Source organism: Salvelinus namaycush, chromosome 12 (assembly GCF_016432855.1).
Source record: "Salvelinus namaycush isolate Seneca chromosome 12, SaNama_1.0, whole genome shotgun sequence".
Taxonomy (NCBI): domain Eukaryota; kingdom Metazoa; phylum Chordata; class Actinopteri; order Salmoniformes; family Salmonidae; genus Salvelinus; species Salvelinus namaycush.
The window spans coordinates 53,438,505-53,500,929 of record NC_052318.1 but is presented as its reverse complement, the minus strand read 5'-3'; the positions used below and the strand labels follow the sequence as shown (position 1 = coordinate 53,500,929).

Here is a 62,425-nt window from a genome sequence, read left to right as displayed (position 1 = left end):
AAAAAAAACAAGCACAAATGACTGTCGCTGCAAGAACAGACGCCAATTTACATGCTAACCTCTCCCTCCCTCCCTCCGGCGATGTCGCCGGTCTACTAACCGCCAGTCCTGGCAACCCATCATTATGCACACCTGCACCTCATCATTAGGCTACTCTGCAAATGCACTTCCTCATTGTGCTGATGTGCTGTTTGTTGTGACTTGGCTACATGCCAAACGTTTCGTTTTTTACTTATAATAACTGTTTAATCAAAACTTGGCATTTAACACATTTACCAATATCTTAGTTTTTTTAACAAGGCAGTTAACCCACTGTTCCACGCGGGGGCCAGTCATGATTAGGCGTAACAGAAATTTTGGTGACCTTATTTGACCTTTTCTGCTGCTTTTGAGACACGGTTCGATCCCTCCTTGGTGCACTACTTGATTAACTTCTTTGGTATAGGCGGCAGCATTTTCACTTTTGGATGAATTTCGTGCCCATAGGGAACTGCTTCCTACTCTGTCCCACATGCTAATATATGCATATTATTATTACTATTGGATAGAAAACACTGAAGTTTCTAAAACTGTTTGAATGATGTCTGTGAGTATAACAGAACTCATATGGCAGGCAAAAAACTGAGAAAAAATCCAAACAGGAAGTGAAAAATCTGAGAGTGGTCGTTGTTAACCTGTTTGGGCTGCAAGGGGCAGTATTGAGTAGCCAGATAAAAGATGCCCATTTCAAACGGCCTCGTACTCAATTCTTGCTCGTACAATATGCATATTATTATTACTATTGGATAGAAAACACTCTCTAGTTTCTAAAACCGTTTGAATTATTTCTCTGATTGAAACAGAAGTCATTCTGCAGCACACTTCCTGACCAGGAAGTGGAAAGTCTGAAACCGAGGCTCTCTTCTACTTCCTGCCTATAAATGGTCATGAGATCTATTAGTATACATGCACGTCATACACCTTCCTCTGGATGTCAAGAGGCTTTGAGAGAAGAAATTAGGTGATTATCTTGGTCTGAGATGGAACATATCATCTTGGAATGACGTGTCCCCCATTTCCGGTACTCTGAAGAGCGCGACGTGGACAGTGGGATTGCCTTCTCTTTAGCTGCCGTAATAGGCGACTACTTTCTCCGGCTTTGATTTTATTTGATACATGTCACCATATCATCGTAAAGTATGTTTTTTCAATATAGTTTCATCAGATTATTGAACATTTTTTCGGGAGTTTTGCCGTGTTCCGTTCTCTTCCGTTTGTTGACATGGAGAGATTCGCGCCCCTTGGCTAGTGTGCATGCTAATTGAAGAGGGAAAGTTGCCGTTCTAAATCCAAACAACGACTGTTCTGGACAAAGGACACCTTGTCCAACATTCTGACGGAAGATCACCAAAAGTAAGAAAAATTTTATGATGCTATTTCATATATCTGTCGTGTATGTGAACTGGTCGTCGGCGCCCAAGTGCTTCTGGCTATTGTGGCTACGCTAATATAACGCTACATTTTGTTTTCGCTGTAAAACACTTAACCTTTTATGGCGGCAGCCCGGCACCGGTACACTTATGACAACATCCAGCTCAAAGTGCAGGGCGCGAAATTCAAAAGATATTTTTTTTAAATATTTAACTTTCACACATTAACAAGTCCAATACAGCATATGAAAGGTAAACATCTTGTGAATCAAGCCAACATGTCCGATTTTTAAAATGTTTTACAGGGAAGACAAAATATGTAAATCTATTAGCTAACCACGTTAGCAAAAGACACCACTTTTCTAACTCCATCAGTTTCTTACTCCATCAGGTGCTATCACAAATTCGGAAATATTGTCTGGAATCACAAGATGCCTGTCTTTCATTTGCTGTACACTATGTATTTTTCAGAAATGTTTTATGATGAGTAATTAGGTATTTGACGTTGGTGTCTGTAAATATTATGGCTGCTTTCGGTGCAATTTCTGATTGTAGCTGCAATGTAAACTATGATTTATACCTGAAATATGCACATTTTTCGAACAAAACATATGCTATACAATAAATATGTTATCAGACTGTCATCTGATGAAGTTGTTTCTTGGTTAGTGGCTATTTATATCTTTATTTGGTCGAATTTGTGATAGCAACGTTTGCCTGCATCTGCGCAAGAGTTTGGACACGTGCACTACACATGCTAGTAAAATTAGCTAATTAGGCATAAGTAATGGACATTATCGAACAAAACAACAATTTATTGTGGAACTAGGATTCCTGGCACTGCATTCTGATGAAGATGATCAAAGGTAAGGGAATATTTATGATGTAATTTCGTATTTCTGTTGACTCCAACATGGCGGAGAAATGTTGTTACTATCTGAGTGCCGTCTCAGATTATTGCATGGTGTGCTTTTTACGTAAAGTTTTTTTTAAATCTGACACAGCGGTTGCATTAGGAACAAGTGTATCTTTAATTATATGTAAAACATGTATCTTTCATCAAAGTTTATGATGAGTATTTCTGTTATTTGACGTGGCTCTGTAATTACTCCGGATATTTTGGAGGCATTTCTGAACATGGCGCCAAAGTAAACCGAGATTTGTGGATATAAATATGCACATTATCGAACAAAACATAAATGTATTGTGTAACATGATGGCATATGAGTGTCATCTGATGAAGATGTTCAAAGGTTAGTGATTAATTTTATCTCTATTTCTGGTTTTTGTTAGTACTATCTTTTGCTGGGAAAATGGCTGTGTTTTTCTGTGGCTATATACTGAGCTAACATAATGGTTTGGTGTGCTTTCCCCGTAAATCCTTTTTGAAATCAGACATGTTGGCTGGATTCACAACATGTGTAGCTTTAATTTGGTGTCTTTCATGTGTGATTTCATGAAAGATAGATTTTTATAGTAATATATTTGAATTTGGCGCGCTACATTTTTCCTGGATTTTGGCCAAGTGGGACGCTACCATCCCACCTATCCTAGAGAGGTTAAAGTGTTTTAAAAGTTGCGATCTACTTCAAAACCACCAAGTTTTTAGTGGTATTAAATTGGATAATTAATAGAGGCAAATAGCAGTTAGTTTTAAATCATTTTTTTTGGGTGAAACGCACCAAACAAGTTGTTGACCTAACCCTCAATGGATACAGCGAGCCACAACCGCAGATATCATACGCAAGAGATGTCCTGTTTAATCTCCGACCCTTTGCTGCAAGTCTACAGTACACTGCAATACCACCATTAATACAATCAGTGTTCCCAAGGAAAGGCTTCTAAACGTGGAAGCGTGGCAGTAGAGGAGGAATTCGGAATCGGATTAAAAGACAGCCCTTCAGAACATCTATTATGCATGGAAATGTACAAAGCATAAGGAATAAGACTGATGAGCTACGGGCAATACCTCTCAGAGAACCGACAATCCTGTTTGATCACTCAGACCTGGTTACGGAACAGGATCCCGACTCCGTTGTGGACTGCATGGCAGAATAGTTCAAATGGACCGAATCTCTAATAAGAGAAATGGTGGTGGAGTTTGTGCATTCGTCAATGAGAAATGTTGCAATCATTCCCATATTACAACTGAGCATAAGGTCTGTAATAAAGACATTGCTTAACCTACAGCCATACAACCTGCCACGGGAAATATATCAGTTTTGATTATTTATTGTTTGCATAGCCCCCTCTGCTGACACCCAAATAGCTGCCGACATGATTCATGACCTTGTATCACAGCCTGAAACAGTCACCTGAAGCAGTAAAGCTGATCCTGGGAGACTAACATGTGCAATCTGAACACTTACCATCATATCACCAATATGTCCTACCCGAAATGAAGCCTGTCTCGACATCTATTATGTTAACATCCCAGGTGCATATTTTTCCAAGGCACTACCCAATCTTGGGGGTTCGGCTCAAAACATGGTTCAGCTCCTCCAAGTCTACAAAGCGTGTCTGCAGTGAGAGAAGGCTAAATAAGTGGAGATTAAAAGCTGGACTCCTGAAGTCCTCCAGGACTGTTTTGAGTCCACTGACTGGGAGGCCCTGATAGACAGCGCCAATGACCTGGAAGAGCCAGCGGATACTGTCTCTGAGTACATCCGTTTCTGTGAGGATCTCGTTATTCCCAAAAAGAAAGTTAATATCTTTCCCAATAATAACCCGTGGGTAACTCGGGAATTAAAAGAGCTCCTCGTCCAGAACAAAGGGTGTTTAAATCAGGTGGCAATAAAGAGGAAAGTAAAAATATTCAGAGGCAACTTAAAAGCAAAAGGAGTGCAAGGCAGCATACAAAGACAAATTAGAGAACCTTTAGAAGGACAAGGACAGTAGGAAAGCCTGGAAAGGGCTACAAACCATCACAGGCTACAAACCAAAGAGACATTATATGACTGTCGAAAATGACCTTGCTTTGCAAATTATTTGAACAGTTTCCAATGTAGGTTTGACATGTGTGATTTTATATCGCAGCAGAAATTAGCCTTGGACAGTATACCAGCTGTTGATATACAGATTTCTGTGAATGACTGTCATGTTTATTATGAGGTGAAATCCTCCCAGATTGCAGTTCCTAGGGCTTCCACTAGATGTCAACAGTCTTTAGAAAGAGTTTCAGGTTGGTTTTTGGAAAAATTTGTTAGAATTTGTAGTTTTTCTAAGTGACTCCCATTTTGGCTGTAGTGTTTTCATGCGCGTGGATGAGAGCGCGTTCTTTGTTGTTTATCTCCGGTAAAGATAATAACGATTCTCCGTCTTAAATTTTATCATTTATTTACGTATTAGGATAACTGAGGTTTGATTATAAATGTTTTTTGACTTGTTTGGAGAAGTTTATTGGTAACGTTTGGGATTAATTTTTGTTTGCATTTTGAAATAGGGAAACCGGTGGATTATTGAATGAAGCGCGCCAGCTAAACTGAGTTTTTGGGGACATAATGAAGGACTTAATCGAACAAAAGGACCATTTTTGATGTAGCTGGGACCTTTTGGAGTGCCAACAGAAGATGATCTTCAAAGGTAAGGCATTTATTATATCACTTTTTCTGACTTTCGTGGCACCTGCCTGGTTGAATGTTTTTTCATACTTTTGTATGCGGGTCGCTGTCCTCAGATAATCACATGGTGTGCTTTCGCCGTAAAGCCTTTTTGAAATCTGACACAGCGGCTGGATTAACAAGAAGTTAAGCTTTATTTTGATGTATGACACTTATTTCCATGAATGTTAAATATTTATATTTCTGTAATTTGAATTTCGTGCTCCGCAATTTCACCGGATGTTGTCAAGGTGGGTCGCTAGCGGAACACCTGCGCCAGTAAGGTTAAGAAAACAAAAGAGATGGAAATCGATTTCAAATTGAACAAAACTCCACTACCCCCTACGAAGATCAATGGGGAATCAGTCGATAGTGACCACATATCAGTACCTGGGAATCGAAATAGACAAACTGAAATTCAATGACTGTGCCTTTGCAAAGGTAAAGTAGTTGCAACAGATACATGCTTTTAACGCAAACTGAACCATTTTAATGTTGACTGCTATATCTTACAAATGTTCTATAAAATCTGTCCTGCAGAGTGTGCTGTCCTTTGGTCTGATATGCGAGTTGAAAGGATTTTACAGGACAGCACTCATCCCCTTCACTCAAAATTCAGTCACAGGAGCAGCCGGACAAGGGGAAAGAGACTTCTTCAAAATAAAATTTAAACAGATAAGGGGACTCTGATTCCAACAGCCATTAGGCTGTTTAGTCTGTTTGTCCCGAGTATACAGCACATTGCACTTTCACTTTAAATGTGTAGCTATAGCACTTTGAATTAATTATTTTGTGTAGTTTGTGTTTTCATGAACTCTCTTTTTAAGCACATGACCAAATTCATTTCCCCCTGGTGGTAAAATAAAGTTGATCCGACTCTCTCTGAATCTCGGAGTAGACGTGACAATAGCCCCCAAATGACGCGACACTCCAGCTGCAGGATGACGACGGCCAGGAGGACAGCCCCAAGGTGGCCGCCTCTCTTCGCGTTCTTAGGAAACTATGCAGTATTTTGTTTTTTTATGTATTATTTCTTACACTGTTACCCCAGGAAATCTTAAGTCTTATTACATACAGCCGGGAGGAACTATTGGATATAAGAGCAACATCAACTTACCAACATTATGACCAGGAATACGACTTTCCCGAAGCAGATCCTCTGTTTGGTACCACCCAGGACAATGGATCGGATCCCAGCAGGCGATCCAAAACAACGGCGCCGCTGAAGGGGCAGACGGAGCGGTCTTCTGGTCAGGCGCCGTAGACAGGCACATCGCTCACCTCTCCCGAGTATACTACTTGCCAATGTCCAGTCTCTTGACAAGGTAGATGAAATCCGAGCAAGGGTTGCCTTCCAGAGAGACAGAGATGGCAACATTCTCTGCTTCACGGAAACATGGCTCACTCGGGATATGTTATCAGAGTCGGTACAGCCACCTGGTTTCTTCACGCATCGCACCGACAGAAACAAACATCTTTCTGGTAAAAAGAAGGGCGGGGGTGTATGCCTTATGATTAACGAGTCGTGGTGTGATCATAACAACATACAGGAACTCAAGTCCTTTTGTTCACCTGACCTAGAATTCCTTACAATCAAATGCCGACCGCATTATCTACCAAGATAATTCTGTTTGATTATAATCACAGTCGTGCATATCCCCCCAAGCAGACACCGACGGCCCTGAAAGAACTTCATTGGACTCTATGTAAACTGGAAACCACATATCCCGAGGCTGCATTTATTGTAGCTGGGGATTTTAACAAGGCTAATCTGAAAACAAGGCTCCCTAAATTTTATCAGCATATCGAATGAGCGACCCGGAATGGCAAAATCCTGGATCATTGCTACTCTAACTTCCGCGATGCATACAAAGCCCTCCCTCGCCCTCCTTTTGGCAAATCTGACCACGATTCCATTTTGTTGCTCCCAGCCTATAGACAGAAACTAAAAAAAGGAAACGCCCATGCTCAGGTCTGTTCAACGCTGGTCCGATCAATCTGATTCCACACTTCAAGATTGCTTCGATCACATGGACTGGGATATGTTCCGGATAGTATCGAACAACAACATTGATGTTACACTAATTCGGTGAGCGAGTTTATTAGCAAGTACATCGGTGATGTTGTACCCACGGCGACTATTAAAACCTTCCCCAACCAGAAAACGTGGATTGATGGCAGCATTCGCACAAAACTGAAAGCACTAACCACTGCTTTTAATCAGGGCAAGGCGACCGGATACATGACTGAATTCAAACAGTGTAGCTATTCCCTCCGCAAGGCAATCAAACAAGCTAAGCGTCAGTATAGAGACAAAGTAGAGTCGCAATTCAATGGCTCAGACACGAGAGGTATGTGGCAGGGTCTACAGTCAATCACGGACTACAAAAAGAAAACCAGCCCCATCGCGGACCCCGATGTCTTGCTTCCAGACAAACTAAACAACTTCTTTGCTCGCTTTGAGGACAATACAGTGCCACCGAAACTGCCCGCTACCAAAACCTGCGGGCTCTCCTTCACCGCAGCCAACGTGAGAAAAACATTTAAACGTGTTAACCCTCGCAAGGCTGCCGGTCCAGGGGCATCCCTAGCCACGTCCTCAGAGCAAGCGCAGACCAGCTGGCTGGTGAGTTTACGGACATATTCAATCAATCCCTATCCCAGTCTGCTGTTCCAACATGCTTCAAGAAGGCCACCACTAATCCTGTTTCCAAGAAAGCTAAGGTAACTGAGCTAAACGACTATCGCCCCGTAGCACTCACTTCCGTCATCATGCAGTGCTTTGAGAGACTAGTCAAGGATCATATCACCTCCACCCTACCTGGCACCCTAGGCCCACTCCAATTTGCTTACCGCCCCAAAAGGTCCACAGACGACGCAATCACACTGCCCTAACCCATCTGTACAAGAGGAATACCTAGGCAAGAATGCTGTTCATTGACTACAGCTCAGTATTTAACACCATATTACCCTCCAAACTCGTCATTAAGCTTGAGACCCTGGGTCTCGACCCCGCCCTGTGCAACTGGGTCCTGGACTTTGACGGGACGCCCCCAGGTGGTGAGGGTAGGAAACATCTCCTACCCCGCGATTCCTCAACACTGGGGCCCCACAAGGGTGCGTTCTTAGCCCTCTCTTGTACTCCCTGTTCACCCATGACTGTGTGGCCATGCACGCCTCCAACTCAATCATCAAGTTTGCATACGACACTACAGTGGTAGGGTTGATTACCAACAATGACGAGACGGCCTACAGGGAGGAGGTGAGGGCCCTCGGAGTGTGGTGTCAGGAAAATAATCTCACACTCAACATCAACAAAACAAAGGAGATGATCGTGGACTTCAGGAAACAGCAGAGGGAGCACCCCCCTATCCACATAAACGGGACAGTAGTGGAGAAGGAGTTAAATTAAATTACTCGGCGTACACATCACGGACAAACTGAAAGGGTCCACCCACACAGACAGCGTGGTCAAGGCGAAACAGCGCCTCTTCAACCTCAGGAGGCTGAAGAAATTTGGCTTATCACCAAAAGCACTCAAACTTTTACAGACGCACAATCGAGAGCATCATGTCGGGCTGTATCACCGCCTGTTACTGCAACTGCTCTGCCCACAACCGTAAGGCTCTCCAGAGGGTAGTGAGGTCTGCACAACGCATCACAGAGGGCAAACTACCTGCCCTCCAGGACACCTACCCTACCCGATGTCACAGGAAGGCCAAAAAGATAATCAAGGACAACAACCACACGAGCCACTGCCTGTTCACCACACTATCATAACAGAAGGCGAGGTCAGTACAGGTGCATCAAAGCTGGGACAGAGAGACTGAAAAAAAGATTCTATCTCAAGGCCATCAGACTGTTAAACAGCCATCGCTAAACATTGAGTGGCTGCTGCCAACATACTGACTCAAATCTCTAGCCACTTAATAATTAAAAATTGGATGTAATAAATGTATCACTAGTCACTTTAAACAATGCCACTTTATATAATGTTTACATACCCTACATTACTCATCTCATATGTATATACTGTACTCTATACCATCTACTGCATCTTGCCTATGTTTTTCGGCCATCCATATGTTTATATGTACATATTCTTATTCATTCCTTTACACTTGTGTGTATAAGGTAGTTGTGAAATTGTTAGATTTCTTGTTAGATATTACTGCATGGTCGGAACTAGAAGCACAAGCATTTCGCTACACTCGCATTAACATCTGCTAACCAAATTTTATTAGTCACATACACATGATTTGATTTAATTTTATTTGAAATCTCAAATGATGTTGGGATCTAGAATGTCGACCATACCCCTCCCAGTCCACCAGGTAGTGGAGCCGACCCCCACGATGTCTGGAGTCTAGAGGGTTCTGACTGCATAGACGGGACCTCCCCCGATGTCCAGGGAAGGTGGAGGGGTGTCGTGGAGGACGGCATCAGCCAGGGGACCAGGAACCACCGGCCTGAGGAGGGAAACGTGAAAAGAGGGTGAGATCCGGTAGTTAGTGGGGCGCTGTAATCGGTACGTTACCTCATTTACCCTCCGGATCAATGAATGGCCCCACAAACCGGGGGCTCAGCTCCGGAACCACTCGTCCACCACAGGGGCTTCAGTCTGGCTCGGGGTCCACAGGGCCAGGGCTGGCTGGTAGCCCAGGATACACTGGAAGGGAGACAACCTGGTGATTGAGTGATGGAGTTCTGGGCATACTCCTCCCAGGGAAGAAACCGGGCCTCCTTCCTCTGCCGGTCCTGACAGTGACTCCTTAGGAACCTCCACAGCTCCTTGTTGATCCTCTCCACCTGCCCGTTGGACTGAGGCCGGTAGCCAGATGTGAGGGACCAAGGTCAGAGACAATGTCCTCCGGAAGGCCATAGTGCTGGAAGATGTTCTCCAATAAACCAAGGCTATGGAGGAGTACATCCAGGAGGCTCTCCAACAGGAGCCCCAGCTGTCTGACGGCGTTGCTCAGCCGCGGGGAGGCGTGTTGCTCCTACCTCAATAAGTTCAGGCTCTGACTCAGATCGGTCAACAAAGGAGGGAGAGTTGCGATGGGTGTGCCAACGCTCCTAAAGGAGGATATGCAGACGGATGGTCATCGTGATGACTGCGTCCAATGAGAGGGTGTCGTCTTGGCATGCCAACTCCATCTAGACCTCTTAGCGCAATCCTCTTCTGAATAAGGTGCGGCGTTCCGACTCATTCTAGCCGCCAGATGCTGCCACTGTACAGAAGGTGAGGGCGTACTCCCCAGCGGTCTGGTCCTCCTGCTGTAGTTGGAGTAGGTGCTCACCCCCAATGGTTCAATAATTGAAATTACCATTATTCCCATGTCCCAGTGGCGATTTTAGCATGTAAATCTTGGTGGGGCAACCACTACACAACACTAACCAATACATTAATTGCACTATAACAGCGACAAGTGTTGCCCACAAACTGTTAGGGCCTACATAAAGCTGTCCCAACAGCAGATCTTTCTTTCCAGCACAATGGAGTGAATCCTTACCACCACTACACCTGGCTATCAGCAGAGCCTTGTCTGGCAGAAAAACAATTAATTCAGCCTCGTTTACTACCTTTTAAAAAAAACATAGCTGATATGGCTGACCATATCACCCTGCATTATTACAGAATTTATGCAGCAGCATATAAGACATTTTTGAACTCACCTTGTTTTGCGCGGCGGTCCTTCATTGGCAAATTTTGTCATCAAAGAAAAAGATTTACAATTCTGACTTCACAATTACAATGCTTGCGGATAGCCACGGTCACCTTCCAAACAACTCATTGTTGAATTTGTGATTTTCAACTTGTGTAATGTTTATGTCCAATGAGCACCAATACATTTTATAATTTATCTTCATTATTTCTCTTCATATGACAAGGATTAAAAAGGATTTGCCAGTACAATGTCTACTTGATTTATGATAACTGCGAGCTAAGATTTTGAAAGTAAGATTTTGACATGATCAGTCCAATCAAAGCTACTGTAGATAACATTTTTTCGGTGGCCTATGACCTTGAGCCATCTTGGAAGGGCACTTCTAATGTAATTCTATGGCAGCACCCTAAGGGCTCACATTCTTGATGTCTACCCTTACTGAAGATGGGTGGCGTAGTGTCCCCATGAGTGACAGAACACTGAGCCAATCATGATATTCTAAATTAACATAATCTAATAAAGAAATATAGAAACTGGCTCCAACATGTTGAAATGTTGCCTTCTGCTTAACTTTTTGGATAATGTATCAAAAGAAACAATGCAGAACTCTTATAAAAGGTTATATCTGGTCATATCACTGCGCTATGAAGAAGCATAGCTGACCTATATGCAAGGTTCTCTAAGGATTGCATAAATCCCTTTCATATGAAGGAATAATCATTTAGTATTGTGTGTTAATAATGTACTACTATTACGCATGCTTGTATGTTTCAGTCAGCCTCAGAGAAGCACAACTCTGAAATGTTATCATTTCAGTTTTTAATTTCAACCGTTAGAAAGAGATTGCAATGGAGATTTATTTTATTTGAAGTAGAACTTTAACATACCCTGTCAGTGATTTACCATGCTTTTCCAGTGCAATTGTTCTGTTTGTTGCATGGTATTTTTCATGTTTCACATTCACCCTATGTGCCTGAAACAAAACCAAATAACCAATCAAGTACCTTTTGAGAATTCCACCTTCCATTTCACCACAGAGTTCTTAAAATATTTGCCTGAAGAACTTGTATTCAATAGCTCAGGTTGTCACAAAGTATGACAACTACTATGTCTGAGCAACAATGAAGGCGTAACAGCGTATAATTTCAACGTTTTTGTATTGCCGTCGGTCTGTTAAAAAGCATTCCCATGGCATTGATCTATCGAGATTTGAGTTGTATTTCATTTGTAATAAATCAGTTTTTATGTCCTTCACTTATTGTCGTTGTGTTATTTATAGGGAATGAGCGGAATATCGGATGATCGGTTTTCTAAAGTCAAAAAAGGACATTCATTATTGTGGTTTGCTATAACTGTACACAATATGGCCAGTAGGTATTGCTATAACTACAACTTTGAAGAAACCTGCAGCTAGTTCTTCTCTCCACCTCTCTCGCTCGCTCTTTACCCCCTCTCTCTTCACTCTCTCCCTCGCTTTCCCTTTGTTGATCTCCATCTCCCTCCCTGTCTAATCAGGTGGAGGGTCAGAGAGTGTGTGAGTGTCAGTGTGTTTCATTAGTGTGTGCCTCTATTTGGCTCCTGGGAGTGTGTGTGAGTGGTAGTCATGGATTTTGCGCTTTACCTCTCCACTCTCACCCACTGCTCAGGTAAGACATTTGATGTTGGTGTGGTTTTGTATTTCTGAAATAAATCAGGACTTGAATAGCAAAAAGACTAAAGACTTCTGTTACGAAGTATGGTGTTGAAGTTTGATATCTTGGTTACTCCTATATGGTAATAGTACTGTATGTCAATATCCCACACATCTGTACATCTAACTGTAGCTGATACTATCTAAATAAATATTTATGATCCTCATAATCTGGGAAAGCTGTGGTCTGCTAGTCGGTTTGTCTGCCTGCATGCTTGTCTGTCTGCTTGCTTGCCTGTCTGCTTGCTTGCCTATCTATCTAACGAGGATGGTGGCAAGAGTCTCGGGTGTGACCGGAAGAAAGAAGAGTTTTGGCTGTTCTTTCTTACAGGAGAGCTTTATTAAAGCCACAATACTCCCTCAGTCATTACTGCACTCTGTGTGTATCCAAAATGGCACCCTATTCACTATAGCATAGGGCTCTGGTCAAATGTAGTGCACTAATTAGGGAATAGAGTGCCATTTGGGACACAGACTTGGTCATTACAGTTATTAACTGTACTAACGGTCCCATGATTATTCCTAGTGTTTGTGTAACCTCTGATTTGTCCTCAGTTTGTGTGTGTACACTTGTCTTTCTTCAACCTATTCATGCAGAGCATTGATTCTCATTCATGCTGTAATATCAATCATTACTTTGTGACTGGTTAAAATGTCCAAAGTAGCCATTTTTAGCTCAACATCAAATCATATCTCCATCAAAACTCCACCCCACCAAAACAGGCTGGAATTTCAGGCAGTCTTTTCAAACACCTCTTACATTAAAAGGGCATTATCATATCATTATATATAAAATGTTTTTGACTGCACTGGGCCTTCAACCTGATCCATCTCGGACATCCGGTTTTATTGACCCTGAATAATATCATGAAGCTCCTATCCTATCAAATCACAATTTGTGAGGCACTTCTCACAGAATATTCAATCATATAGAGCTTGCAGATAGAACAGTCTATGACTTGGGTGGCTGGAGTCTGACACTTTTTTTAGTCCTTCCTCTGACACCGCCTAGTATATAGGTCCTGGATGGCTGGAAGCCATTTTGGTGTGCCCCTGTCTAGACGTAAATAAAAAAATATATTTTTAAATGGTGTTGTCTGGTTTGCTTAATATAAGGAATTTGAAATTATTTATACGGTTGATACTTATGTATAATTGATCAATTACATTTACATTTGATACTTAAGTATATTTAAAACGAAATACTTTTAGACTTACTCAAGTAGTATTTTACTGTGTGACTTTCACTTTTACTTGAGTCATTTTCTATTAAGGTATCTTCACTTTTACTCAAGTATAACAATTGGGTACTTTTCCCACCACTGCTGCTGCACTGAGGGAGCTCACAGACAAAGATAGGTCCAATTCCAAAGCAACCTCTAGACACTTCTCAATTACCTGAAAGCATTAGACAGGGCGTACACAATATGTTTATCTTCTGGGAAATATGTATCTTCTGGACAATACTCTCGACTAGAGCAAACAATATATGGCGGCGTTCCAGCCAGGTCTTTTTTTTTCTTCCAATAACGACTGACTGAATGATGACAGTGGTTCTCCGACTGAGTGGAAGGTTAGCCCTCTTTATGTCAACACGCTATATGTATCTTCCATGAAGAGCCAGTGACAACATTTTGTAAATATGCAACATTTAATTAATCATCAACACATTAAGACAAAATGGTATGAACTGTCTGAAATGTATAGTTGTACAAATCACTACAATCGAGGATAATATATCTAAATGCACTAAAGCTTTGAACTCCCTTTTTTCTAAATCTTTCTAAAGTGGTAACCATGGCATCTACCGGTATTTCAAAGGCACTTTAGATGGCCTGCGCAACAAGGCAGTCCTACAGAATGGACCCATAGTTTTCTAAATTAGACACTGTTCTAGAAGGCAAACAATGGTTCTTAACCACTGGGGGACCGATCCTAATTTCTACTTTAATCAAATTATAACTTAGTCATACATGCATGAATGTGATGTCATCGGGAGACAAAGTGAAAATGGAATTTAGGATACACCCCAGAGATCCATTTGACTAATGTTGCTTGTAAAAGTTGATGCTGGGGTCAAAAATTAAAAGTAAGCGGTGAGGAGGAGAGGTCACTGGACCTGTTTCTTCAGCCAGGTCCTCATGTGCTCCACCTGTGCTGCCACGCTACTCTTGGCCGTGCCACCGGGGGCACTGTACTGCTCCACACTGCTACTGTAGTCCCACACTGCAGACACATCACTGGAAAACAGAGGGCTGGAAAGAAGAGCAAGGGGAGGGTGAAGTGGAAAAGATAAGGAGTGGGGGGGTCCAAAAGAGTGTTACTATGAAGAAGTGTGTGCATGCGTGCTTGCGCTTACCTGGCAGTCCGCAGATCCTCCACAGTGAGTTGGTTCAGGGGAATGCTCTTGGATTCAGCCAGAAACACAGCTTTACCTGAGATACCATGAGCATCTCTGAACGGCACCTGGCGAGAGAGAGCGAGAGAATTTAATACCACAATTGTGACACAGAAACAGTTTAACTTCAAACCATACAATCATTGTGATGAACACAATCCCTGGTTTGAGTGGATACTTAGTACTCACCCCCTTTCTAACGAGGTAGTAGGCCAGGTCAGTAGCCAGCATGTCAGGACTGAGGGCAGCTTCCATCACACTGGGATTGATCTGATACAGGAAACAGGTCAGAGAAATTGGTTGTGAAATGACTTAGAGGAAAGGATGTTGTAGGGCACTAAGGTGTAAGGGTTTAGGATATAGTAAGTAGGGCACAAGGGTGTAAAGGTGTACAGTGTTGGGCACTAGGGTGTAGCATCTAAGGTGAATGGGGTCAGGTGTTGCATCCATCTCACCTTTAGAGTGGACATGACACCTGTGGTGACCTGCAGCACAGCGTGTACCGTGTCATAGCAGTCAAACATGGCCTCCTTATCCTCCTAGATAGTGTCAGAGAGCGAGATAATTATCTCTCTCTCACACACACACACACACACACACACACACACACACACACACACACACACACACACACACACACACACACACACACACACACACACACACACACACACACACACACACACACACACACACACACACGTGTGACTGTACCTGCAGATCTTTGTTGTATGTGCTTGGCAGGCCCTTCAGGGTCATCAGAAAGCCTGCACACTGAAACACACAGGACAGGGCACAGGTTTACACTAGTGATGCACCAATATGACATTTTTGTCTGATACCGATAACCAATATTTAAATTGTGGCCTTTTAAGCATTCTAGCACAGTTAAATAGTTAACACACACACGGACGCAGCGGTCTGCATCTCAGTGCACGAGGTATCACTACAGTCCCTGGTACAAATCCAGGCTGTATCACATCCGGTCGTGATTGGGAGTCCCATAGGGCGGCGCACAATTGGCCCAGTGTCGTCTGGGTTTGGCCGGGGTAGGCCGTCATTGTAAATAAGAATTTGTTCTTAACTGACTTGCCTAGTTAAATAAAAGGTTACACACACTGACCAAAAAGTTATTTTGTTGGCATTTACTTATGTCCCCATCACCAGTAAAACAATCAATCAAAACCTATTTCTTTCACTTATTTGCTGTGCTGTTTTGTTGTTCATTTGTTCAGTCGTTTCATTCTCAACCAGGATTTCTATGGAACGCTGTTCGGGTGTCAAAAAAGATACAAATAACACTATTTGACGTGTCAAATAACACTGACCAATCAGGACCTGAATATGACTGCACGCCACATAATAATTTAAGGCGTTCATACGTTTTTTACATAGTTATTACACATTGATTACACTATCACTCGTATTTCATATGTCACAACGATTCATCGATACGTATGCTACGATGCTGGTAAAGTTGTCTCGCGCACCTACAGTGCTGGTCATTAAAAAAAAAGCTAGCTAGCTCATGGACGCAAACAATGTTCTTCCCCAAAAACATAGCAAAATCTGTTTCAGTAGCTATAATTAGCTAGCTAACTATATAGCTAGGTGTCATCTAAAATAACTAATTTATAACAGTTCTTATTTGATTAATGGTGGTCGGACCCATCTATGTGAAGCTAGACAATAAGGATTAGCCACAATAGTGGACTTTGCGGTTAGCCTTCAAAATAAAAGTATGTAATTGACAGTGACGCAAATGAACACAAATAGTAGCACTATGCCATAATTGAATAGATCATGCTAAATGAGGTTGGAATGTTATATAAAAAATATTTTTTTAATAAACAAAAGACAATTTGTTAATTTTACAATTCTGTTGAAATCACACTGGATGTATTATACTTTAGAATTGCATTGGGGGCATACTTATTTCACTGGATTGTGGATCAATGACATGGGGTAACAGTCTACTCTGACTGATACCTGACTAACCCGGTCAGGTCGAGCCTCACTAGCCAGATGAAGCTAGCTGGCTGCTTATAACGTTAGCTTTGGGCAACAGGGTTAAGTATCTGGCTAGCTATTTATTTTCATGAAATGATATTCAATTTCAATAGGCAAACAACAAGTAGCTACCTAGTTAATACTTACTCACAAGGATTCCTAAATCATTGCTAAGAATAATGAAAATGACTGCAGTTCCCTACTGGTCATTGTTTTCAGGCTGGTTGTATTGGTGCTAGCGAGGTACCTAGCTAAAGCTAGCTAGCTATCCCAGAAGTTGCGGTCTAACAAATAATGCTTTATTACCAACGCGGTATTGTAAACACATCGTTCGTGGCCAATGTTTGCAGGCTTTTTTGTACAGCTTTGGCAGTGCTATTGATAGTAGTGGTGGCGCTTGTCTTGCACGTGGAAATTCAGAACACACAACATTCTATAACAGAAATGTGTTATTTGACGTTTCAAATACTGTTAATGTCAAATAGTGTTATCTTTTTTGACACGCAAAGACCCAAAAGGCATTCCATAGTATGTCGTGAAGCTAATAGCAGTAACGCTATTACTGTGTAATTCCGTTAGGGCAACATCTTAACAATAGCGCACTTGGTAACGTTAGTGTGTACTGGTGCTCGACCAGTCGCGAAAGCCAACATCACCCACGACAGAGAATGGCTGATTGTCAAGGGCAATGAATTCCATTATCTTGGCGTTAATGGATTTCACCTTTGAGATGTCTCGCTGAAATGTTCTTACTCTTTCAAATGACTGCTCGGTCCACACAGCAGACATTGTGGGCTAAGGTTAGGAATGCTGTGTTGCAGGTGCAGCGCAAAATTTTAAGTGGCGTCAGGACGTCATGTACCTACGTTATATAGGTATGCACGTCAGCTTTGACATCGGTTTTTCACATTGGCGTAAACTAGACAGACATCGGGCCAATACCGATGTTGGCATTTTTAGCTAATATCGTCTGATTCTGATATGTTCAACGATATAGCGGGTATCCCTAGTTTACACACACTGATATAATACCATTAATATAATAAAGGATGCTTGCTTATTATAACATAACTAATGGTGTTCTAATGTGTTTCAGTTGGGGTCTTACTCTGCCAAAGACACGGCCAGCTTTACTCCTGATCAACTCCAGACTGTCAGCATTCTTCTTCTGAGGCATCAGACTGCTGCCTGTGCTACAAACACAGAGAGAAAGATTGTTAGAATATAACAAAGGAAAAGAGGTGAACATTGTTTTGAGTTCAGTCATCATACACACACCTGTATGCGTCAGAGAGTGTGAGGAAGGAGAACTCCTTAGTGCTGTAGAGCATCAGGTCCTCTGCCATCTTACTGAGGTGCGTCAGACACAGAGATGCCCAGAACAAGAACTCAGCTGAGAGAGGGAGGGGAGGGTGGAGCCAGCGAGCTCGCAAACGAGAGAGACAAAGCATGAGCAGGGCAATGCAGTGACAGTCGGTTAATGCCAATATTTCTCAACTTCACATCTACATGTCTTCTCCGAATAGAAATAAAGCTAGTGTGGTTACCATACCAATAAAGTCCCTCTGGCCTGTGGCGTCCATGCTGTTGATGCTGATGTCCTCAAAAGCCAGCTCTACAGGGGCAAAGACAGAAGACACAATCAATCTAAAACACTGGCTGCGGTCCAAACACTTAAGACACAGCCTCGTCCACTTACCCTCGCCTTATGCCCTTGGGGGGATCCCCATCTTGGAGGGTTGTCCAAATGATTAGCCAAGCAAGGGAAGTTTGCAACGTAAGTCCCTCAGCCCTCGTTTTTAGTCGGCTTTGCGAGTGTACAATTAGGTTCACTCCGGGCCTGAAAAGCCCCATAATTCAATTCACGACGATTGTACAGCCGCTAAAAAAAGTCCGCGAAAACTTAAAAACAACATCAATGGAGAAGTCAACATACAAGTGTAAGTAAAAATGAATGCAAGTTAGTTAGAAATGTTGTCACTACGTAAAAAGTAAATGTGTTTTTGTTGTTATATTTTGGAAATTGTAGAAATAAAATATTTTACTTCTTCAGAAGTTCCAGCTCGGCAGGCTAACGTTAGTTAGCTAATTCATTTGCTAGCTATCATACAGTAGGCGTATATTAATAATGATATATTTAATATACGTAGACATGCACTCATAATTGACTGTAGCGCATATAAAGCACCCACAAGTTACCAGTGGCTGAAAACACAATCATCGCGGGATGAACGAGTGATGAATTTCCGCCCAAGGGTGGTCCATTTAAAACTCATTCCTTCCTCCCTCGCCCCTTGCCCTGCAAGTGTATACTCGTCAGACATCATGATACGTCATCAGAAGTGTCCAATTAATTTGAGGGCTGAGGGGATAGGGTGTGTCTTTTAAGTGTTTGGACCGCAGCCACTGTCTTGGAACATGTGTATAATAAATTAACATATTGCCTTATAAGCACTTGTTATAACCATTCATAAGAGTTCACGGCTCCTTATATATGTTTGTAGGTTATGTATGTTTAAAGGAGCTGATTATTTATGCAGGTTGACTCACCTTGACGCAGCATTTCCCTGTCAATGTTGAATGGAGTTCCAGCTATTGCTCCACTGGGTAACAAGAGTAGACAAAGTATAACTATAACTCACAGATGACGTGTGTGTGTGCGCGCACACGCTCGTGTGTGTGTGTGTACCTTCCCAGGGGGAGCACGTTGACTCGTCTACTGATCTCCTGAAGCCGTTCCACGTCTCTGCTCAGGGCCACCGCATGACTGGGTAACAATCATAGAAATATGTTTAGACTAACAACATCCCCGACCACCTCGATTCTGCCTTTTATTTGCAACATTTGAAAGCGTGTTTTTTTACATTGGATAAAAGTAGAGAAAATGGTATATCATATACTGCAGTTGAGGAACAATGGGGAAGTAATTCTGCTTTGAAAGTTGACATACTTGTAAATCCACTTTTGAGAAAATGGCACTTGAAAGTTTTGGCACACCTACTGGAGAGCTCTCCTTTGTCTACACCTATTAACCATTGTTTACACACTTCTAAGCCTTAGCCCCACCTATATCTTTAACAATTCACATGTGAGGCCATGTGCTAAACAGGTTGAGTAAGGTAGTAAACAACCCAAGATGTCCAGACTAAGTGGTGAATGTAGTAAAAATAGAATTGATCTAGTCCTTGGCATATATCCTAATCTGAATTTGGTGCAGGTCATGTTGTTCTTCACATTACCACCTCTGATTTTATATATTGTTTGTTTACCAAAGTTAGTCACATGCACAGGATACAGAAGGTGTAAAAGGTACAGTGAAATGGTTACTTGCATATTCGCATAGTAGCAATAACAAAACTAAAAGGGTCCAGATACAGTGAGGGAAAAACGTATTTGATCCCCTGCTGATTTTGTATGTTTGCCCACTGACAAAGAAATGATCAGTCTATAATTTTAATGGTATGTTTATTTGAACAGTGAGAGACAGAATAACAAAAAAATCCAGAAAAACACATGTCAAACATTTTATAAATTGATTTGCATTTTAAATGAGGGAAATAAGTATTTGACCCCCCTGCAAAACATGACTTAGTACTTGGTGGCAAAACCCTTGTTGGCAGTCAGAGGTCAGACGTTTCTTGTAGTTGGCCACCAGGTTTGCACACATCTCAGGAGGGATTTTGTCCCACTCCTCTTTGCAGATCTTCTCCAAGTCATTAAGGTTTCGAGGCTGACGTTTGGCAACTCGTACCTTCAGCTCCCTCCACAACTTTTCCATTGGATTAAGGTCTGGAGACTGGCTAGGGCACTTCAGGACCTTAATGTGCTTCTTCTTGAGCAACTCCTTTGTTGCCTTGGCCGTGTGTTTTGGGTCATTGTCATGCTGGAATACCCATCCACGACCCATTTTCAATGCCCTGGCTGAGGGAAGGAGGTTCTCACCCAAGATTTGACGGTACATGGCCCCGTCCATCGTCCCTTTGATGCAGTGAAGTTGTCCTGTCCCCTTAGCAGAAAAATACCCCCAAAGCATAATGTTTCCACCTCCATGTTTGACGGTGTGTATGGTGTTCTTGGGGTCATAGGCAGCATTCCTCCTCCACCAAACATGTCGAGTTGAGTTGATGCCAAAGAGCTACATTTTAGTCTCATCTGACCACAACACTTTCACCCAGTTGTCCTCAATCATTCAGATGTTCATTGGAAAACTTCAGACGGGCATGTATATGTGCTTTCTTGAGCAGGGGGACCTTGCGGGCGCTGCAGGATTTCAGTCCTTCACGGCGTAGTGTGTTACCAATTGTTTTCTTGGTGACTATGGTCCCAGCTGCCTTGAGCTCATTGACAAGATCCTCCAGTGTAGTTCTGGGCTGATTCCTCACCGTTCTCATGATCATTGCAACTCCACGAGGTGAGATCTTGCATGGAGCCCCAGGCCGAGGGAGATTGACAGTTTTTTTGTGTTTCTTCCATTTGCTAATAATCGCACCAACTGTTGTCACCTTCTCACCAAGCTGCTTGGCTGTCTTGTAGCCCATTCCAGCCTTGTGTAGGTCTACAATCTTGTCCCTGACATCCTTGGAGAGCTCTTTGGTCTTGGCCATGGTGGAGAGTTTGGAATCTGATTGATTGATTGCTTCTGTGGACAGGTGTCTTTTATACAGGTAACAAACTGAGATTAGGAGCACTCCCTTTAAGAGTGTGCTCCTAATCTCAGCTCGTTACCTGTATAAAAGACACCTGGGAGCTATCCAGCAGGGGATCAAATACTTTTTTCCCTTTTGTCTAGCTATGTACACATGTTCATGAAATACAATAGATGGCAATAATCACCCCCAGACACACCTGGCTAACTTGATGGGTCATGTAATCATCTCGTGTTGTGGAGTCTTTTGTTTAGACATGTTTAGCTAGCTAGCTAAACAATTAGCCATAATCCCAACCCTTACCACTAGCAATACAAAAGGGATTGTCATGGCAAGCCACCATGCATGAAATGCGCTAGTATGAATATGCAGGTAGCTAAAGCTAATCAACTAGGTTCAACGTTAGGATAGCTAGCTTAAATTAGGCCATAATATAACTAGCAAAGCAAATGGATTTCTCAGATATAAATAATATTACTACACAGATCCTACACGTAACGTTAGCTAGAGCCAGCAAGGTAACGTTCGCTAGCTGTACGCTTTAACTTTAAACAGACCAAAAACAATGTGAAATGTATAATATCTGAAAATGTAGCTAGACTCAGCAATATACATGGGCGAACGCTTCACAGCAGACTGAAACCCGTTTAAGTAAGACGTCCTGTATCGTTTCCATTTTGTTTGTACAGCTTGTTTGGCCAGCAATATGTCAAGTCACTCCGGTTCACACTCACCGTGCGCGGAAAGTAGTCCATCACAACTTTTTCCTACTGATCTATAGCGCCTGCTAAATTCAGGGCAGCAATGTTGTTGAGAGCAGTAGCGACACTTTACACATACAGCTCACGTTATAGAGAGAAGCATGCTACATGTCAGATCAATCTGAACTCATCTCTCGGCATGTCCAGCCCATCCATTACCTCAGCCAATCATGGCTAGTGGGAAGGTTCCGGACTTTTTACATGGCTAAACCAACTAGGCTCATAATTCAACAATTTGATTTGTAACTACAGACGGTATACACATTTGTTATTAAGGCAAATGGAAGTTCACATGTTCTAAAAGGCATTTCTGCCCAAATGTTCAAATACCTTTCCTTTGAAGTAGTGATGTGCGACTAACGCCCAGCTTCCTGAAATGGGGTTACATACAGTGCCTTCGGAAAGTCTTCAGACCCCTTGACTTTTTCCACATTTTGTTACGTTACAGCCTTATTCTAAAATTGATGAAATGTAAAAAAAATCCTGAGCAATCTACACACAATGCCTCATAATGACAAAGCAAGATTTTAGAAATGTTTGCAAATGTAAAACAGAAATACCTTATTAACATAAGTATTAAGACCCTTTGCTATGAGACTCGAAATTGAGCTCAGGTGTATCCTGTTTCCATTGATCATCCTTGAGATGTTTCTACAACTTGATGGGAGTGCACATGTGGTAAATTCAATTGATTGGACATGATTTGGAAAGTCACACACACCTGTCTATATAAGGTCCCACAGTTGACAGTGCATGTCAGAGCAAAAACAGAGCCATGAGGTCAAAGGAATTGTGTTGAGGCACAGATCTGGGGAAGGGTCCCCAAAAAATTAGGATGTATTGAAAGTCCCCGAGAACACAGCGGCCTCTATCATTCTTAAATAGAAGACGTTTGGAGACACCAAAACTCTTCCTAAAGCTGTCCGCCCGACCAAACTGAGCAATTGGGGGAGAAGGGCCTTGGTCAGGGAGGTGACCAAGAACCTGATGGTTCCTCTGACAGAGCTCTAGAGTTCCTCTGTGGAGAAACTTCCAGAAGGACAACCATCTCTGCAGCACTCCACCAAATCAGGCCTTTATGGTAGTGACCAGACAGAAGCCACTCCTCAGTAAAAAGCACATGACAGCCCGCTTGGAGTTTGAAAATAGATTCTCTGGTCTGATGAAACCAAGATTGAACCCTTTGGCCTGAACGCCAAGCATCACGTCTGGAGGAAACCTGGCACCATCCCTACGGTGAAGCATGGTGGTGGCAGCATAATGCTGTGTGGATGTTCTTCAGCGGCAGGGACTGGGAGACGAGTCAGAATTGAGGCAAAGATGAACGGAGCAAAGTACAGAGATCTCAGACTAGGGTGAAGGTTCACCTTCCAACAGGTCATGGAGACTCATATCTCCCTCCCTAGCTTTAAGCACGAGCTGTCAGAGCAGCTCACAGATCACTGCACATAGTGGATGGGCTATTTACAGATTGGCTATGTCATCACCATATTGTTATTTATTTTGCTCCTTTGCACCCCAGTACCGCTACTTGCACACTCATCTTCTGCACATCTATCACCCCAATGTTTAATTTGCCATACTGTAATAATTTCGCCACCATGGCCTATTTATTGCCTCACCCCCCTTATCCTACCTCATTTGCACACACTGTATAAAGACTTGCTCTATTGTATTATTGACTGTATGTTTGTTTATTCCATGTGTAACTCTGTTTTTTGTGTCGCACTGTTTTGGTTTATCTTGGCCAGGTCGCAGTTGTAAATGGGAACTTGTTCTCAACTAGCCTACCTGGTTAAATAAAGGTAAAATAAAAATAAATAAAAAACATCAACGCTAAGCACACAGACAAGACAATGCAGGAGTGGCTTCAGGATAAGTCTCTGAATGTCCGTGAGTGGCCCAGCCAGAGCCCGGACTTAAACCTGATCGAACATCTCTGGAGACACCTGAAAATAGCTGTGCAGCAATGCTCCCCATCCAACCTGACAGAGCTTGAGAGGATCTGTAGAGAAGAATGGGAGAAACTCCCCAAATACAGGTGTGCCAAGCTTGTAGCGTCATACCCAATAAGACTTGAGGCTGTAATTGCAGTAGCTTATGTGTCGGGGGGCTAGGGTCAGTCTGTTATATCTAGAGTACTTCTCCTGTCTTATCCGGTGCCCTGTGTGAATTTAAGTATGCTCTCTCTAATTCTCTCTTTCTTTCTCTCTCTCGGAGGACCTGAGCCCTAGGACCATGCCTCAAGACAACCTGGCATGATGACTCCTTGCGGTCCCCAGTCCACCTGGCCTTGCCGCTGCTCTAGTTTCAACTGTTCTGCCTGCGGCTATGGAACCCTGACCTGTTCACTAGACGTGATACCGGTCCCAGACCTGCTGTTTTCAACTCTCTAGAGACAGCAGGAGTGGTAGAGATACTCTGAATGATCGGCTATGAAAAGCCAAATGACATTTACTCCTGAGGTGCTGACCTGTTGCACCCTCGACATCCACTGTGATTATTATTATTTGACCATGCTGGTCATTTTTGAACATCTTGGCCATGTTCTGTTATAATCTCCACCCGGCACAGCCAGAAGAGGACTGGCCACCTCTCATAGCCTGGTTCCTCTAGGTTTCTTCCTAGGTTTTGGCCTTTCTAGGTAGTTTTTCCTAGCCACCGTGCTTCTACACCTGCATTGCTTGCTTCTACACCTGCATTGCTTGCTTCTACACCTGCATTGCTTGCTTCTACACCTGCATTGCTTGCTGTTTGGGGTTTTAGGCTGGGTTTCTGTACAGCACTTTGAGATATCAGCTGATGTAAGAAGGTCTATATAAATACATTTGATTTGAATTGCTGCCAAAGGTGCTTCAACAAAGTACTGAGTAAAGGGTCTGAATACCCATGTAAAATGTAATATTTCATTTTTGTATTTTTTATACATTAGCAAAAAATTACAAAAAACAGTTTTTCACTTCATTATGTGTGTAGATTGATGAGGGGAATGGTTTTTTTTTAGAATAAGGCTGTAACCTAACAAAATGTGGAAAAAGTCAAGGGCTCTGAATACTTTCCGAAGGCACTGTATGCTCTGTAGACTGAAACATTCACTTTATATTCCATCAATATTTGATTCCTCAATCCTGTTTTTAACTGTGACTCAGTAACAAGCAGAGGATTTAGGAACATTGCAAAGATATGCAGTGGTGCTTAACAGAAGGAGAGGCTATAGTACCTCAGAATCCAGTGGCTCCATCTGATTGGCTGAGCTCTCTGCATGTGTGTGTACCCAGGAAACAGGACGTCAATCTCTCTGCAGATCAAAAGACAATAGGTAAACATGATAGTGTGTGTGTGTGTGTGTGTGTGTGTGTGTGTGTGTGTGTGTGTGTGTGTGTGTGTGTGTGTGTGTGTGTGCATACATACAGGTAACTGCCAAAAATAAAGCAAACACCAACATCTTGTCTTAATAGGGCGTTGGTCCACCAAGAACCGGCAGAACAGCTTCAATGATCCTTGGCATAGATTCTACAAGTGTCTGCAACTCTATTTGTTGTATTTGTTGTATTTGACGCCATTCTTCCACAAGGAATTCCAATATTTGGTGTATTGCTGATGGTTGTGGAAAACGCCCCGCTCCAGAATCTCCCATAAGTGTTCAATTGGGTTGAGATCTGGTGACTGAAACGACCATGGCATATCGTGAAACATCAGAGTGAACAGTTTATCACTGAAGCTCCTGCCAAACATCCCCCAACAATCACCCCTCTTTCAAAATCACTGACATCACTTCTAGCCACGGTAGCCAAAATAGCGGGCAACTGGGTTAGCCTAGCATTTTTATACATGGCCCTAAATGTTAATAGTGTTGGTTGACGGTAATGTGTGTGACAAGTCAGTCAAAACACCGTCCATATTGCTCTAGCCGGCAGCCTTGTGGGGATTCAGTATCCAACCCAGCAAACTGAGCAGCAAAGTAGCAAAGCTAGGCCCTCAGCCCCCCACCGTTCCCTGACCCGGGGCGCCTGCCGTCTCCAGTTCTGGGAGGCCGCCTTCCACCTGCACTGAAATACCCTCCGGCCCTCAGGAAATCACCGGACATCGTCTCTGGGGCCCAGCTGACCCCTTCCGTCAGATCCCTGAAGAGCCTCGCCCAGGGGTCCCCACCTGCTCCATCATGAGAGCCATCGCCTCCAGCAGTGGTGCCAGATTCACCAACCCGAGCAGCAGCCAGTGAGCTGCCAAAGACAGTTGTGGCCGGCGTGCCACATACTTCCTTCAACTGTGGTCAGCCTCCGGCACCATACTCAGCTCCCAAGGATGGGCCCCAGCGACCTGGCACCAGCTGAGCTAGAGGACCCTCCGCCACCCCTGAGGCATTCCACACTGTCTCCGCACCCCCTAAGCCCTGCCTGACAGGACTAGGCACGCTAGCACTAAGCTCCCCCTTGAGACCTGTGGACCCCATTAGAGACTGTGCTTTGTCCTGTCAGGCAGGACAGGCAGGGCTTAGGAAGTGCAGAGACAGTCCTTGGCCACCCAATGGAATGCCACGAGGCCTTTTTGTGAATGTTAATATTTTCTCTTTCGAAATATTGGGGCAGCTGTACAAAAGGTCAACCTGCTCCCCTCCTCTCTACCCAACTTTCCCTCACAGTCCCATTAGGGTGATATCTCACCATCTCAGCTATCCATCACAGCCCTTTGGCTTCAGTCATTCAGCTTGGCAAAATTCACATCTGGACCCCTCCCACCCCAGGTCTGAGCATTTTTAGTCATCGAAAGAAGACGACGCACATTTTGTATGGTGACTAAGTTGACTGTGTTTACTAGGAAGATTGTGCGTGTATCTATGAAAAACCACAAGTTGATTCCTAAATAACTGAAGAGTGTGTGTTACTGTGTGTTAGTGATGAAGATACATTAAAGTTCTGGACTAAGAAGCATCAGTATTGTTCTTGCACGGACAGCCTGTAGCAAGTCAGAATCTCAATGAATCAGCATTAAGTACATAGCGAGTGAGGGCTCAGAAGACAACCGCTCAGACAAGACCCAGCTAGCCGTTTTTTCACTAAGCATGATGGGATGTTAATTCCACACCTGTGTGGAAGCACCTGCTTTCAATATACTGTGTATCCCTCATTTACTGAAGTGTTTCCTTTATTTTGTCAGTTACCTGTACATAAAACTTACACTGCTGCTCTCTCCACCATGGTTGTGATGAGTTGGAGAGCGTTTCCCTTAAGAATGGAGATAGCATCCCTCAGCCACAACCTCATATCTGTTACCACCTGATCAACCAATAGAAACACAGAACCATGTCTGAGACCCAATCATCAACCAATAAAACACAGCAGGATTGAACAATCTCAAAACTCCACTAGTTACTTCTCTTTCAAAAAACAGGCAAAGAACGTGTATTCACAGCAGATCATCATACCTACCTGGTCATTTCTGCTCCTACCAGTGTGTAACTTCCCAGCTGCCTCACCTATCAGCTCCTGATAAAACACACACACAGAGAAATATAATACAAATATATACAGTGCTTTCGAAAAGTACTCAGACCCCTTCCTTTTTCCACGTTACGTTATTCCCTCAATCTACACATAATACCCTATAATGACAAAGTGAAAACCGCTTTTTAGAAATGTCTGCAAATGTATTAAAAATAGAACACAGAAAAACCTTACAGTATTCAGACCCTTTGCTATGAGACTCAATTTTGCGCTGGTGCGTCCTGTTTCCATTGATCATCCTTGAGATGATTCTATAACTTGGGAGTCTAGCCGTGGTAAATTAAATTGATATGACATGATTTGGAAAGGCACACAGCTGTCTGTATAAGGTCTCACAGTTGACAGTGCATGTCAGAACTATACTAAACCACAAAGTCGAAGGAATTGTTCGTAGAGCTCCGAGACAGGATTGTGTTGAGGCACAGATCTGGGGAAGGGTACCAACAAATTTGGAAGCATTGAAGGTCCCCAAGAACACAGTGGCCTCCAACATTCTTAAATGGAAGACGTTTGGAAACACCAAAACTCTTCCTAAAGCTGGCCGCCCGACCAAACTGAGCAATCGGGGGAGAAGGGCCTTGGTCAGGGAGGTGACCAAGAACCTGATGGTTCCTCTGACAGAGCTCTAGAGTTCCTCTGTGGAAATGGGAGAAACTTCCAGAAGGTCAACTATCTCTGCAGCACTCCACCAAATCAAGCCTTTATGGTAGTGACCAGACAGAAGCCACTCCTCAGTAAAAAGCACATGACAGCCCACTTGGAGATTGAAAATAGATTCTCTGGTCTGATGAAACCAAAATTGAACAATGGCCTCAATGCCAAGATGCACATCTGGAGGAAATCAGGCACCATCCCTACGGTGAAGCATGGTGGTAGCATCATTCTGTAGAGATGTTTTTCAGCGGCAGGGACAGGGAGACTAGTCAGAATCAAGGAAAGATGAACAGAGCAAAGTACAGATAGATCCTTGATGAAAACCTGCTCCAGAATGATCAGGACCCAAGACTGGGGCAAAGGTTCACCTTCCAACAGGACATCAACCATAAGCACACAGCGAAGGCAACGCAGGAGTGGCTTCGGGACAAATCTCTGAATGTCCTTAAGTGGCCCAGCCAGAGCCCGGGCTTGAACCCGATCGAACATCTCTGGAGAGACCTGAAAATAGCTGTGCAGCTACGCTCCCCATCCAACTTGACAGAGCTTGAGAGGATCTGCAGAGAGGAATGGGAGAAACTCCCCAAGTACAGGTGTGCCAAACTTGTAGCATTATACCCAAGAAGACTCGAGGCTGTAATCGCTGCCAAAGGTGCTTCAAGAAAGTACTAAAGGGTCTGAATACTTATGTAAATGGGATATTTCCGTTTTTTTATGCATTTGCAAACATTTATAAAAACCTGTTTTTGCTTTGTCATTATGCGGTATTGTGTGTAGATTGATGAGGGAAAAAAACTATTTAATACATTTTAGAATAAGGCTGTAATGTAACAAAACGTGGAAAAAGTCAAAGGATCTGAATATTTTCCGAATGCACGTTAATTCTGACAATCAGGGATCCGGAATTGAATATTGTTACAATCTTCAGTCAGCACTCAGAGTTGATGATTCAAGGTTAGCCCCCCCCCCCCCCCCCCCACACACTTCACCTTTAGTCTGCGCTCATTGGCTGTGTGAATGTCCTCATCTCCAGGCTTGACCTCAAAAACACCTTTGGCCCATTCATCATGGATCTGAAACACACGCACGCACATCCGTACGTGAAGTTTGGTTCATCTTTTGACCCAGCGTGTGAGCTGGGTTTGAGTTACCTATGGACCCTTGGGGGTACACAAATTGTGGGCAATATACTTTTAAACTCATTGGGGTACCAATTTTACAATATTGAACACTTATGCGAGTGTCTAACAAGTAGCAACCAAGGCAACCCTGTTGTTCGATTATAATGAGTGAATGACTTCAACAAAACGGTTGTTTGGCATCTAAACCGTCACATGACTATTAAGCCATTGAAGAGGCGCAGTACTGGATGGCTGCCGCTTTGCAAGCTCTGACACAACTTTGCTATTTTGTTGTTTATTTTTACTATATTTTCACGAAATATATCCGCTATTATTTCTTACAACAGACAAGAACTCGAACATCAGATCGGCAGTTTAGTTACCCCAATTCATTCTTCTACTCTGACTCATCTGCCCTGGGCTCTCGCTATAAATCCAAACCAATTTTCGGCCTACCCAAGATGAAATACCGGCGTTACAGAGGCAAGAGAGGGGGGAACCTTGTGAGATTAAGGTGATTCTACTGGCTAATGTAGTCACTTGACAAAAAGATGGATGACCAAATCGCGGATTTACTACCAACAGGACTCTTGGAACTGCATTATTCTTTGCTTTTCAGAAACATGGCCCACAGACAAGACACCCCCCATGGCTATCCAAATCGATGGATCCTCCATTCACTGGGCGGACAGGAAAGTGGAGTCGGGGAAATCGAGGAGGGGGGGGGGGGGGGGGTTTGCCTCTATATAAAATGGTGTGCTAATTCCAGCGCAGTGGAATTCTACCTCCCGAGGGGTTTTCAGCTGTTATCATGACTGCTGTTATACATTCCACCTCAGGACAATAACAAGCTGGCACTCAAACTGTGCAAGGCTATAAACAAGCAAAAAATCCTACACCCAGAGGCTGCCTTTCTGGTTCCATGCGATTTTAATTCAGCGTTACTAAGACACGGGATAGCCAACTTCCAGCAACACGTCTCCAATGCTACTAGGGGCCATTAAGTCCTAGACCACTGCTATTCTAACCACAAACAAGCATACAAGGCCCTTCCTCGTCCACAATTCGGCAAATCAGATCATGACTCTATACTCTTGCTTCCTGCTTACAAGTAGAAGCTGAAAGCTAACCACCTCCGTTACCGGCTTCATTAGAAAATGCATCGGCAACATTGTACCCACGATGAGGGTTTGCTGCTTCCCCAATCAAAAGCCCTGGATTAACACAGAGGTTGTCGCTAAACTAAAGAACAGGGCCACCGCACACAGAGCTATCGTAGACAACCCTGATGCTACTGCCGAAGACAGGAATACATACATGAAGTCCCGCTATGACCTCTGCAGAGTCATCAAACGAGCAAAAGGACACTATAGGAATAAGGTACACATGCTCCGATGCCCGTCACATTACGGATTACAAAGGAAGACCCAACCGTGATCTGCCCAAAGATGGCCCTCTATCAAACGAACTTAATGCATTTTATTCCTGCTTTGACAACAACATTGAGCTGGGTATGAGGGCCGTTACCAACCCAGAGGATTGGGTGATCTCGCCCTGCGAGGTCGACGCGAGAAGGGTCTTTAATCAGTTCAACACCCGCAAGGCCACGGGCACCGGCGGTATTCCAGGGCGCATTCTCAGAGCATGCGCAGAAAAGCTGGCAGGCATATTCATGGTAATTTTCAACCTCTCCTTGTCCCCCACGTTTTAAGATGACCACAAATCTTTCCTGTTCCTAAGAACTCTAAGGTTTAATGCTACAATGATTACCGCCATATAGGCGGCCTGACTTCTGTAATCATGAAGTGCTTTGAAAGGCTGAATATGGCACACATGTCCACCATCCCAGCCACCTTAGACTTTCTCCAATTTGCATACCACCCCAACAGATCCATAGACGACGCAAACTCAATTGCTCTCCACACTGCCCTCACCCACCTAGATAAGAGGAATACCTTTGTGAGAATGCTGTTCATTAACTACAGCGCTGCTTTCAACACCATTGTCCCCTCTAAGCTCGTCTCCAAACTTAGGACTCTGGAGCGGTGTTTGAATACTCATACTAGCCGCACTAAGCGTAATATTTGTGACGTAAATTGAGTATGTAGTAAGCTTATTGGTCATAGTATGGCTTTAGTTAGTATGCCAAAAGTTCCCGTATACAAGTAGTGGACACTATTTCCGTGCTTTTAGGGGCCATAATGAAATTCTTCTGAAAAATGGGCTCGGCCACACAATGTTTTCCGATTCGAAGGAAATGGAGGGGAAAATGCAGCCAAAGTCCGACGAGAGCGGAGACAAATTCATTACTTTAAATATGACAAGTGTTTAGGAAATGTTGAGCTATGTAACAAAGTAATGACTTTGCAAATAAGTTACGTTACATGTTGTTGGCTGACAATTTGTTAGCTACGCTATCCTTACGAACCGCATAGCATTATAGCAAACTTGCGAGGCAATATATTAACTATAATCTAATGAATTACCCAAGGTTTATTGACTTGATTATTCATGTCATTCTAAGCTAAGTGGTATAGTCGTTGTGCGTTCTCAATGGACATTGTTAATTCTGGCTATTTACTCCGATTTCAGAGCACTCTCGTCTGAGTGTGCCAGAGCGCAGCATAACTGATGAATTTACGAACGCTCAACATCCATTGAATATATGGCCGGTGTCAGTAAAAGTCAGCAAAAAAAAGCGTAATTAAATTGTTGCCAGCAGCACAGTTTGTCACCGACGCTCTGGATAACATGAAAACAGCCTAACCAGCTCTGCTAGGGCGAGTAAAATGGTCCAAGTGAGGTGTTCTCTCATTTATGTATAGAAATAGCTAGCAAGCTAGTCAACATTAGCCAGTTAGCTTGGGTGCTTGACTGCCGTTGTGAGGAAATAGCGCTCTGATCAACCCTACTCCTCGGCCAGAGCGTCCAGTGACGCGCTTCGAGAGCGAAACACTGAATTTTCAAACGGACAATGTGACAATGCTCTGGACTTCCGAATGCCCAGAACGCACTCCAGATTGAATTTACGAACACACCCGAAATCGTAAAATGTCTAGCTAGTCTTTTGTTATGCTAGTAAGAGGTTGCATAGCAACATCATTAAATTCCAGTAGACATGCGAAGCGCTAGTACACTCAACTGAAAGGATACCGTTCGTTTAAAGTATACTAAAATGAACTAATAGTATGTAGTATTTACTCATTAATAATGTAGTATACAGTAAGTTAGGTTAGTATGGGTATTCGAACACTGCTAGGGTCTGAACACCTCCCTCTGCAACTGGATCCTGGACTTCCTGACGGGCCAACCTCAGGTGGTGAGGGTAGGCAACGTCACCTCCGCCACACTGACTCTTAGGGGCCCCACAGGGGTGTGTGCTTAGTCCCCTTCTGCACTCCCTGTTCACCCACGACTATGTGGCAACGCACGACTCAAACAGCATTAATAAGTTTGCTGACGACAACGGTGGTAGGCCTGATGACCGGCGACAATGAGTCAGCATACAGGGAGGAGGTCAGTGACCTGGCAGTGTGGTGCCAGAGCAACAACCTCTCCCTCAACGTCAGCAAGACCAAGGCGCTGATCGTGGACTACAGGAAACAGAAGGGCGATCACAACCTCATCCACATTGACAGGCGGCAGTGGAGAAGTTAGACAGTTTCAAGTTCCTCAGTGTCCAAATCACTAAAGACTTAAAATGGTTTAAAAAAAACACGCACTATCGTGAAGAAGGCATAGGCCCACCAATCCTAAAAAGGTTCTACAGCTGTACCATTGAGAGCATATTGACTGGCTGCATCACTGGCGATAGAGGGTTGTGCGGACAGCCCAGTACATCACCGAGGACGAGCTCCCTGCCATCCAGGACCTCTATATCAGGCGGTGTGAAAAGAAGCCCCAGAAAATTGTGAGACTCCAACCACCCAAGCCACAGACTATTTTCTCTGCTGCCGCACAGCAAGAGGAACCGGTGCATCAAGTCTGACAACAGGCTCTTGAACAGCTTCTATCCCCAAACAATATGACTGATAAATATCTAAGCAAAATAGCTACACGGACTATCTTTATTGACCTTTTATTTGAACATTTGCGCTATGAACACTCACAGGGCCCTACAAACTCACACACTGTCACACCTACACTCACTCCATTTGCTCACTCACACATAATATTTTTTTATTTAACTAGGCAAGTCAGTTAATAACAAATTCTTATTTACAATGATGACCTAGGAACAGTGGGTTAATTGCCTTGTTCAGGGGAAGAACAACAGATTTTTACCTTGTCAGCTCAGGGATTCAATCTAGCAACCTTTCGGTTACTAGTCCAAAGCTCTAACCACTAGGCTACCTGCCACCCCAATATGCACATACATTTTTACTGACTCTACACACACACTCACATACACGCTGCTGCTACTCTGTCTTATATCCTGTATAGGATATATAGCCTTGTCACCTTACCCCTATACATATCTACCTCCATCACTCCAGTATCCCTGCACATGTAAATATGGTATTGGAACAGACTTTTTAAATATTTCCTTTATATAGTATGCTTACTTCAAACATCAGAGTGAGGCAAGCAGTACTTACTTTATTTACTATTTACTATTCTATTGTTGTTTTTTTCAATGAATACATTGTTATTGATTATTGTATTGTTGGTTTTTGCGTTTGCAATTAAGGCATTTCACTGTACTTATGCATGTGACATTAAAACGTGACGTGCACGTGTGAATGCAGAGAGGAATTCTGCACTAAGGCAGATTCAGCTGTCACCTATTAACTCCAAAAAACCAACATGGTGGGCTATGACACATTCACTCCCATTTTTTGTTGAGTTCGATAGTGTGATCAAAATTCAACGGTCCCCATAACCCCAAAAATAAGGCCATTCAATTGTAAAATGCAGTGGGTTAATGTGTGGATGCATTTTAAACTTTAGGGGATATTGTTGATTTGATGCAGCCAGTACAGTCTAGTAGTCTTCCACATTGTCTGCCTTCTTGACTTTGTGCGGTTGCCTGTGCCCAATAATGTTTGTACCATGTTTTGTGCTTCTACCATGTTGTGTTGCTGCCATGCGGTGTTGGTACCATGTTGTGTTGTCATGTGTTGCTGCCATGCTGTCTTAGGTCTCTCTTCATGTAATGCTGTGGTGTCTCTCGTCATGTGTGTTTTGTCCTATACTTTTTTTAAACGAAGCCCCCCTCCCCACATGAGGCCTTTTGCCAGGCCGTCATTGTGTTAACTGACTTGCCTAGTTAAAAAACATTTTTTTGAAATATACTGCTGCGTGTGTATTCACCTGGTCCATCCCATGTAGGATCTTGTCCTGCTCCTCTGCAGTGACCAGCTTTGCCTTCTTCAGGGCTTTGGCATACGCCTTGCTGCCACGGATGTCTGCGTCCCACATCCGCTTGTCGTAGGCGATGGATGCGTTGAATTTTTCCATGATCGGGTCGGTGTCACCCACGAATCGACCTCCCCATAGTTTAGTCCCCTGATAGAGACAGACAGGCAGACATGGGCAGGCAGACAGACAAACCAAAAAAGCCAGGACAGACAGAAAAACAGATATACAAATACACCGACAGAGACAGCATAGGCAGTGTCATTTGTCTCCAAATTTACACAAAGCCGCTAACTAGCAAACAACATTGAAACCTGTCAGCGCTGCTTTTCGTTGAAGAAGAACCACTAGATCCAACAAGCTAGCATTCATTTAACCAAGAGAAGACCCATGTTGTCCAAGCTTCTGGACAGCTGATTTGACTGCACAGCGCAATGAAAACAATCCCTGGACATACACAAAGCCAAACGTGGACGAGTTTAGCTACATCAACAGTTTTAATAAAGAGACACATCGAAAAGTTGTCTTACATCTGCACTCGCCATTCTCTTCTCTCAAAGATACAGTAGCTGGCTGACTGTTCACTACCTAGCATCAGCAAAACGTCGACGACAGGAACAAGTTGTGTGATAAGAGTCAAAACGACCAGCAACATACACGCACAGGTGGAGGCAGTCACAAATACTAGTATTTTGCCAGCAGCACAAACAATTACGTCACTTTCGTATGGTAATGTTGAAACCTTCAAAATAAAAGCCCGCATTTCAAAACATTGCAATGTGGATAACTCATTCGAATGATATTGAATTTTAATCAATGGCCATTTTTAATGTGCAAGAAAATACATTAAGTAATCTGTGAAAACAAATAAAAACTGTGTTTTTTAAAACTTTTTTTTCAGACCAATAATAAAGAAAAAAATACTATGTTGTAATTGCTATGTTGAGAATATTGGGCTATAGAGAGAAAACGTTTATACCTGTCTCAGCTAAAGTGGGGTTGAAAATACTCATTAGGGTCCTTGCTAACCAAATATGTGTAGTTTTGAAGGGGGACTGTGTCGCACATACCCAGCAGCAGTTCGTTCTCCACCCCCTCCACAGTGAAAAGCCAGCAGTAGGCCGTGCAACACAGTCCCCCTCACCATATTTGGTTAGTAGAGACCCTACTGAGTATGTCCCACTACACTTTAGCTGAGACAGGTAGACAAGCTTTCTCTCTACAAGCCAATATGTATCCAATGTACAGTCTATTAGAGGTTTATTGCATTGGGGGCTATAGAGGGGAGGGAGAATAAAGTGCTGCTAGATATGTACAAGTTTATTTCAAGTTTATTTTATTTTATTTTATTTTACAACACAGTCCACCTCAAAAAACAAACCATATTTGGTTAGTAGAAACCCTACTGGATTAAAGAGTCACCAGTACTCTGTATTAAACCTGTGGCCCAGCACAAGAGACCAATTTAAGTTTTGCAGATTCCACTGAGTAATTCCAATAACATACACTGAGTGTACAAAACATTAAGAACACCTGCTCTTTCAATGACATAGACTGACCAGATGAATCCATGTGAAAGCTATTATCCCTTACTGATGCCACTTGTTAAATTCACCTCAATCAAATCAAATTGTATTTGTCACATGCGCCGAATATAACAGGTTATATATATAACACCTTACCGTGAAATGCTTACTTACAAGCCCTTAACCAACAATGCAGTTCAACAGAAGAAAATGACACAACAATAATTAAGCTATATACAGGGAGTACCGGTACAGAGTCAATGTGTGGGGGTACAGGTTAGTGGAGGTAATTTGTAAAGTGACTATGCATAGATAATAAACAGTGAGTAGCAGCAGTGTAAAAACAAAGGGGGTGGGGGGGTCAATGTAGATAGTCCGGGTGGCCATTTGATGAATTGTTCAGCAGTCTTATGGCTTGGGGTTAGAAGTTGTTAAGGAGCCTTTCGGTCCTAGACTTGGCGCTCCGGTACCGCTTGCTGTGCGGTAGCAGACAGAACAGACTATGACGGGTGACTGGAGTCTTTTAACATTTTTTGGGCCTTCCTCCAGTATTTAGGTTCTGGGTGTCAGGAAGCATGGCCCCAGTGATGTACTGGGCCATACGCAGTACCCTCTGTAGCACCTTGCGGTCAGATGCCGGGCAGTTGCCATACCAGGCGGTGATGCAACCGGTCAGGATGTTCTCGATGGTGCAGCTGTAGAACGTTTTGAGAATCTGGAGATCCATGCCAAATCTTTTCAGTCTCCTGGGGGGGTGTAGGTTTTGTCATGGCCTCTTCACAACTGTCTTGGTGTGCTTGGACCATGATAGTTAGTTGTTTAGTTTATTCATTTGACCATTTTTTTTAAACAAGCACACATAAAACTTGAAAAAGCCATACATACACATGAATAAAATCATCGAGGATAACACACAATGAAGTCTGGGACGTATTTCCATTGTGGTCCTCTTGAGACAAGATAGCTAGACAAGATCAAACACAGTATGGCAGTGAAATAATAAAACAAAAACGAAGAGAAGAAGAACATCTATCTCATCACTCCAGTTACATCATAGGGGTTATTCATATGGGCACAGAAGACATCAAACATATTTTTACTTTATTTTTAAAGCTGCCCAGAGAGGACGTTGTTTTTATGGGCAGAGGCAACTCATTCCATTCTGAGGCTCCAGTATACAAGAAAGTACCTTTCCCAGCATTACTTATAAGCACACATCAGCAACACCTGATCTGGTGCTGTGATTGTGTGCATCCCTAACACGAGGAAAGTAATCACTTAGATATCTGGGCGCAGGACCATAAATACTCCTGTAAACCAAACCTAGTCTAATCTGGGACACCCTAGCCTCAACATGCAGCCAGTTTAGTTCCTGATCCTGACTACTAAAACCTCTGTTAGCTACCTGGGATGAATGGAGATAGGGGGTGAGGTGCTGACTAGGGAACTTGAAACTCTCGACCCTCTCCACTTCAGTCCCATCGATGTTAATGGGGGCCTGTTCGTAGGGGGGCTGTAGTGGAGCAGGTTGAAAGCCACCATTTTATTACGTTTGCAATCGCAACAAATAATCTGCTCAGACCCCAACCAAGGAGCATCAAAAGTCGTTCTATAAATTCTCAGACAACACAAAGATTCCTTGATGCCCTTCCAGACTCCTTCTGCCTACCCAAGGACGTCAGAGGACAAAAATCAGTTAACCACCTAACTGAGGAACTCAATTTAACCTTGTGCAATACCCTAGATGCAGTTGCACCCCTATAAACGAAAAACATTTGTCATAAGAAACTAGCTCCCTGGTATACAGAAAATACCCGAGCTCTGAAGCAAGCTTCCAGAAAATTGGAACGGAAATGGCACCACACCAAACTGGAAGTCTTCCGACTAGCTTGGAAAGACAGTACCGTGCAATATCGAAGAGCCCTCACTGCTGCTCGATCATCCTATTTTTCCAACTTAATTGAGGAAAATAAGAACAATCCAAAATGTATTTTTGATACTGTCGCAAAGCTAACTAAAAAGCAGCATTCCCCAAGTGAGGATGGCTTTCACTTCAGCAGTAATAAATTCATGAACTTCTTTGAGGAAAAGATCATGATCATTAGAAAGCAAATTACGGACTCCTCTTTAAATCTGCGTATTCCTCCAAAGCTCAGCTGTCCTGAGTCTGCACAACAATGCCAGGACCTAGGATCAAGAGAGACACTTAAGTGTTTTAGTACTATATCTCTTGACACAATGATGAAAATAATCATGGCCTCTAAACCTTCAAGCTGCATACTGGACTCTATTCCAACTAAACTACTTAAAGAGCTGCTTCATGTGCTTGGCCCTCCTATATTGAACATAATAAACGGCTCTCTATCCACCGGATGTGTACCAAACTCACTAAAAGTGGCAGTAATAAAGCCTCTCTTGAAAAAGCCAAACCTTGACCCAGAAAATATTTAAAAAACTATCGGCCTATATTGAATCTTCCATTCCTCTCAAAAATGTTTGGAAAAGCTGTTGCACAGCAACTCACTGCCTTCCTGAAGACAAACAATGTATACGAAATGCTTCAGTCTTGTTTTAGACCCCATCATACCACTGAGACTGCACTTGTGAAGGTGGTAAATGACCTTTTAATGGCGTCAGACCGAGGCTCTGCATCTGTCCTCGTGCTACTAGACCTTAGTGCTGCATTTGATACCATCGATCACCACATTATTTTGGAGAGATTGGAAACCCAAATTGGTCTACACGGACAAGTTCTGGCCTGGTTTAGATCTTATCTGTCGGAAAGATATCAGTTTGTCTCTGTGAATGGTCTGTCCTCTGACAAATCAACTGTACATTTCGGTGTTCCTCAAGGTTCTGTTTTAGGACCACTATTGTTTTCACTATATATTTTACCTCTTGGGGATGTCATTCGAAAACATAATGTTAACTTTCACTGCTATGCGAATGACACACAGCTGTACATTTCAATGAAACATGGTGAAGCCCCAAAATTGCCCTCGCTAGAAGCCTGTGTTTCAGACATAAGGAAGTGGATGGCTGAAAACGTTTTACTTTTAAACTCGGACAAAACAGAGATGCTTGTTCTAGGTCCCAAGAAACAAAGAGATCTTCTGTTGAATCTGACAATTAATCTTGATGGTTGTAAAGTCGTCTCAAATAAAACTGTGAAGGACCTCGGCGTTACTCTGGACCCTGATTTCTCTTTTGACGAACATATCAAGACTGTTTTAAGGACAGCTTTTTTCCATCTACGTAACAATGCAAAAATCCGAAATTTTCTGTCCAAAACTGTGGCAGAAAAATGAATCCATGCTTTTGTTACTTCTAGGATAGACTACTGCAATGCTCTACTTTCCGGCTACCCGAATAAAGCACTAAACAAACTTCAGTTAGTGCTAAATACGGCTGCTAGAATCCTGACTAGAACCCCAAAATTTGATCATATTACTCCAGTGCTAGCCTCCCTACACTGGCTTCCTGTTAAGGCAAGGGCTGATTTCAAGGTTTTACTGTTAACCTACAAAGCGTTACATGGGCTTGCTCCTACCTATCTTTCCGAGTTGGTCCTGCCGTACATACCTACACGTACGCTACGGTCACAAGACGCAGGCCTCCTAATTGTCCCTAGAATTTCTAAGCAAACAGCCGGAGGCAGGGCCTTCTCCTATAGATCTCCATTTTTATGGAATGGTCTGCCTACCCATGTGAGAGACGCAGACTCGGTCTCAACCTTTAAGTCTTTACTGAAGGCTTATCTCTTCAGTGGGTCATATGATTGAGTGTAGTCTGGCCCAGGAGTGTGAAGGTGAACGGAAAGGCTCTGGAGCAACGAACCGCCCTTGCTGTCTCTGGCTGGCCGGTTCCCCTCTCTCCACTGGGATTCTCTGCCTCTAACCCTATTACAGGGGCTGAGTCACTGGCTTACTGGTGCTCTTTCATGCCGTCCCTAGGAGGGGTGCGTCACTTGAGTGGGTTGAGTCACTGACGTGATTTTCCTGTCCGGTTTGGTGCCCCCCCCCCCCCCTTGGGTTGTGCCGTGGCGGAGATCTTTGTGGGCTATACTCGGCCTTGTCTCAGGATGGTAAGTTGGTGGTTGAAGATATCCCTCTAGTGGTGTGGGGGCTGTGCTTTGGCAAAGTGGGTGGGGTTATATCCTTCCTGTTTGTCCCTGTCCGGGGGTATCATCGGATGGGGCCACAGTGTCTCCTGACCCCTCCTGTCTCAGCCTCCAGTATTTATGCTGCAGTAGTTTATGTGTCGGGGGGCTAGGGTCAGTTTGTTATATCTGGAGTACTTCTCCTGTCTTATCCGGTGTCCTGTGTGAATTTAAGTATGCTCTCTCTAATTCTCTCTCTCTCTTTCTTTCTCTCTCTCGGAGGACCTGAGCCTTAGGACCATGCGTCAGGACTACCTGGCATGATGACTCCTTGCTGTCCTAAGTCCACCTGGCCGTGCTGCTGCTCCAGTTTCAACTGTTCTGCCTGCGGCTATGGAACCCCAACCTGTTCACCGGACGTGCTACCTGTCCCAGACCTGCTGTTTTCAACACTCTAGAGACCGCAGGAGCGGTAGATATACTCTTAATGATCAGCTATGAAAAACCAACTGACATTTACTCCTGAGGTGCTGACTTGCTGCACCCTCGACAACTACTGTTATTATTATTATTTGACCATGCTGGTCATTTATGAACATTTGAACATCTTGGCCATGTTCTGTTATAATCCCCACCCGGCACAGCCAGAAGAGGACTGGCCACCCCTCATAGCCTGGTTCCTCTATAAGTTTCTTCCTAGGTTTTGGCCTTCCTAGGGAGTTTTTCCTAGCCACCGTGCTTCTACACCTGCTTTGCTTGCTGTTTGGGGTTTTAGGCTGGGTTTCTGTACAGCACTTTGAGATATCAGCTGATGTACGAAGGGCTATATAAATACATTTGCTTTGATTTGATTCTTGGCGTCCACATCACCAACAAACTAACATGGTCCAAGCACACCAAGACAGTTGTGAAGAGGGCACGACAAAACCTTCTCCCCCTCAGGAGACTGAAAAGATTTGGCATGGGTCCTCAGATCCTAAAAAGGTTCTACAGCTGCACCATCGAGAGTATCCTGACTGGTTGTATCACTGCCTGGTATGGCAACTACTCAGCCTACGCTCGCGAGGCACTACAGAGGGTAGTGCATATGGGCCAGGACATCACTGTGGCCAAGCTTCCTGCCATCCAGGACCTCTATACCAGGCGGTGTCAGAGGAAGGCCCTAAAAATGTTCAAAGACTCCAGCCACCCTAGTCATAGACTGTTCTCTCTGCTACCGCACGGCAAGCGGTTCCGGAGCGCCAAGTCTAGGTCCAAGAGGCTTCTAACCAGCTTCTACCCCCAAGTCATAAGACTCCTGAACATATAATCAAATGGCTACCCAGACTATTTGCATTACCCCCCCCCCCCCCCCCCCCCCCCCCTTTTACGCTGCTGCTACTCTCTGTTATTATCTATGCATAGTCACTTTAATAACTCTACCTACATGTACATATTAACTCAATTACCTTGACTAACCCGGTGCCCCCGCACATTGACTCTGTACCGGTACTCCCTGTATATAGGCTCGCTATTGTTATTTTCCTGCTGCTCTTTAATTATTTGTTACTTTTATTTCTTATTTTTTGTAGGTATTTTTCTTAAAACTGCATGGTTGGTTAAGGGCTTGTAAGTAGGCATTTCACTATACGGTGAATGTTGTATTCGGCGTATTCGGCGTTTTGATTAGATTTTTCCTATAGTCCATAATCTGCTCCTTTGTCTTGCTCACATTTAGGGAGAGGTTTTTGTCCTGGCACCACACTGCCAGGTCTCTGACCTCCTCCCCATACTGCCCTACCAAGCGAAAAGGCAGTAATTGCTCATAGCGTGGAACTGAGAAAAATGGCTTTTATTTACCTTAGTTTCACAGTAACTTTATGCAGTTACTGCTAACATGACCCCTCAATTTCTCCAAAACACAATAGAGGCAGGATACTTGTCCACATGATTAAGCATGTATTTAATGTAGCAAAAATGACATTAACTCATTTTCGACCAAATGAGCAGTTACTGCCTTTTGATTGGTAGGGCAGCATAGGCTGTCTCATCGTTGTCGGTGATCAGGAAGACACATCACTGCTGTGTCTTCAGAAAACGTAATAATGGTGTTGGAGTCGTGCTTGGCCACATAGTCGTGGGTGAACATGGAGTACAGGAGGGGACTAAGCATGCACCTCTGAGGTGCCCCAGTGTTGAGGATCAGCATGGCAGATGTGTTGTTTCCTACCCTTACCACCTGGGGGCGGCCCGTCAGGAAGTCCAGGATTCAGTTGCAGATCGAGGTGTTTAGTCCCATGGTCCTTAGCTTAGTGATGACCTTTGTGGGCACTATGGTTTTGAATACTGAGCTGTAGTCAATGAACAGCATTCTCACATAGGTGTTCCTTTTGTAGGGCAGTGCGATTGAGATTGCGTTATCTGTGGATCTGTTGGGGCAGTATCGAATTGAAGTAGGTCTGGGGTTTCCGGCATGATGGTGTTGATGTGAGCCATGACCAGCCTTTCAAAGTACTTCATGGCTACCGACGAAATTCTTTGAAGTGCAATCAGTGTAAATGAAGGGGAGGAGACAGGTTAAATACGGATTTGTAAACCTTGAGACAATTGAGTCATGGATTGTGTATGTGTGCCATTCATAGAATGAATGGGGAAGACAAAATATTTAAGTGCCTTTGAACGGGGTATGGTAGTAGGTGCCAGGCACGCTGGTTTGTGTCAAAAACTACAAGGCTTCTGGGTTTTTCACTGCAGTTTCCCGTGTGTATCAAAAATGGTCCAACACCCAAAGGACATCCTGCCAACTTGAACGAACTGTGGGGGACTCGTGCAACTAGGAAGGTGTTCTTAATGTTTTGTGCACTCAGTGTACATTTCTATTTTATTAAAAGTGTATTGTTTTAAATATAGCCTGCACAATAACTCTCAGCGTTATAGTATTTGTGTAAAATTTGTGTAAACTTTTAATAATAAGAAGAATATGTCAAATTATCCATACACTTTTTCTGAGGTGGGGTCAATGCTGTGAAAAACAGTTATATTGCACTAGAGTCCTAAAACAAATATATTCCCCAAATTTAGCAATATATTCCCAAAGTGAAAACTAAAATCCGAGATTGTGCTGCCAGCATAATATCCTGCTGCTAGTAGAACGGTACTGTCACGAGTTATATGAACGTCTGCGGGCTAGGAACTCATTTTATCAGCAAACATGTTTCCAGGCGGATTAATTTGGCAAGGGACCAAGCTAGAGTTGCCGGCAAAATGGAAGTGTAAGCATTTTCTGACAATTTATTTCATCGACATAGATTTATGTTAAAATGGTCTAACTGTTGTGCGTAGTTGTTTTCTTGTGAAATATCTAGCTAGCTTTTCCTGTACAGACTCAGCAGTGCACGCAACACACTGTGATTATAAAACAAAGATGATACCTAGGCCTACATCTTATTGCCTGGATGCCTTGTGCCTGATCATGATTATGGAATCATGTATTTTTTTTAGCTAAATAACCAGAGTAGGTACTATTAGCTAGCTGTCTTATAAAGTTGTTTTCTTTCTGGCACAAACATGTTGTCCTCCGATTACCAGTATGCAGGTTGGCGTTCATTATCGTGAGTCTGAGCGATTTCCCCTTAAGCCTTAGATAGGCCAAGTTAAAATACGCTTCTTGGTCATAATTTAAAGTTGGGGTTAGGCATTCGGCTAAGCAGTGTGGTTAAGGTTAGGTTTGAAATCAGATTTTATGACTTTGTGGCTGTGCCAGTTAGTGACCAGTCTCCAGTTCTGCTTCCAGAACATTTTTCATGATGAAAAACGCTAACCTGCTGGTTCAAGACTATTTGAAAAATACATTTAGACTTTAGGAAATCTCACAAATCAACAGATTACCACTATAAATCTGTAGTTTTGGTGGGTCACAGGGGGTCTTCCACATTTCCACTTGTTGAGTGAGTCAAGTATGTAGTACAATCTCATGGCATTACAACGTAAGATGTTAGTCCTTTTCCATCGTCTGTCTCATGTTTATCTTTCAGGAAGGATGCCAATGCTGCTATGCTCAGCAACTATGAGGTAATTTATATTATTTGGTTGCGGCCCATTGTATTTTACATTTTTTTGTGTCATTTTGATATGTCATATGTCACTATTTGCATCCCGTCCCTCCCTCCCTCCATATTTCTTTCTGTCTCACGCACTCCCTCCCCCCACTGTACTTCTGTCTCACTCACCCCCCTATCCCCCTGTCACTGTATTTGCATCCCATCTCTCCCTCTGGTAATCTCTCTTCCTTCCTTTCTCACTCACTCCCCCTCCATCTCCCTCTCAATCTTTCTCTCTCCTAGGTGTACCAGCTCCTGACAGATCTGAAGGAACAGAGAAAGGACAGTGGGAAGAACAAACACAGCGCTGGACAACAGAACCTCAACACCATCATGTACGAGGTTAGTAACACACACCGCAGAACCTCAACATTTTTATATATGAGGTTAGTACCACGATGGGTACACACTCAACAACACACTGTAGCCAGAGACCAGCAGAACTTAATGTACAGGGTTTGCAGCAGACGCACACATGTTGTCTCTCTTTCCAGACGCTGAAGTACCTGTCCAAGACTCCGTGCAGCAGGCAGAACCCAGAGACGGTCAAGAACTTCCTTACCACCATGGTGCCTCACAAACTCACCAAGTCAGTGGCAAAACACACACACTACCCACTCCTCCTACCCCTGTGTAATCTCTGTCAAACACAAATGTAACTGTTACATGCCATTGAACATGACATGTCATTTGGAAACATATGACACACACACTGACAGTGATGTGTGTGTTTGTCCATAGGGCTGAGAAGCTGCAGCTACTGAACCACAGACCAGAGACTGCTGTAGAGATCCAACTGGTGAGACCATGCTTATCCTTCACTCTTTATTCTCTTACTCTCCTCCCTTTCTCTTGCTCATCTCCTTCTATCCTACACTAGTGTTTGTTGTGGGTGAGATTAACTATGTGTGTGTGTGTAGATGGTAGAGGAGAGTGAGGAGCGGTTGTCAGAGGAGCAGATTGAGGAGCTCATTCAGAAGGTCACAGACGTGCTCCCAGGCGACCCAGAACAAGAAGGCTCCGCCCCCGGCAATGAAGCAGAGATGGAAGAGGGCATTGACCAATAGCCACGAGTCCTGATGGAGCTTGTCTGTGACTGAGGGAGGGAGCCTGAGCTGAACAGGAGTTAAAACGGTATAGAGAACACTGGAAATCCACTTTCATGCTCATTTGGGTGGACTGGACATGGAAGTATGCAGAATGGAATACAGTCAGATATTACCATTGACAGTAACAAGACTGTTCCCATTCTGTGCATTACTAACCTACCTGTCTGCTTGGTTCAACTTCAGCTCTTACTCCTTCTGTGTTTACAGCACTGTTTCTTAACTAGTGTGTTCTGGAATTCACTTGCACTTACAGAATATATTTTCCAGTTAGTGTTCTCCTGTGCTACATGCTTTCATATAGTTAGCAGATTACAACGGGCTAATGTGAAGCTCCATTAACCATTACAGTTTAGGTACTGTTTGCGGCGTATCACAGAATTTCCGACCAACCTTAACTTGGCGACACTTACTCAATTTCCGACATGGAAAACAACCAATGTCTTACTAAAAATGTCAATGTCTAGTTGCAGGGGCTTTGTTTGAATTTAGAAAATGCTCTGTTATTAAATAAATAGTTTGCTCCAAGAAGTAATCCAAAAATGTGTACGCCGCCATCTTGTCTATTTCAAGTCTTCTCACTCATTGATCGAGACAGGTGAGTGTCATCATGACATGCAGCACTTTGTGGTGGACACCTACCACCTCTTGATCAATGAGAGAAGATTTAAAATGGTCAAGATGGCGACGTACACCTTGTTGGATTACTTCATGGAACAGAACTTTTATTTAATTGAATAACCAATTTTCTAAATTAAATTATGAACTGATGGTTCGAGGCCTGAATTCTGATTGGTTGAAAGCCGTTGTATGAGACCATATACCATGGGTATGACAACGTTACATTTTTACTGTTCTAATTACGTTGGTAACCAGTTTATCATAGCAATAAGACACCTCGGGGGTTTATGGTATATGGGCTGTATCCAGGCACTCCGCCTTGCGCATAAGAACAGTCCTTAGCCGTGGTATATTGGCCATATACCACACCCCCCCATGCCTTATTGCTTAAACGAACCCCTGCAACTAGACATGGACGTTTATAAGACATTGATTGTCTTCCAAGTTGGGAATTTTAGACGTATCGACAGTCTGGGTAAGGTTGGTTGAAAATTCTCTGCTACGCCAAACAGTACCTATCAGCCAGCTGGAACAGAGTAATGGTCTGACGAGGCAATATTTGTAATAACTAGCTTTCATAGTACAGTGAATGGAACATAGCTAGACAGAAGCACAAGCTTGGTGTGTTCAGAGAGAACAGTCAGGGAACACAGTTTTGACAGCACCCACCCTGTCCTCTACAGAGCACTTGCTTTCAGGTGCCATACAATGGGGTAGAAGGTAGACTTGTTTTGTATTTTGTTTGACATACAAGTATATTTACCCAATGTATGGTTTTCTTTGTAAATCCATTTGCCTAATAAAATCAAAGGCATACCATTGTGCGTTTTCCTTTGTGGATGAATGTTGGCGCGTTCGAGTGGTTCGCCTTTCAAAGTGTGTTGCATTATGGGGATAAATATTGTCTGACTTGCCGACTGCGTGAACAGACATGTCGGCTGCGTGAACTTTACAAGAACCATGTGATCAAAGCTCATGAAGACTCAACTGCAATCAACTTCAATTTTCTGCAACTTGCAGATGACGTTGTGGGAGGCACTATTTGTTGTGGGAGGCACTATTTGTCAATCAATCAATTTTGTTTTACCCACGCGAACGGGAACAAATATGTGACAAACAGGAAGCAACTTTGCCACGATTCAGATGTATATTGTGATGTACAAATGAATGTGATTTGAGGCTCTCTCCCCAATTGATAGTAAAATGAATACACTTAAGTGCTGTTATTGTAAAGTCTAGGAGCAACAATGACTCAGCTGTGAAGTGGTAGGCCACACAAGCTCACAAAACGGGACTGCTGAAGCGCGTAGTGTGTTTAAAAAAACAAAAACCAACAGCTGACCTCGGTTGTATCCAAACTGCCTCTGGATGCAAAGTCAGCACAATAACTGTTTGTCGGGAGCTTCATGAAATGGGTTTCCATGGCCGAGCGTAAGATCGCCATGCCAAGTGTTGGTTAGAGTTGTCTAAAGCTCGCCGCCATTGAACTCTGGAGCAGTGGAAACACATTCTCTGGAGTGATGAATCACGCTTCACCATACGGCAGTCCGACGGACTTATCTGGGTTTGGCGGATGCCAGGAGATCGCAACCTGCCCCAATGCGTAGTGCCAACTAAAGTTTGGTGGAGGAGGAGTAATGGTCTGGGGGTGTTTTTCATGGTTTGGGCTAGGCCCATTAGATCCAGTGAAGGGAAATCTTAACGCTACAATATACAATGATATTATAGACAATTCTGTGCTTGCAACTTTGTGGCAACAGTTTGGGGAAGGCCCTTTCCTGTTTCAGCATGATGATGCCCCACGCACAAAGGGAGGTCCATACAGAAAAGGTTTATCGATCGGTGTGAAAGAAATTGACTGGACTGCACAGAGCCCTGACTTCAACCCCATCGAACATCTTCGGGATGAATTGGAACGCCAACTGCGAGGCAGGCCTAATCGCACAACATCAGAGCCCGACCTTATTACTGCTCTTGTGGCTGAATGGAAGCAAGTCCCCGCTGCAATGTTCCAACATCTAGTGGAAAGCCTTCCCAGAAGAGTGGAGGCAGTTATAGCTGCAAAGGGTGGACCAACTCCATATTAATGCCCATGATTTTGGAATGAGATGTTTGTCGTGCAGGTGTCCACAATTTTGGTCATGTAGTGTATGTAAAAACTGTATTTTTTTGGTCGCTTGGGCCCAGATCCTGACTCTGACAATTGTCCAGTCACATTTATTTACAGTATTATGCAGCGAAGTAACAGGGTCCTGAATCCTCCTGTGGTTGCATTAAAAAAATCTAAAATATATATACACTACCATTCCAAAGATCGTGGTCACTTAGAAAAGTCTTTGTTTTTGAAAGAAAAACACATTTTTTCCATTTAAAATAACATCAAATTGATCAGAAATACAATGTAGACATTGTTAATGTTGTAAATTTCTTGTAGCTGGAAACGCCAGATTTTTCATGGAATATCTACAGAGGCCCATTATCCGCAACCATTACTCCTGTGTTCCAAGGGCACTAGAAAACCATTTTGCAATTGTTAGCACAGCTGAAAACGGTTGTGCTGATTTTAAAGAAGAAATAAAACTGGCCTTTAGAGTAGTTGAGTGTCTGGAGCATCAGCATTTGTGAGTTTGATTACAGGCTCAAAATGGCCAGAGCCTGACTGGCCATTTCATATGCTCTTTTTAATCACAGTAATAGGCAGTGATTTGTCAGTCACAGTGAGCTTGATAACGTGAAAGAATCCTTTTCATAGCATCACTTTCATATACTGTACATTAAGACAAATCCTTCTACGTTGAGTATTAGAACGCAGTTTACATAACCTGATAATGACTTCACAACAAGCCACATGCAGACAACTTACAAAATGCAATATTGCATTTGAGGGTTCCTTTTTCTGATGAAAATAGTTATTTGATGCATGGCCTACTATTTCTAACTGGGAAAATAAATTCCTACGTCTTTTGTGAGTAAAATCCTTTTTCCAAAATTGATTTAGGTAAATCTTTGTGAAGAGGTATGAGGGTTGTGATATGGGTCATTTAATAGTAAAATCATTTAAGGGATCAATACATTTCTATATTGCTTCCCCAGTATCTGCATGAACCATCAGGCCAAGTGTTTTTGGTTGACAATGCTGGACAGAAAGAGAAGGAGGAATCGGAAACACGCTGCATTCAAATTCAGGTCTTAGTTATTCCATTGTACTGGATCTAAAACATATTAGCATTTTACATACATTCATAAGTGTAATACTTTTTTATGACATACTGTGAAAAACTCTTGGCTGCTGGCTCTGTCACTTTCAGACATGCGCAGAGCAGACTTGAACCACAGGGGTTCTCTGTAAAGAGAGAGTAATCCAAAAGGCACAGACACACCCCTTGACTTTCAATTGGCACCGTTGACCTGTATGTATTCTCTCCTGATTGGCTCTGTGGTGCACAATCTGGCCATCTAACTAAAGTGCCAGAGGTATGAGGAGAGACATCCTCCTTTGTATTTATGGGGACAAATATTTCCTAACACTTTGGATCTTATTCTTGGACAGTTAGAAGACACAATGCATCAATGCAAAAACATTTTTATTACTAATTACTGTCCATGAGTAACCTCAACCTTGTGGGCCTATGGGTGTTTGGGCCAATAAAGTGCCAACTCAATTCTACCACTGACTAGTCTCTCATGCCCCTATGAACGGGGACACAGGGCAATAGTTTTTAATCTAAACCAGCCCCTTTTTACTGGAGTACACTAACCCCTAATTGGGGCTCTTTTCTTGACACATAGTAGCAGTTTACCAGATAAGAAGTCAAGAAGATCAAAAAGTAGATTGTTGTAACATCCTGTGCTGGCCCCATTGTCATATCCATTCTGGATTCTGAGTGGTAAAATCATAGCTGAAAAATGCTTCTATGTATGTGTATACATTTTCCGCCAAGACAGAACTGCCAAAGGGGGTGGAGTTGCAATCTACTGCAGAGACAGCCTGCAGAGTTCTGTCACGCTATCCAGGTCTGTGCCCAAACAGTTTGAGCTTCTACTTTTAAAAATCCACCTTTCCAGAAATAAGTCTCTCACTGTTACCGGTTGTTACAGACCCCCCTCAGCCCCCAGCTGCGCCCTGGACACCATGTGTGAATTAATTGCCCCCCATTTATCTTCAGAGTTTGTACTGTTAGGTGAACTAAACTGGGATATGCTTAACACCCCGGCCGTCCTACAATCTAAGATAGATGCCCTCAACCTCACCCAAATTATCATGGAACCTACCAGGTACAACCCCAAATCCGTAAACTCAGGCACCCTCATAGATATCATCCTGACCAACCTGTCCTCTAAATACAACTCTGCTGTCTTCAACCAGGATCTCAGCGATCACTGCCTCATTGCCTGCATCCGTAATGGGTCCGCGGTCAAACGACCACCCCTCATCACAGTCAAACGCTCCCTAAAACACTTCAGCGAGCAGGCCTTTCTAATCGACCTGGCCCGGGTATCCTGGAAAGATATTGACCTCATTCCGTCAGTAGAGGATGCCTGGTTATTCTTTAAAAGTGCTTTCCTCAACATCTTAAATAAGCATGCCCCAATCAAAAAATGTAGAACCAGGAACAGATATAGCCCTTGGTTCACTCCAGACCTGACTGCCCTTGACCAGCACAAAAACATTCTGTGGCGTACTGCATTAGCATCGAATAGCCCCTGCGATATGCAACTTTTCAGGGAAGTTAGGAAACAATATACACAGGCAGTTAGGAAAGCAAAGGCCAGCTTTTTCAAACAGAAATTTGCATCCTCTAGCACAAACTCCAAAAAGTTCTGGGACACTAAAGTCCATGGAGAATAAGAGCTGCTGCCCACTGCACTGAGGCTAGGAATCACTGTCACCACCGATAAATCTATGATTATCGAGAATTTCAATAAGTGTATTTCTACGGCTGGCCATGCTTTCCACCTGGCTACCCCTACTCCGGTCAACAGCTCTGAACCCCCCACAGCAACTCGCCCAAGCCTCCCCCATTTCTCCTTCACCCAAATCCAGATAGCTGATGTTCTGAAAGAGCTGCAAAATCTGGACCCCTACAAATCAGCTGGGCTAGACAATCTGGACCCTCTCTTTCTAAAATTATCCGCCGCAATTGTTGCAACCCTTATTACTAGCCTGTTCAACCTCTCTTTCGTATCGTCTGAGATCCCCAAAGATTGGAAAGCTGCCGCGGTCATCCCCCTCTTCAAAGGGGGAGACATTCTAGACCCAAACTGTTACAGACCTATATATATCCTACCCTGCCTTTCTAAGGTCTTCGAAAGCCAAGTCAACAAACAGATCACCGACCATTTCTAATCCCACCGTACCTTCTCCGCTATACAATCTGGTTTCTGAGCTGGTCATGGGTGCACCTCAGCCACACTCAAGGTCCAAAATGATATCATAATCGTCATCGACAAAAGACAGTACTGTGCAGCCATATCCATCGACCTGGCCAAGGCTTTTCGACTCTGTCAATAACCGCAATTCTCGGGCCGACTCTTTTCTCTGTATACATCAATGTCGCTCTTGCGGCTGGTGATTCTATGATCCACATCTACGCAGACTACACCATTCTGTATACTTCTGGCCCTTCTTCGGACACTGTGTTTAACTAACCTCCAGACGAGCTTCAATGCCATACAACTCTCCTTCCATGACCTCCAACTGCTCTTAAATGCAAGTAAAACTAAATGCATGCTCTTCAACCGATCGCTGCCCCCATCTGCCCACCCGCCTAACATCACTACTCTGGACGGTTCTGACTTAGAATATGTGGACAACTACAAATACCTAGGTGTCTGGTTAGACTGTAAACTCTCCTTCCAGACTCACATTAAGCATCTCCAATCCAAAATTAAATCTAGAATCGGCTTCCTATTTCGCAACAAAGCATCCTTCACTCATGCTGCCAAACATACCCTCGTAAAACTGACTATCCTACCGATCCTTGACTTTGGCGATGTCATTTATAAAATAGCCTCCAACTCTCTGCTCAGCAAATTGGATGTAGTCTATCACAGTGCCATCCGTTTCATCACCAAAGCCCCATATACTACCCACCACTGCGACCTGTATGCTCTCGTTGGCTGGCCCTCGCTTCATATTCGTCGCCAAACCCACTGGATCCAGGTCATCTATAAGTCCTTGCTAGGTAAAGCCCCACCTTATCTCAGCTCACTGGTCACCATAGCAGCACCCACCCATTGCACACGCTCCAGCAGGTATATTTCACTGGTCACCCCCAAAGCCAATTCCTCCTTTGGCCGCCTTTCCTTCCAGTTCTCTGCTGCCAATGACTGGAACGAATTGCAAAAATCACTGAAGCTGGAGACTCATATCTCCCTCACTATCTTTAAGCATCAGCTATCAGAGCAGCTTACAGATCATTATCATATTTTTATTTATTTATATATATATATTTTGTTTGCCTTCACCTCCCTTATCTCACCTCACTTGCTCACATTGTATATAGACTTATTTTTCACTGTATTATTGACTGTATGTTTGTTTTACTCCATGTGTAACTATGTGTTGTTGTATGTGTTGAACTGCTTTGCTTTATCTTGGCCAGGTCGCAATTGTAAATGAGAACGTGTTCTCAACTTGCCTACCTGGTTAAATAAAGGGGAAATAAATAAAAATCATTGCACCTGTACGTAGCCCATCTGTAAATAGCCCATTCAACTACCTCATCCCCATATTGTTATTTTTTTATTTCTTTTTTTTAAATAGCTCCTTTGCACCACAATATCTCTACTTGCACATTCATCTTCTGCGCATCTCACTCCAGTGTGTATTTGCAAAATTGTAATTATTTCGACACTACGGCCTATTTATTGCCTTACCTCCCTAATCTTACTTCATTTACACACACTGTACATAGACTTTTGTATTGTGTTATTGACTGTACGTTTGTTTATTTCATGTGTGACTGTGTTGTTGTTTGTGTCACACTGCTTGGCTTTATCTTGGCCAGGTCGCAGTTGTAAATGAGAACTTGTTCTCAACTGGCTTACCTGGTTGAATAAAGGTGAAATAAAAAAATAAAAAAAATACTGTATGTGGGAATGTCTTATGTCCGTCCTACATGTAGTGTTGGTACATGGAATATTCCTCAACTGCATATATCATAAATTGCTATTGCAAATAGAAGTATTATGTTCAACAACTGACATTTTCAGATATTATTTTGACAACCACACTTTGGTGCTTACAATTCATTCTCTATTGTCATAGATTTGGTGGGCACTGTCATCTGTGATCTTTGTGATAGGACTTTCTTTAAGCACGTACTGATGAAATTGTCCCTTAATATTTTTTTCTTAAAGTCTACAAACGCTCTACATTTATTCACTCTGATAGGGTTGGATCCTATATGCTACTTTTATTATTGTCCTGTAAATGGTTCAGTGCCTATAATTTAGGCTGTGTAGACTGGGGCATAAAGGAAATTACCTCTGCTAATAAATTACTACTAGATTATAGTGATAAAGAAAACAGCATACACATTTGGCTTGTGTATTCATTTGCCTATAACTAATCATAATTCCATTTATTTTTACATAAAAAAGAGAATACTTCAAAATGAGAAGATCCTGCCATGGAAAAGACGACTGGGCGGACATAAAGTGTAAAGGAGGGGAAATAACTCACCACATGCAGCAAGACACCTTCAGCTGTGGGGTCTTTGTAATGCAGGTTTGATAGTTATATTTTCAATAATGATGGGTTAGCTATTATGTGACAATTAGGTAAAAAACGATTTTATTTTTTGGTGTAGATGGCCAAGGAAGTTGCACAGAACTTCCCCAACATCCCCTCCCAAATTGATATAGAACCTTCAAAAACACATGGAGCAACTGTGAAAAGAAATGGCTGAGGATATACTAAAAATGTCTGGTATGTAATTACATTTAATTCAAAGTAAATGTAAATTCTTTATTTTTATGTAGTTGTGTGGGACAGCCAAATGTTCAGTTCATGCCTATGATTTCAGAGTTCAACAAAGCCAACAACTGCTTCATGTGTGCCACTGATAAAGAACCTGGATGTGGCCCAAAGACTGACTGGGTTAGTAACTTTATTTAACATGTTTATAATCTTTTGACAACAGTGACGGCATGTAAGACAATTTATGATATAACAATGGATGGCTAATTCGTCATACTGCATTGATATTTGATTGTATTTATAACGTGTTACGCTTTGTTTTGTTTTGATTGAATGTTTTGCATGCTAACAGTGGTTCCATGTGCTGTAACTAGGAATGAAGACAAAAGTTCAACAGAGTAGAGAACACAAACTGGAGGTGCTGTCTTTGTTGTTGAAAATGTATGCTATACCAGATCCACACTGAAGAGGCTCTGAAATGTTCATCAACCAGGGATAAAGAGAAAGTTAACACTGTGAAATGCTTCATACTTATTTGAAGTTAAGTGTCTGACGTTGGAAAAGATTAAAGGTCTACAATTTCTGTTTTAATTTGTCAATATTACATTTTTATTCATGGATTTACTGGCCACCATTACTGTGGTTACATGTTCAGTATATGTTTTGACCAGCAAACCCACTGCAGACTAGCTCACTCTCCATCCCTTCTTTGGACAATTAATAGCATGACTCTCGTACTTTGCCCTTTTCCTTTATGGTTGATATTAACGATGAAAGGAGATACTATCTGTCTCTCTCCTATTGTGTACTGCTGTTAAAGACTGGAAAAATAAAATAAAAACGGAAAATAAGTACTTAGAACTACCAATTATTGTAGATAAATATTAAAGAAAAGGGTAAACACAACACTGGACTGAACCCCCTAATTGTCAAACTACTATTAATGTACAACAATATAGAAAATACAGAACTAGAGGTAATGCAATATGGGTGTATATCCACTGCATGCTTCTTAGGTGTGTAATTGACATGACCAAGGAGCTATTGCAAATTTGAAACTATGAAAAATGTACATTACACCGCGTGATTTTACAGTACACAAACAAGAGTGCAATATAGAAGGGTAGTCAGTGGACATTAGGTCAAATGACAAAGGATCTATTGAAAATCTAAATTTTGAAAAATGTATGTAAAACCATGTGAGATGAAAATAGACAAACTAAAGGGTGTGCAATGTGTGTCTATGTCATCGGGTTAGCTACAACCAGTTTTGAAAGTGTAAGGAGTAATGGTTAAAGAGCTATTGAAATTTGAAAAAATTGATTTGTCACTATGTTGACGGTCCCTAACTGCTGTTGGTGGACGTAAGGAAAACTACAGGCGAATATCCGTTGAATATCCAACCTGAAACTGTCTTTACCTCGGTAATCTGAAGATGGTGCTGGCTAAAGCTAAAACTGGAGAGTGTAGAGAGTATAGGGATATTGTTATCCACGTTGGCACCAACGATGTTAGGATGAAACAGTCAGAGGTCACCAAGCGCAAAATAGCTTCAGCATGTAAATCATTGTCTCTGGCCCCTTCCCAGTTAGTGGGAGTGATGAGCTCTACAGCAGAGTCTCACAACTCAATCGCTGGTTGAAAACTTTTTTCTGCCCCTCCCAAAAGATAGAATTTGTAGATAATTGGCCCTCTTTCTGCGACTCGCACACAAACAGGACCAAGCCTGGCCTGTTGAGGAGTGACGGACTCCATCCTTGCTGGAGGGGTGCTCTCATCTTATCTACGAACATAGACAGGGCTCTAACTCCCCTAGCTCCACAATGAGATAGGGTGCAGGCCAGGCAGCAGGTTGTTATCCAGCCTGCCAGGTTAGTGGAGTCTGCCACTAGCACAGTCAGTGTAGTCAGCTCAGATATCCCCATTGAGACCGTGTCTGTGCCTCGAACTAGGTTGGGCAAAACTAAACATGGCGGTGTTCGCCTTAGCAATCTCACTGGAATAAAGACGACCTCCATTCCTGCCATTATTGAAAGAGATCGTGATACCTCACATCTCAAAATAGGGCTACTTAATGTTAGATCCCTCACGTCAAAGGCAGTTATAGTAAATTAACTAATCACTGATCATAATCTTGATGTGATTGGCCTGACTGAAACCTGGCTTAAGCTTGATGAATTTACTGTGTTAAATGAGGCCTCACCTCCTGGTTACACTAGTGACCATATCCCGCAAAGGCGGAGGTGTTGCTAACATTTACAATAGCAAATGTCAATTTATAAAAAATAAAAAAAATGTTTTTGTCTTTTGAGCTTCTAGTCATGAAATCTATGCAGCCTACTCAATCACTTTTTATAGCTACTGTTTACAGGCCTCCTGGGCCATATACAGCGTTCCTCACTGAGTTCCCTGAATTCCTATCGGACCTTGTAGTCATAGCAGATAATATTCAAATTTTTGGTGACTTTAATATTCACATGGAAAAGTCCACAGACCCACTCCAAAAGGCTTTCGGAGCCATCATTGACTCAGTGGGTTTTGTCCAACATGTCTCTGGACCTACTCACTGCCACAGTCATACTCTGGACCTAGTTTTGTCCCATGGAATAAATCTTGTGGATCTTAATGTTTTTCCTTATAACCCTGGACTATCGGACCACCATTTTATTACGTTTGCAATCGCAACAAATTATCTGCTCAGACCCCAACCAAGGATCATCAAAAGTCATGCTATAAATTCTCGGACAACCCAAAGATTTCTAGATGCCCTTCCAGAATCCCCCCGCCTACCCAAGGACGTCAGAGTACAAAAATCAGTTAACCACCTAACTGAGGAACTCAATTTAACCTTGCGCAATACCCTAACCTTGCGTCCACTCCTAAAAACCAAAAACATTTGTCATAAGAAACTAGCTCCCTGGTATACACGAAATACCCGAGCTCTGAAGCAAGCTTCCAGAAAATTGGAACGGAAATGGCGTCACACCAATCTGGAAGTCTTCCGACTAGCTTGGAAAGACAGTACCGTGCAGTATCGAAGAGCCCTCACTGCTGCTCGATCATCCTATTTTTCCAACTTAATTTAGGAAAGTAAGAACAATCCAAAATTTATTTTTGATACTGTCGCAAAGCTAACTAAAAAGCAGCATTCCCCAAGAGAGGATGGCTTTCACTTCAGCAGTGATAAATTCATGAACTTTTTTGAGGAAAAGATCATGATCATTAGAAAGCAAATTACGGACTCCTCTTTAAATCTGCGTATTCCTCCAAAGCTCAGTTGTCCTGAGTCTGCACAACTCTGCCAGGACCTAGGATCAAGGGAGACACAAGTGTTTTAGTACTATATCTCGACACAATGATGAAAATAATCACGGTCTCTAAACCTTCAAGCTGCATACTGGACCCTATTCCAACTAAACTACTGAAAGAGCTGCTTCCTGTGCTTGGCCCTCCTATGTTGAACATAATAAACAGCTATCTATCCACCGGATGTGTACCAAACTCACTAAAAGTGGCAGTAATAAAGCCTCTTTTGAAAAACCCAAACCTTGACCCAGAAAATATAAAAACGATCCGCCTATATCGAATCTCCCATTCCTCTCAACATTTTTTGAAAAAGCTGTTGCGCAGCAACTCACTGCCTTCCTGAAGACAAACAATGTATACGAAATGCTTCAGCCTGGTTTTAGACCCCATCATAGCACTGAGACTGCACTTGTAAAGGTGGTAAATTACCTTTTAATGGCGTCAGACTGAAGCTCTGCATCTGTCCTCGTGCTCCTAGACCTTAGTGCTGCTTTTGACACCATCAATCATCACATTCTTTTGGAGACATTGGGAACTCTAATTAGTCTACACGGACAAGCTCTGCCCTGGTTTAGATCTTATCTGTCAGATAGATATCAGTTTGTCTCTGTGGATGGTTTGTCCTCTGACAAATCAACTGTACATTTTGGTGTTCCTCAAGGTTCCGTTTTAGGACCACTATTGTTTTCACTATATATTTTACCTCTTGGTGATGTCATTCAGAAACATAATGTTAACTTTCACTGCTATGCAGATGGCACACAGCTGTACATTTCGATGAAACATGGTGAAGCCCCAAAATTGCCCTCGCTAGAAGCCTGTGTTTCAGACATAAGGAAGTGGATGGCTGAATTTCTACTTTTAAACTCAGACAAAACAGAGATGCTTGTTCTAGGTCCTAATCTGACAATTAATCTTGATGGTTGTACAGTCGTCTCAAATAAAACTGTGAAGGACCTCGGCATTACTCTGGACCCTGATCTCTCTTTTGACGAACATATCAAGACTGTTTCAAGGACAGCTTTTTTTACATTTACGTAACATTGCAAAAATCAGAAACTTTCTGTCCAAAAATTATGCAGAAAAATTAATCCATGCTTTTGTCACTTCTAGGTTAGACTACTGCAATGCTCTACTTTCCGGCTACCCGGATAAAGCACTAAATAAACTTCAGTTAGTGCTAAACACGGCTGCTAGAATCTTGACCAAAACCAAAAAGTTGATCATATTACTCCAGTGCTAACCTCTCTACACTGGCTTCCTGTTAAGGCAAGGGCTGATTTCAAGGTTTCACTGCTAACCTACAAAGCATTACACGGGCTTGCTCTTGCCAATCTTTCCGATTTGGTCCTGCTGTACATACCTACACGTACGCTACGGTCACAAGACGCAGGCCTCCTAACTGTCCCTAGAATTTCTAAGCAAACAGCTGGAGGCATGGCTTTCTCTTATAGAGCTCCATTTTTATGGAATGGTCTGCCTACCCATGTGAGAGATGCAGACTCGGTCTCAACTTTTAAGTCTTTATTGAGGACTCATCTCTTCAGTAGGTCCTATGATTGAGTTTAGTCTGGCCGAGGCGTGTGAAGGTGAACGGAAAGGCACTGGAGCAACGATCCGCCCTTGCTGTCTCTGCCTGGCCGGTTCCCCTCTCGCCACTGGGATTGTCTGCCTCTAACCCTATTACAGGGGCTGAGTCACTGGCTTACTGGTGCTCTTCCATGCCGTCCCTAGGAGGGGTGCGTCACTTGAGTGGGTTGAGTCACTGACGTGATCTTCCTGTCTGGGTTGGCGCCCCCCCCTTGGGTTGTGCCGTGGAGGACATCTTTGTGGGCTATACTCGGCCTTGTCTCAGGATGGTAAGTTGGTGGTTGAAGATATCCCTCTAGTGGTGTGGAGGCTGTGCTTTGGCAAAGTGGGTGGGGTTATATCCTGCCTGTTTGGCCCTGTCCGGGGGTATCGTCGGATGGGCCACAGTGTCTCCCGACCCCTCCTGTCTCAGCCTCCAGTATTTATGCTGCAGTAGTTTATGTGTCGGGGGGCTAGGGTCAGTCTGACATATCTGGAGTATTTATCCTGTCTTATCCGGTGTCCTGTGTGAATTTAAGTATGCTCTCTCTAATTATTTTCTTTCTTTCTCTCTCTCTCTCGGAGGACCTAGCCACCGTGCTTTTTCCTAGCCACCGTGCTTCTACACCTGCATTGCTTGCTGTTTGGGGTTTTAGGCTGGGTTTCTGTACAGCACTTTGAGATATCAGCTGATGTAAGAAGGGCTTTATAAATACATTTGATTTGTTGTTAATAAAAGAGGACTTGTTTTCATGCCAATTCTTTCATTGACATACTGCACCAAACGTCTTAGTTAGATGAAAAATTGCGCGACTAAGATCTCTGCAAAAACAAAAAAATGAATGAAAGTGATCTAATTCGGACTATTTTGAGGAAGTGTATACTGGCTACGGTGTCTAAAAGAAGATGAAAGAAGATGGAACTGACTGAGTTACAAAATAAATTGGATAATATATGTAGATTAAATAAACTGGATAATATATATAGATTAAATAAACGGGATAATATATATAGATTAAATACAACTGGATAATATATATTGATTAAAAGCAGAAGGAGCCTTTATTAGATCAATGAAAAAATGTCTTGAGGGAGAACAGATTTCATCTTATTTCTTTAGACTTGAGAAATGTCACTCTACAAATAACACTATCCATAATTTAAACATTGATGGTGTTATTACAGATGACCCAAAAAAGAATTGCTAACTTCTGTAGCAATTTTTTCAGGAAATTGTATAGCTCTATGTACTCTCAGGAAACCACAGATGATTTTTGCCTCACTGAATAATGTTCACTCTATCAGTGATACAGAATCTAAACAGTGTAATAAACCCATCATAGTTGCTGAGATTATCGAGTCTATCAAACATCCTAAAGAACAATAAATCCCCAGGTATTGATGGAATTACAGCAGAATTGTACACGTTATTTTCTGAACAAATAGCTCCCTTCCTATTTGGAAGTCTTTTGAGAGAGTATTAAAACAACGTTCTCCCTCCTACAATGAGTCCGGGGTTAATAACACTGATACCTAAGCCTAAAAAAGAAGTGATGCTCATCGATAACTGGCGTCCAATTTGTCTTCTTAATAATCATATTAGCCTTACTACTTGCAAAAATATTAAAGAAGTCCTGGATGCAATCATTGATGAAACACAGTCTGGCTATATGAGGAACAGACATATTTCTAACAATATCAGACTAGTATAAGACATACTTGACTACTCAGACCTAATAACCGAGGATAGCTTCATATTATTTTTAGATTTTTATAAAGCATTTGACACAGTGGAGCATCAGTTCCTCTTCCACTTCCTTGAGAAATTTGGCTTTGGGGATTTTTTTCTGTAAGGCTATACGAATGGTAACAACTCTATCAAACTGAAACATGGCACCTCACCTAGATTTGAGTTAAAGAGAGGAATTAGGCAAGGTTGTCTAATCTCACTTTATCTAGATTTTTACTAATCACCCAACTTCTTACAAATTATTTAAATAATAGTCCTGTACAAGGTATTTACATGGCTGATAAAGAAATAAGCCAGCTGGCTGACAATACTACACTTTTTCTGAAAGACGCTAGTCAGATTCCCATATCGATCAATGTGATAGACCAGATGCTTTGGAAAAGGATTCTATGTCTTAACATTAATAAATGTGAACTCATGGCTGTCAAAGATTGTGTGGCACCCTCATATTATGGTATTCCAGTGAAAGAAGAACTTACATATTTATGCATAACCATTACTAAGGATCAGAAGTCTAGATGCTTACTAAATTTTAACCCTCTTATTTAAAAAACCCAGATGAAGCTAAATCAATGACTACAGAGGGACTTACCTTTAAAGGAAGAGTTCTAAACGTATCTCTAGATTAACATATGCCCCTCTATCTTTATATCTTGACGGTAAAATAAGCAGAGATAGAACAGATGCTTTTCAACTTTCTGTGGAGAAACTGTACCCATTACATTAGGAAAACTGTTGTAATGAACACTTATGAGTATGGTGGGCTGAATTTTCTGGACTTTACTACCTTAATACTTTTAAGATCAATTTGATATAACAATTCCTAAGAAGACCCACTTCTTTGTGGAACTTTATTCCTCATCATGTCTTCTCTACTTTTGGTGGACTTAACTCCAGTGAAACTCTGCTCAGAACATACCTACAATTAACTTTGTTGACTCATCAGTAGGAAAGATTAGTTTTTCTTTTAATCCATTCAACAACAATAGAGCTATACGAGCCTTGTTTCAACAGAATGTTGTATTTATACCTTATGTCATGCCTTATTGGAATTAGTGATGCACCGATATGACATTTTTGGCCGATATCCAATATTTTCCTTGCCAAAAAAAACGATACCGATATAAAAAAAATTGTGGCCTGGTAAGTATTCTAGTACAGTTAAATAGTTACCACACACACATGGACACAGCAGTCTAAGGCACTGCATCTCAGTGCAAGAGGCGTAACAGTCCCTGGTTCGAATCCAGGCTGTATCACATCTGGCCGTGATTGGGAGTCCCATAGGGCGGCGCACAATTGGCACAGCGTCGTCCGGGCCGTCATTGAAATAAGAATATATTCTTAACTGACTTGCCTAGTTAAATAAAGGTTACACACACACCACACTGACCAAAAAGTTATGTTGTTGGCATTTGCGTTTGTCCCCATTACCAGTAAAACATAATCAAAACCTATTTCTTTCACTTACTTGCTGTGCTGTTTCATTGTTAATTTGTTCAGTCATTTCATTCTCAACCAAGATGTCTATGGAACACCGTTTGGGTCTTTGTGTCAAAAAAGATACACATCAAATAACACTATTTGATGTGTCAAATAAGCTTGTTGACCAATCAGGACCTGAAT

The 62,425-nt window shown here is 42.7% G+C and overlaps 2 protein-coding genes across 3 annotated transcripts; one reads left to right on the top strand and one right to left on the bottom strand.

Moving 5' to 3' along the window:
- Positions 1–14,005: 14,005 nt before the first annotated feature.
- asl (argininosuccinate lyase) lies at positions 14,006–35,504 on the bottom strand. 2 transcript variants are annotated; one of them, XM_039006050.1, is made up of 16 exons: positions 35,350–35,504; positions 34,775–34,969; positions 29,330–29,413; positions 27,612–27,668; positions 27,361–27,458; positions 25,403–25,480; positions 19,465–19,542; positions 19,326–19,378; positions 18,328–18,390; positions 18,054–18,201; positions 17,884–17,968; positions 15,480–15,539; positions 15,221–15,304; positions 14,955–15,035; positions 14,727–14,833; positions 14,006–14,622 (listed from the first exon to the last, which is right to left on the bottom strand). In XM_039006050.1, the coding sequence occupies exons 1-16, from the start codon at positions 35,362–35,364 to the stop codon at positions 14,478–14,480; spliced, it is 1,431 nt and encodes a 476-aa protein (XP_038861978.1). In that variant the 5' UTR covers positions 35,365–35,504; the 3' UTR covers positions 14,006–14,477. The 2 variants fall into 2 exon arrangements, with proteins under 2 accessions (XP_038861978.1, XP_038861979.1); XM_039006051.1 differs by having other exon boundaries at positions 18,054–18,168.
- Positions 35,505–43,626: 8,122 nt separating this feature from the next.
- On the top strand, positions 43,627–47,069 carry LOC120056691 (calcitonin gene-related peptide-receptor component protein). The gene is made up of 6 exons (XM_039004898.1): positions 43,627–43,695; positions 44,458–44,494; positions 44,767–44,865; positions 45,018–45,112; positions 45,265–45,322; positions 45,444–47,069. Exons 1-6 carry the CDS (start codon positions 43,688–43,690, stop codon positions 45,588–45,590), a joined length of 444 nt encoding a protein of 147 aa, XP_038860826.1. The 5' UTR covers positions 43,627–43,687; the 3' UTR covers positions 45,591–47,069.
- The last annotated feature ends 15,356 nt before the right edge of the window (positions 47,070–62,425 follow it).

Bases quoted from the DNA above. Each gene is read 5' to 3' on its own strand.
- LOC120056691 (XM_039004898.1), top strand. The intron at 44,495-44,766 runs GTAATTTATATT...TCTCTCTCCTAG, and splicing joins CTATGCTCAGCAACTATGAG to GTGTACCAGCTCCTGACAGA. The intron at 45,323-45,443 runs GTGAGACCATGC...GTGTGTGTGTAG, and splicing joins CTGCTGTAGAGATCCAACTG to ATGGTAGAGGAGAGTGAGGA.
- asl (XM_039006050.1), bottom strand. The intron at 27,669-29,329 runs GTGAAGTGTGTG...GTGTTTTATCAG, and splicing joins CCAATGAGCGCAGACTAAAG to GAGCTGATAGGTGAGGCAGC. The intron at 27,459-27,611 runs GTAGGTATGATG...TTGGTTGATCAG, and splicing joins GTAGGAGCAGAAATGACCAG to GTGGTAACAGATATGAGGTT.